Raw genomic sequence first — 54501 nt, forward strand, 5'->3', positions numbered from 1 at the left:
AGAGTGCAGCAGCGCGAGTCCTCACTCGAACTGAAGATACGAGCACTTCACCCCTATCTTATCCACATCTGTGTTTCCTTCTGGTTCTTCCTTTCTCACTTAGAGCCCATGAAGATGCTTTGGACTGCATCTGATACAGACAGGGTCACTGTGATGGTGTGTGACTGCTGTTGATATGATCCCCGAGTCTCCGTCAGTGAACAGTGTGTAACCTCAACACAGTGGACTTTGTGTTAACTGAAACACATTTTCTGTTATACAGTCAGACTTTTGGCCTCGGAGCACATTGTTATGGAAGCGATTGAGTTTTGCTCGTGCTGTCTGGTATCACCCGAATGAGGCTCACTTTTGGGTCTGGTTCCTCTTGAGGTTTCTTCTCGGGGAGTTTGTCCTCTAACTATAAAGCTTTTTTTATGTATTGTGACAATGTCCAATGTTAAATAAATAAAAGCTAAATATAAATAACACTGAATTGAATTAGAATCATTTAATACACCGCAGTTACAGGTTAACGTATCTGAAGTACTTGCGAATGATTTACAGAAGGTCAGATAAGGTCAGCTGGAAGCAGGTGTGTACGTCTAAAAACATGAAAATTAATGTATGGTCCTGAAGCAGATATGATTGATTGATAGATAGATGGATAGATGGATAGATAGATAGATAGATAGATGGATGGATGGATAGATAGATAGATAGATAGATAGATTTGTAGGCAGTGACCATGGTGCGAATGTTCCTGTATCTCCTCCTGGGTGGAAGGAGGTTGAACAGGATGTGCCAGCGATGAGAGAAGGCCCTGGTGATGTTCCACGCTCCACACAGACAGCTACTGTGGTGACGATGTTCAGGGGCAGGTAGCTGGGTACCTGTGATGTGTTGGGAGTTTTTCATCAGCGGGGATTTGCAGGGATTTTTCTTTCCAGACATAGAACCATGTGCCAGAGCAGTGTTCCTGGGGGTCAGTTCTCCTGAGAGGTAATTAATCGTTTGTGGAGCAGTGAGCTGACATGGTGAATTCTGGCCACCTTGTAGTTGGGTTGCAACACAATACAAACGGATTGTTCAGATTAAACAGTTAATTTGTTATAAAAAACAAAAAACAAACAAACATGTAAGTAAAATATACACGATCAATGAATTACTATAAAAAAATGAGAGATTTCACTTTCATACAGACTTTGAAAGTAAGGGGTTGCCAGGTCTCTGCAAAAATCCCACTACAAATACAGCTGAAGTGGTGTAAAAAAAATGTAATTTCTGATTGATTTATAGAGCTGGTGTTCCATATCGACGTAGTCGCTCGGGGTCTGTGTGTGTGGAGTCTGCATGTTCTCTCAGTGCTTGGAGGGTTTCCTCCTGGTACCCTGGATTCCTCCCGCAGTCCAAAGACATGCAGATTAGGCTAATTGTTGTTTCCATATTGCCTGTAGTGTGTGAGTGAGTGTGTGCCATATGATGGATTGGCACCCCATGCAGGGTGTCCCGTGCCCCCTGAGCGCTATAGAGAACGAGTAAGTAAGAGAGAGAAATGGAGACTATACACATTATCCCTGCTGTGACGTTTCATTCATATAAACTTCCTATAGTGAATGGTCTTAAAGGACTCCATTAACACAGTGTCCAGCTCTGTATAAAATCCTTCTGGAATGTAAACAAACCCAAAATCTAATGACATATTATTAGGTTTCTACAGTATTTCTGATATTTATGAAGAACATCTGGGAAAGAGATTATTGATTAGAAAAATAGTTTCCTAGGCTAATCACTCACACTGGATAAAAAGCTGCTCAGAAAGTAAAAAAAAAAAAAAATTCACAATAGCATTCTTTTTCTTCTCCAGTCTTCCATAGAAAAGTGGTAAAGATTTACATTTAAAAAAACAAACAAAAAAAAATAATAATCTTCCGGGCTAGGCCATGATCGATCCTGGTTTACATACAAATACAGATCGCTATTTAAAGCAGTAAACAGATCCAGCTATAGACTTACTGATCACTATTTTAGTAACAGGATGAGAATCATGTTTCAGAAGAACACACACACATACACACACACATTCAGCTTACATACAGCTTGATTCCCAGATCAGCACGAAGCTCTGCAGCAATCAACAAAAAAAAAAAAAAAAGAAAGTGAAGGGACACCTGCAGAAATCCAGGAGAGGCAGAATTTCAGCTCTGAAACAGAACGGATTTACACCTTTGAGGCATTTTTTATCTTGCTCACTTTGCTGTAACATGGTGCAGCTGGACAGCACCGTGTGTGTGTGTGTGTGTGTGTGTGTGTGTGTGTGTGTGTGTGTGATGTTATTCTGTAAGAATAGAGCTTGAATCCCATGCAGCATTCCTTCATGCCCAAAAAGCTTGAATTATTAATATGTCCTAGTTCTATAAACTCCAACCTGAAACTTAACTTCAGTGGTTTGTTCAAACGTCAGTAACGAGAACAGAAACACTGACCTCGGTAGACAGTCGAGCCCTGCAGGGTGTTAGTTTGAGTGAAGCGCTGATCCGCTGGAGTTCAGGGACGGTGTGACGTGTCTTGGGGTTCTCACCGAGTTCTCGTGCACAGACGGCGCTTCAGTGGTCGGAATTTAGTTCTCCATTTGAGGCATTTAGAGAATTTGGCAGATTCCCTTCACCTGAGTGACTTACATTTACCTCGTTATAAATCTGAGCAGTTCAGGGTTGAGCGTTTTGCTCGAGGGTCCAACCGTGGCAGCTTGGTGGTGCTGGGAGTTTTACAATCACCGGCTATGTGAAACTATGCTTTGCAGTGGCATAGAAATACGATCCCATCACTCAGTAGTCAGTATAATAGGAACACCTGATATGTATCTAAACAACCAGTCATGCGGCAGCAGAACGAGGCATCGGGTCGTACAGATACGGGGCGAGAGCTTGAGTCGATGTTCACATCAAACATCAGAACGCGTGACTTAAATCATTACATGGCTGTTGATGCCTGAGCAAACAGGGCTGTGCAGAGTATCAGGGAAACTGCAGATCTCCTGAAACTTTCACACACAAAAGTCTTCCGGGGTTTTTACAAAGTGGTGCAAAAAAAACCAAAAAGTTTCAAAGAAAGAGTAAAGTTGTGAGTTTTTTTCCCCCTAATCTTCAGCTGTCCGGTTTGGGTGAGTCCAGGTCTCCATCACTAAACAGTTCAGACTTTTAAACCAATATTAAATATTAAATTCAGAAATGATTCTCATAATCAATTATAAGTAGCACAAACGGTCACATGGGTTCCTTTTTGATTCTGGTTCCTTTTTCAATGTTTCTTCATGCAGTCTGAGGGAGAGAAATGTTATTTATAATTTAATATACTCGTCCAAAAGCTCATATCATGAACAGGTTCCAGTTTCCAATGAAGACATGCCGGCACCAGCTGTGTTGCAATGGGCTAGCGTTAGCATTAGCTTGATACTCTCACACCTTCACATCTGTGTATTTACTGTATGTGTATGATGAAGCGCTCAGACGGATCTGGCTTTCTAGGAAAAGCTTTTCAAATGTTCCTAGATATCTGATGGACATCACGGGGAGCTCTCAGGAAACGCAGCGCACAAGCACAATCTGGAAATGTTTGTCTAGTCGATTACTGTCAGGTTTGTTTGGGAGAAAATAGATTACTCTCAGAGCTCCGAGTTCGGTCAGTAAAGCACATATTTCTTCTTTATTGTCTTTATTGATAATTGAGGCTGTATTATTCATACCCTGTACTGTTTTTCGTCTCAGTTCTGGCTACTTCGATTTAAAACATGTCATGTCATGTCCAGATTATTTGAGTAGTTGAACTTAAATGTGAGAACATTATCATGTTTAATTCTCATTAATATGAACAAACGTTTGTATAAAACAGTGTAAAACGCAGACACGAGTGTGTGGCAGAGACACAGGACGTAGAAATTAAGAGAATATCTGCAGACGGCTGAGCAGACGGGAAGCTGAACTTTCATCTCCATATGATAAATGGTGTCTTTTCTCCAATACAGGCCGTGTGTGTGAGATACACTCTGTGAGATATCGTTCCTTGTAATACTAAATGCTCCTTAGAGGATATCAGTGTTCACCATCAGAACATAGAAACCCAGTGGGATTCAGAGAGAGGTACACAGGAATAAAACAGCAGGAAAATATAAGACAAAGGAGTGTAATGTCTTTAACAAATCTAAGTCATGGTCATTAAAGTTTTGTACTTTAATGTTTTTTTGCAATTCCCCATTTTTCATCACACCTCCTACATCCCATGTGTGCAGGATAGAAACATGTAAATAACATCAGTCGTGTCTTAATAAAGATCCTTAAAAGATAAGATGCTAATTTGTTTGTTTTTATAAAATTATGGCCCAGATGAAATCCACATAAAAAAAGTTTAGGTTAGTTAGTTTAGTTCGTGTTCAATTTCTCATTAATGCAATTATCTAATCAACCAATCACATGGCAGTTGCTTCAATGCATTTAGGGGTGTGGTCCTGGTCAAGACAATCTCCTGAACTCCAAACTGAATGTCAGAATGGGACAGAAAGGTGATTTAAGCAATTTTGAGCGTGGCATGGTTGTTGGTGCCAGACGGGCCGGTCTGAGTATTTCACAATCTGCTCAGTTACTGGGATTTTCACGCACAACCATTTCTAGGGTTTACAAAGAATGGTGTGAAAAGGGAAAAACATCCAGTATGCGGCAGTCCTGTGGGCGAAAATGCCTTGTTGATGCTAGAGGTCAGAGGAGAATGGGCTGACTGATTCAAGCTGATAGAAGAGCGACTTTGACTGAAATAACCACTCGTTACAGCCGAGGTATGCAGCAAAGCATTTGTGAAGCCACAACACGCACAACCTTGAGGCGGATGGGCTACAACAGCAGAAGACCCCACCGGGTACCACTCATCTCCACTACAAATGGGAAAAAAGAGGCTACAATTTGCACGAGCTCACCAAAATTGGACAGTTGAAGACTGGAAAAATGTTGCCTGGTCTGATGAGTCTCGATTTCTGTTGAAACATTCAAATGGTAGAGTCAGAATTTGGCGTAAACAGAATGAGAACATGGATCCATCATGCCTTGTTACCACTGTGCAGGCTGGTGGTGGTGGTGTAATGGTGTGGGGGATGTTTTCTTGGCACACTTTAGGCCCCTTAGTGCCAATTGGGCATGGTTTAAATGCCACGGGCTACCTGAGCATTGTTTCTGACCATGTCCATCCCTTTATGACCACCATGTACCCATCCTCTGATGGCTACTTCCAGCAGGATAATGCACCATGTCACAAAGCTCCAATCATTTCAAATTGGTTTCTTGAACATGACAGTGAGTTCACTGTACTAAAATGGCCCCCACAGTCACCAGATCTCAACCCAATAGAGCATCTTTGGGATGTGGTGGAACGGGAGCTTCGTGCCCTGGATGTGCATCCCACAAATCTCCATCAACTGCAAGATGCTCTCCTATCAATATGGGCCAACATTTCTAAAGAATGCTTTCAGCACCTTGTTGAATCAATACCACGTAGAATTAAGGCAGTTCTGAAGGCGAAAGTGGGTCAAACACTGTATTATTTATTTATTTATTTTTCTTGGCTGCTGTAACAAAGAAATTTCCCCACTGTGGGACAAATAAAGGTATATCTTATCTTATCTTATCTTATAAAGTATTTGTTTGATTATCAGGATTAATTAATGGTATTTGGTGCAGACGGTGCAGTAGACACACGCTGATTAACATAAAGTGACAGAAACAGTAGTGTACCACGAGCGCTTTACATCCATAATGTAGCTGAATGAGACATAAATAAATGAGTTATAAATGCTGTGCATCTGCACTCGAAGGTTTGATTCAGATAAAGTGGATCATCATCATCTATCTTCTTTTAAAATGCACACTGTATGTTATTTAGAATTTTGTTTAGAAAGTTTTCTAAGCTGTATAAATGTGTACAATGTTTCCAGCCTTTAGACACTAAAGGGTGAGATCTGTTTAACACTTTCTCTAACACTGTTCGATAGATTTTTTTCCTCTTAATATATGTGAAAGTACAAACCTTAAACAACCCAAAGCCACTTAATAACCTCAGAACATAAAAACACCAACAAAATCATTCAGACCTAACGTACAATCTTCACTAACTTTATGTTCAATTTAATTTCAAAACCCAAAATCAAGAATCTCAACAAAAAATAATAAATAAATAAATAAATAACGATGAAAAACCCGAGCAGAAGGCATTTGTCTCTGCGTGCTCTGTGATCTGAACATCACCTGAATAAAAAGTATTTGTCTTCCACTGGAGTTTCAGGAGCTTCTCAGAGTTTCTGCTTCTGCTGTTCAGATTCTCTGTATGTTTAGCTTTAAGCTTTTTAATTACATTAAGTATAAATAAACAAAACAAGCTGCTTCTTCTTGTCCAAAAGCTGACTCCTCCCACTATTCCTCTCTGGGCCAGGCCAGGCCACACCCTAATACAGCTCCGCCAATGAAAAAACACATGGAATAATAATAGCAAGAGATGACAGATGACTTTACACTTATTTTTTACAAATTTGCTAAAGAGTTAAATATTTAATTCAGCAGTGACGTTAGTTGTACATTCAGCACTGTTTTATGGTATTGATGGTATTTATTGTATTGATGGTATTTATGGTATTGATGGTATACTAATATTCATAAACCATTGAAATAATTGAAATTGTAAACTTTAACTGTCTATTGTGGAAGCATTACTGTGTGTGTGTGTGTGTGTGTGTGTGTGTGTGTGTGTGTGTGAATTTGAATACCGTGGAAAGGTGTTTATTTCTGTAATTTTTAGATTCATTACATGTAAAGTAAAATATTTAGAACCTTTTTTATTAAATGCAAACTTAAAGAGTGGCTCGTGATTTAAAAATATAATACAGGTTATGCTTTTTTTCGATCAACTTTCCTGAAGAAATTATGAATCAATGTAAAAAATGTTAAATTATTAATTTTCTTTTTTTTAGTCTTCCATAATAATTACAAAAACACTGTTTTATGTCACGTCAAATACGTTCAGCAAGTTTATGTGCAACAAAACATATAAAGTACAAGGCACGTTCAAGTCAAAGCGGGACTTTTGATTGTACAGAATAACAGAACTCTGTCCTGAGAGTAAACACTCCCTTTATGTCTCTATATAATCCCCTGATACACTAATGCACTTATCCCAGTGTCTCACTAGAGCTTGGACACCATCAAGGTAGAACGTTCTCTCAGTACACTGGAGTCGTGATCGGAAACACCGATCTCACAGGAGCTCCTTTAATTGTGTTTCCAAACATGTGTAAATGCCTTGGAGTGAGGTCAGGACTATACAGGGGGCGTGGCAATAACTCCCAGCTGTGTTCCTGTAATGTGCAAGGGGTGTTGGTGAATAAGTGTGTGTACAGTATATAGTTCACACACACACAGATGTGTCTCTTCTGCAAGACAGTGACGTAGATATTTAACGGTCAGGCTGAGTGTTCATGGGAGCGACTGCAGTCAGCTCCGAGCCACCTGGGCCAGGATCATCATTCACAGACAGTTTGTACAGCCTTCTTTAAAACATTTAAACCATTCAGATGTTTTACTGCAGCTGAGCGTCTCATCACCAGACGGAGACTGAAGTCTTTCTGTAAATGTCAAATTGGTTTTACATTTTTACATTGCTCAATTTGATTAATTCACATTCAATACAGACTTAAATAATTATTTTGTGTAAAGCTGCTTTGCGACAATGACAATTGTTAAAAACACTATACAAATAAAATTGAATTGAATTAAATTTTAGTCCCTTGTTTAGCAGAAAGTTTATCACAGGTCCCGGTTTGGTTTGAACGCCCCTGCCATCATAAACAGTCAGTGTCAGAGTCAGTGTCCTTATATTAAAAGGTTTGGAGTTTCAGAAACAGCTGAAGAAATTCAACTTTACAATGATTAAATGGATTTGTAATAATTTCATTATTTAATGATTAAATTAAATTATCAAAAAAACCTGAAAGAGCTCTGGTTATAGGAGACTCTATACTGAGACATGTGACATTAGCCAGGCCTTTAGGGGCGCCAGCGGCAGTGGTTAGGTGTATCCCGAAAGCCAGAGCACCGGACATAGCAGGTAATCTTAGGGCTCTAGGACATGCTGGAGCTAACGATATACGCCTTCGTCAGTCAGAGGTTAGTAAGAATAACTTTAAAGGGGTGTTTAAATAAGCGAAGGTGATGTCTGATGAAGTAAGCTCTGGTCCCATCCCAATGAGACGTGGAGACATAACTTACAGCAGGTTATGGTCACTGAACCGCTGGATGTCCAGGTGGTGCCCCGAAAACAATATGGGCTTCATAGACAATTGGAAGACCTTTGAGGGCAAAACTGGGCTGTTAGGGCGGAACGGTGTCCATCCCACTCGGGAAGGTGCTGCTCTCATTTCCTGTAGTATAGCTCATAGTCTCAGAAGAGGCCTAGTTAATCGGTGACAATCCAGAGCCCAGGCCAGGGAGCAGACAGACAGGCTAAACCAACCGTCTGCTAGCTGCATAGAGTCGTCACTCAGGGTTTATCATATTGAGATTGTGTCTGTTCCCCGAGCGAAACAAAAATGTAGAAAGACCCAGAAAGTCTGTTTTAGATAATATTAGATCTCTCGCATCTAAAGCAGTTATAATTAATGAAATTATCACGGATCAGGAGTTTGATATACTCTGTTTAACAGAAACCTGGATTAAACAGGACGAGAAAGACTCTGAATTTCTTAGTGAATTTGCAGATCTCCTCTCAATCCTAGTCGTTTCTGTAGACAAAGTGTTAATTGCTGGAGATTTTAATATTAATTTTGAAAACCCAGAAGCCCCTTTGAGAACAGCATTTATGTCCATACTGGACTCAGTAGGAGTAAATCAGTGTGTAGTAGGACCCACTCATAAAGCAGGTCACACTTTAGATTTAATAATATTCTTCGGATTAAATATAAAAAATTTATTTACAACTCTACTGTCTGAAGTTATCTCAGATCACTATCTTGTCTCAATTCAAGTGTGTCACAATAATAATGTACACACAGCGCCGCGCTACCGTATAAAACGTACATTCACATCAACTACCAAACAGAGTTTTATCAGTAATCTCCCAGAGTTCCCAACTTCGATTAGATCACCGTCTGACCCCACAGAACTCGATCAGGCGACTGAATATTTAGAGTCGACATTTCGCTATACCCTAGATAATGTAGCTCCAGTTAAAAGAAAAATTATTAGAGATAAGAAACTCGCTCCCTGGTATAACGATCACACGCGCACTTTAAAACAGACCGCTCGGAAATTAGAACGTAAATGGCGTCAAACTAAATTACTAGTATTTCAAATAGCATGGAAGGAGAGCATCCTGAACTATAGAAAAGCTCTTAGTGTAGCTAGATCAACATATCTCTCCACTCTTATAGAAAATAACAAAAATAATCCTAGATTCTTATTTAATGCTGTAGCCAAATTAACCAGAAATAAGACCACTGCAGAAATCTTCACAACAACATCATGCAATAGTGAGGACTTCATGAACTTTTATAAAAATAAAATTGTAAATATCAGGCGTAAAAATGAGGCTTTGAAACCAAACAATGTAATTGATGCAGATGTTAATCTAGCCATGTCAGATCAGAACCTAGAATACTTTACTCCCCTTGAAGAGAATGAACTAATTTCACTCATCTCTTCTGCAAATTCATCAACCTGTATATTAGATCCTGTACCGACACATTTTCTTAAACAGATAGTACCAGCAATAACAGAACCCCTGTTGAGAATAATTAATTCTTCACTCAGCATTGGGTATGTTCCAAAATCTTTTAAATTAGCAGTTATTAAACTGCTAATCAAGAAACCTGACCTCGACCCCTGTCAGCTGTCCAATTACAGGCCGATATCAAACCTCCCCTTTATCTCTAAGATTCTGGAAAAGATAGTAGCGGAGCAGCTATGCTCATATCTACATAGAAATGGCATACATGAACTGTATCAGTCAGGATTTAGGCCTCATCACAGTACAGAGACAGCACTCGTTAAAGTAGTAAATGACATCCTATTGGCCTCTGATCAGGGTTGTGTAACTATGCTTGTGTTACTCGACCTCAGTGTAGCTTTTGACACCATTGATCATAGTATTCTTCTTCACAGATTAGAAAATGTAGTAGGAATTAATGGTACAGCCCTCTCCTGGCTCAGATCCTATCTGACCCATCGTTATCAGTATGTAGACTTAAATGGTGATTATTCTGCATGTTCTCTAGTGGAGTTTGGTGTTCCACAGGGTTCAGTTTTAGGCCCACTGCTTTTTTCCCTTTACATGCTTCCTCTGGGCAACATAATCTGTAAGCATGGTATTAGTTTTCATTGTTATGCTGACGACACACAGTTATATGTCTCAGCAAAACCAGATGAAAAAAAACAGTTTACTAAAGTTGAGCAATGTGTGCAGGACATAAGAAATTGGATGTTAATTAATTTCCTTCTGCTTAATCCTGATAAGACAGAAGTTCTAGTCATAGGACCGCATTCAGCTAGAAGTAAGATTCTAGATAAAGATCACTCTGTAACTTTAGATGGCCTTTCTGTTCTATCAAGTGCAACAGTAAAAGACCTTGGTGTGATTATAGATTCCAGCCTTTCATTTGAAGCTCATGTAGATAATATTACCAGGATAGCATTTTTTCACCTCAGAAATATTGCCAAGATAAGAAATATATTGTCGCTAAACGATGCAGAAAAACTAGTTCATGCTTTTATCACCTCTAGGTTGAACTATTGTAATGCTTTACTGTCTGGTTGTTCAACTAGGTGCATAAACAAGCTTCAGCTAGTCCAGAATGCAGCAGCGAGATCTGGGGGACTCATGGACGTAGAGTATTATGGTGAACTGGTATGTTTAGATGCTGTCCTCCTCACTCTCATTGATCACTCAGGTTTGTTGACTGAGGTGATTGGTTGCTTTACATCTCAGTTCCCCCTCATGTCTGTGTTTCCTTCTGGCTCTCCCTTTTAGTTATGATGATTCACATTATACATTGTTCGACTGTGACCATACTCAACTGCCATCTCTCCATCTCTTTTGCTCTCTCCTCTTCTGCTCTCTCTCTCTCCTTTTTTCTCCACCTATCTCTCTGTCGAGCTATACATCTCGCTCCTGAGCTGCCAGTGATCCAGACCTCCTCTGCCCTCTGGCCCTGTTTAACTCATCCCTGACTCCTGGTCCCTCTTCTGGTTGGAGATCTCGTCACATGGATGCCCCGTGTGGTCTGCCTGGGATGCGTGTGGTGACTGGGGATGGTTCTACTTTTCCACAAAGACGGTCCTGTCCTCGACTGATGCAGACAGATGGTCTCTGAGTACCTGTGACTTTAGTCGCTCAGTAGTTCGGGACTGGAATTTACTACAGTCTACCTGAGCCTCCAGGAACAAACTGGACTCTATTTAATTTAACACATCACCCGTTATACTGAACTGAGGATGGGTTCCCTGTTGAGTCTGGTTCCTCTCAAGGTTTCTTCCTATTACCATCTCAGGGAGTTTTTCCCTCAGCACCGTCGCCCTCGGCTCGTTCATCAGGGTCGATCTGATTATTTTAATTCATACCCATTCACATACCATACAAACGCAAATAATTCTTTTGATTGTGTAAAGCTGCTTTGCGACAATGACAATTGTTAAAAGCGCTATACAAAAGAAATTGAATTAAATTGAATTAATGATAATGTAATGATTTGGATGGTATAAATAAAATGAATGGAAAATTATCTGAATTTCTTGTTAATATCGGCATTAACACAACACATTTTCTCTTAAACTCTATTTTCTTTAAACGTAGACATTTCTCAGCCCGTGAGCCAGCAGCACTACAGTTTGGAATATGATGAATATTTGAGAAGATGCTGCAGGAGAAGCGAGCCAGAAAGTCTGAAAGTGTTGAGAGATAGTGTGACTGAACAAGAAAAAGATTTTATTGGCAAGATGAGAGAAAAGAAGATCTCTGACAGGATTAACTGCACGCTGTAATAGATGCAGAAGGATTTCTACACGCGGTTCAGACGCCTGATCCAGCAATCAACCAGACGTAACGAATATAAATGGAAGAATAAAGTGAATGAGAAATAAAAGGGCAGTGGATCTCTTTCTTAGATGTTCAGGTTGATCAGAGAGACCAGACAGCTGTGCAACTATTCCTCAGGAGTGTTACTCCAGATCTTACACTGGTGTATATTTAATTCAATTCAATTCAATTTCATTTGTATAGTGTTTTTAACAATTGTCATTGTCGCAAAGCAGCTTCACACAATCAAAAAAATTTTATAAGTTTGTACTGAATGTGAATGTGTATAAATCAAAATGATCAGATCGTCCCTGATGAGCAAAGCAAGAAAAAACTCCCTGAGATGGTAATAGGAAAAAACCTTGAGAGGAACCAGACTCAACAGGGAACCCATCCTCATCTGGGTGATAACGGAGAGCAGGGATTGATCTGCACTCATACTGTGTGTTAGGAGGCTGGAGGTTCAGTATAACAGATGATGTTAATTGATGTTAATATGGAGTCCAGGTAGTTATAAAGGAATATAAACTCATGACTTATCGCCCACTCTTGAGATGATTTATGTTTTTATTTATTTTCTGTAGCTAACCGAAGCTGTCTGAACGTACAGTATAACCGCTTCCGGCTGACAGGCCAGTTGGAGCTCTTCTTCATGAAAAATTAATCTTATTCCCATTATTCAGCAAAGAGCTCTGAGTTTTAATGAAAATCCACAAACAAGAACGAGCAGAAATAAATGCTGCGAGGTGTCAGAGCTCAAAATAAAACTCAGTGGGAATTCTCCTGAGATTGGAGTGTGTTTATTTAATACACAACATCCCTGTGGTCATATGAAAGGAGGATAAGTGTAACAGATTATGTTTAAATTATTGGCCAAATATACAATAATAAACCCATGTGAAAAACATGATCTCTGATTTCATGATACATGATATCTGTCCTGACATATAAAAACACTTCTGTCCAGATATTCTGCAATAGAAACATTTCAATGACGTTTAAAATAAAATGATAATAAACATTTTAACTTGTGCTGATGATAAATAAAATCCAGATTTGTCAGGTTTGTTTTCTCTAGTGATGAATTCTTTAAGTAATAAACCTTATTCCTCAGATGCGAGACCTCTTTGTCCTGTCACTGATGATCGTCCAGGCCGTTTATTTCGGGAACGTTTCCTGCACGCACGACTGACATGGCTCTAAGCCGTGTGGATCGCAGGCGGGGCAGCGTAACTCTCGGATAGACTCGTTGAAGCGGTTGGCCAACATGGACAGCTTACTGCCGTGGCACAGGGAACACGGGGCGGAACCCGAACCTCCACACTGATCACAGCCGCCCGTCTCCTGTGTCTCCTGCGGGGTGAAGGGAATAAAATAACAATCAACCGAGGAAAAGTTACTCAGTAGTAACATGATGCAAAGACAGTGAATATCTACAGTACATTTCCTATCAGGAATATAATACTGTGGGTATTTACTGTGCCTTGCAAAAGTATTGTTTGTGTTTCATTACAAACACAAAAGTCAATGTACTTGTAAATAAAAGGTTCAAAAAGGGCCAAAGGTTCAAGGAGTGTCAGTACTTTTTCCAGGCGCTGTATAAAAGGTCTTAATACAGAGTTCAGTTGGAATTAGTAATGGAATCAGTAAACATTCCATAATCGTGGAATGATCGTGTAAAACCAGTGGATTAATAGTCGCTTTAACTGCACAGTACAATCCTTCTCACACTCGGTGTCTTTCTTGAAAATTAATCCTGCCATCATTCACGGTTACTACACCCAGGCTACATTACACACACACACACACACACACACGTACATCAACTAGGATTACTCGCATAAGCATCCATTACCGAATATATTAACGTTACACACACGACACAGCTGTCGAAGCAGAGGTGTCTCATCCTTGTAGGCCAACTAGTATTTACCATCATACACAAACTATTTGTGACAGATTTTGCACATCACACTCTCCATGCTAAGATTCTTTATCTGGTGGTGATATAAGTTTTCCTAAAACCAAAGTGCACCCACATACAGGAGCAGCCTTTTATTCCAGGAAAATTGTTCACCGTGAGATTCATCATCTGGCGTTTTACACAACCATGTTGTTAGCTTACATAAGTGTCATCCGGCATAACCATCACAGTCACTACTGGTGTAGGGGAAAAGGTGTGCAGGTCATCTTATACCCCCATGTACAGATATAAAGTCTAATAAAAATGTTGTTGTTCCAAAATGTCAGTCCGCACTCGCACAAATTTAAAATATATCGAAAGAGATTTTCTCCAAGCGGAATGGACAAGAATCTCTGGACGTGAGTCTTCATCTGTTGGAGACGTTCCAGGACGAGGCTCGGTGCTGTTATTCTCTCCAGGAGAAGCTTCAGGGAGATGTTACATATACAGGTCCTGATCATTTTTACTAACCATTCCTGTTTGGCAGGAAATAGTGCGGAACATTTTTATAAAAGTGGTGGTAAAGTAAAACTGCAGCACTCTCGGTTCAAAAGATCACTTCTTCACACTGCACGTGATCCCTGAGATAAGAACATCCCACTTACTGACAGCTCATGTTTACAGACAAACTGCCATAAAGTCTATTATATTATTAAAAGATTCAGTAAAAAAATTAATAAATACATGAATGCTTTCTAATAACGAACACGCATTCTACTTAAAAATACTGCGTGCCCTCAGCAGTTCTTGGCTCGAGTAAGAAGAACGCCATCCTGTATTTCTTAGTCAGATCACATTTCCCTTAATGCCATGCTGAGTGTAGAGTTTTGTATTGTAAATTCTCTCTGGTTGTCGCCTGTAACCACGTCTCTGTACGCTAATCCGATGCGAGTGCTGATGATCCGTCAAAGAAAAGGAAAACGATTATAGTTGAAAAGAAAGTAGAAATAATGAAGTGACTGGGAAAAGGTGAAACGCCATCAGTCATAGGAAAAGTTATTATTATTCTGTCATGTATTATTATGATTAAGATGTTTTAGTGCATTTGGAAGTGTTTATTAAGCATTTTATATGGATAAAAGATAAAACATGTATAAAACATGAAACACGGAGGAATCTCATTCATACCATTTGGACTGCTGTAAGTGGGAGGAGCCTGTTCTCTATTCTGTGAGTGGGAGGAGCCTGTTCTTTATTCTGTGAGTGGGAGGAGCCTGTGCTCTATGCTGTGAGTGGGAGGAGACTGTTCTCTATTCTGTGAGTGTGAGGAGCCTGTTCTTTATTCTGTGAGTGGGAGGAGCCTGTGCTCTATGCTTACAGTGGGAGGAGCCTGTGCTCTACACTGCGATTGGGAGGAGCCCGCATAACTATGATGTGAGTGGGAGGAGTCTGTGCTTTATGCTGTGAGTGGGAGGAGCCTGTTCTCTATTCTGTGAGTGTGAGGAGCCTGTTCTCTATTCTGTAAATGGGAGGAGCCTGTGCTCTATGCTGTGAGTGGGAGGAGCCTGTTCTCTATTCTGTGAGTGGGAGGAGCCTGTTCTCTATTCTGTGAGTGGGAGGAGCCTGTTCTCTATTCTGTAAATGGGAGGAGCCTGTGCTCTATGCTGTGAGTGGGAGGAGCCTGTGCTCTATGCTGTGAGTGGGAGGAGCCTGTGCTCTATGCTGTGAGTGGGAGGAGCCTGTGCTCTATGCTGTGAGTGGGAGGAGCCTGTGCTCTATGCTGTGAGTGGGAGGAGCCTGTGCTCTATGCTGTGAGTGGGAGGAGCCTGTGCCCCATCTCCATCAGGGTCACAGTGACCGTCTGAGATAGTGATGGTCATGTGACAGGTGAGAGTCAGAATCAGGGAACGACGACTAAACCAGGGATAAAACTGTAGTGAAAATAATCACCTCTGCCTTGGGAGGCGGACATCGTTCCTCCTTGCGTGCACTTTTGGTTCTGTGTCTCCCTTTGGATCTGGACTCCCGGCCCGGAGAACCCTCTCGTCTTTCTCCTCGACTGTGATGATAGCTGACACCGCTCTCTGCTTTTTTACGAGGAGATCGGACGATCTTCAGGTTGCTGGTGTAGATGATGATCTTCTCGAAGTCTAAAACCGGTGCCTGAAGGGAGCCACAAAGTGCGCTATTAATAAACGGTATAAAAAACAATTACATAAAAGGATCTTCGAAACTGTTTGAATCTGTTGCTATAAATATGTGATGCTGTGAATAAGGCATGAAGCTCCATTGAGAGAAACCAGACAAAGAACGTCTGTCATGATGAGTTTGATTTGCTCCGCTGCAGCAGAGCTTCATAAGTGACGCTGTAATAATCCCGAGCACAATTACATACAAAAGCCATTTTCTCAGCAGCTCGGCGCTCGTCTCTACCTGGTCCTGGAATTCACACACTCAGCTTGTCCTGAACAATCTGCCATGTCAAAGAGAAGAAAACCTCAGAAGCCAATCTTATATCTTTTATATTTATCTGCAGGTTCAGGGAGATCATGTGATGTGAGGGTTTTGATCAGCACTGTGACTTTATTCAGAAAAGAAAAGAAAAAAAACAAGCTGTTTAAAGGGCGTGGGCTGTGCTGGAGGTGTTGGGTAAAAAAAAGAAATTTATATCCATGAGAAACATCAGTTATGTAGCACTACAGGTAGAGGAAGAAAGTGTTAAGGATTACGTTACTGAGATTATAGTATCACACACTCTCTCACACACACACACACACATCTCGACTTACTTTTTCACCTTGCTGATCGCTAGACGTCAAAGGCCTGAAGCCGCTCACCGCTCGGTACACGTTGATGCGCTGCGCTATAAGGCCTGTTGGAGGATCTACATCCTGACCCTCCTTAAAGCCACAGAGCTGCTCCACATCCAGGTGCTCAGGGATCTTGGTGTGAATGAAGCTGTGAGGATACTTCTCCTCGGGACTGTCCAGTTCCTGGCCGTCCTCATACACGTGCTTCAGCACGCGGCCGCTGTACGAGGACGCCAGCTTGAACCTCACCTTCCGCTGCGTCCCCTCGTGTCTCGGCCCGGTCTTCTTCGAGCACTCCTCCATGTTTACTCAGCCGCCGATTCTGACGTTATTCACCTGGCTGGAGAAGTGCAGATCCCCAGGCATCGGCGCTCACGGTGTGCTGTAGCGAGTTCACTCTTTCTTTCTTCAGCGGCCCGCTGAATTATTGAGCACTTCAGGTCAGGTGCAGAACAACAGAGACAGAACCCGAGACCTCGCGCTTTCATCAAATAATCATGCCTGAAGGATCGCGGCAGCAATGTTTCAGCACCGTTTGTATAGAAGCATGGTTTCGTTATTCGACCGATTTCTGGACGGTCAGGAAGCAGAGCTCGGGAGTTTAGAACTTACTCAGGACTGACAGTATTTCCTTCGACTTTACGCTTCATGTATCCACAGATTCGCAACATTAGACGAGGAACCAGAAACAAATAGTGCGTTAGTGTCTGCATGTATTCCAACATCAGTCTGGTAATTACCTCCGCAGCTGACTGTTATTACATCCAGAGTTATTTTGTCTGTTTTGTGTGTGTGCTATTTTGTTGTAAAGTCAGTCGCCTGTGAAATTGTTTTTCGTCCTTCCCCGTTAAAGGATCATTTGACGCGTCAGGCCTGCAGACATGTCTGGCGAAATTATTATTAAACCCCACAAAAGTTCAGCTTTATTATTTTTGGCCTAGTCTGTGCTCGTATGTGTTCGATTATTCAGAGTTACTTTTAGGAGAGCCGTACTGTACAGGAAACCACACCAGTGTCTGGGGCTGTTTTGAGTGCAATTAAGACAGAAGACACTTTATCACCTTATTATGTTTCTGATCAAAAATTGTAAGTCTATAGATCTCAGTAAGTCTTGGAGGTTTATTTTAAAATTCATTTGCAGCTTCATGTTGAACATATTTTTGTTGCAGCTCGCCTTAAAGCCCTAAAAATAACTCCGTCTGACTCGAGCACTAAGACTTAGCACTAATCCACCCTCTGGATTATTATCATTATTATTAATATGTCTAATAGGCCTCTTATTTTTATTCCTATGGAGCATCAGTGACATAAAAAAAAAGCAACCATCAAAAACAATAATGAGATTCGTGTGTGTGTGTGTGTGTGTGTGTGTGTTATAGATCAGTGGCATCAAACTGGCTTTAGGTTACAGGTCAGGTCACACTTAGGCAAAGCAGACGGTTAAAAACATCAACAACACTAACTGTATATAAAGTGTTAATTAACATTTATTTTAATTAAAGTGGGAGCTGAAATCCACATAGATTTTAAAAGTGAAAAAAAGTGATATTCCCTCATTAATTTATATCTTAAAAGACGAGGAGTGATGATAAAAAATTTTTGTTTCTACAGTTACGGCATCCACTGGGTTTATCGCTCTGTTTCGCCCCATAATGGAAGATCAGGGTCATCTCATCTACTATACTGCCTTTCTTACAGTATGTACAGTACAGATATACAGTATGTATTAGGTTAGAACCTGTATGTGTCCCGGTCCTTAATACCGGCCTTATAATGAACAAAGACTGAACACAATCAAAATCACATGATTTCATAATTTAAGACAGGAATGTAAATAATAAATTGCTTTGATGAGTTTATGCTGAAGATTTCTGATCGTCAGTCATTCTGTAATGAAAACATGAGAAGGTCTCGGTTCAACAGAACAGATCTGGTGTGTCAGATTGTGGCTACAGCACAAAATGTTCACACACACACACACACACACACACACACACACACATCTAGCACTTCCAGAGTTGAGTGTAGTTGAACTCTGAAGACTCAAATGAACAGTAAGTATTTCAGCACCGACACTTTCTGTATCTACACTGGCAGATCTGCTGACAGCTAAATGATAAGTTGTCATTTTTGTCACTGCGATGTAAATCCACAGTGTGTGCCCCGGTGCTCACCCACTGAAATGACAGTGTGGATCAGTTCACAGTATGTGACACCTAAACCCGGTTTATTTTCTGTACTTTCTACTTCCTTCATACGATGCAGTCACCTAACACACATTAGAGTAACGCAGATAATGTGAACACACCGGCGTCTGGAGGAAGCGGATTAGTGAACTGAACACAAAATCGAATTACACCGAATGAACGAATCACATCTTGCTTCTGTTTGTTTAAAATTTTTAAAATACATTTTGGGCATTTACAGTCATTATTATTCTGTGCCACTGTTCTGTGGAAGTGAGGAATTGTTTCTTTTCCATTTAATAACAGGTGCTTTATAGAAAATGGATCATTTAAGATAAAAGTTATATCCAAGAGTTACACAGCAGGTACGATGCTTTTAGCCATGTTCAGATCTTTAGATCTCTAGTTCTGATCTCCAGTGTGCGAGTACAAACAAAAGAGATGAGGAAGAAATGAAAAAAAAAAACACTCCCTACTTGTCCATGTGTGTATTGCCTGGGGTTCAATCAAGCCAAATTAGATTTCCACCTAATATGACCTCATATAAGATAAGACCCTCCCCCACCTTGTTGCTCATCTCTTGTTCTCTTCTGGGCCTGGCTCATTTACATAGACACTGAGACAGTGCATTTGGAAGAGGAGTGAAACAGAGGACGTTTATACAGTTTATACAGGAGTTTAACTGCTTATACAGACATTCTGCAGTAGTGATGGGACGTTTGGATCATTTTAGTGACTCGGTTCTGGTTTAATGAATCTCGTTCATCAAAATGAACAAATCTTTTTTGGAGTCATGTAGCTCATTTCATTCTTTTGATCAGAAATAAAATAAAATGTTCATTTCCAATAAACAGACCCCCAACACGTCTACATACAGTACACACATTCTGTCTATAGTTCCAGTAATGAAAATATTACAATACAGCTAAGGACATATTATAATAAATATTATGAGCGGCTCACCATCATATCTTCTGTCCAAGTCGTTCGTTCATTTGAATCTATTAAACTCGTAGCGTCTATGGGAGTCACGTGACAAAAGAACGAACGGTTCGGACGAGAAGAATTAAAGGTAACTACTCAATTCTGTTTCCTGTATATACTGTAACATACGGAGGTTTTGTGATGATTTGCGCATCCAGTAGAAAATAAATAAATCACTCTCCGAGATACTCGTTCTACTGAGTCACATTAAAGACAAAAAAAAAAAATAATCACTCATGAACGACCCAATATTTTGATGTCTGCAGGCTCAGACATCAAAATATGCATTTGGGCTTTTGGATATGTGAGGTAGCAACAAAGTTATCATGACTTTTTTTCCCCCCCGATTTTCTTCCTAATTTACTCGTGTCTAATTCCTCCCCGTCACTAGGGGGCTCCCACATTAAGGCCACTTACTACCACTCAGTCAAGAGGGCCGAACCACATGACGCCAGCCGATTGCATCGTTTCAAACTGCTCACACCTTTGGGGCGGAGTAACACACTCGGAGGAAAGCGCTAGCCACTCCCTCTGCTTGCGCGAGCTCACAGACGCCCCTGATTGGCTGTAGAGCCGTGATTAATGTGGGAGCACGAGTACCTCTCATCCCTCCCCCCGAGAGAGCTCGACCAATCAGCTCTCTCTAGACCTCCAGCTGCGAGAGGTTACAGCATCACCTGGGGATCGAACCAGCGATCTCCGGATGATAGGGTGAGAACTTGACTTTAATATGCATAAATTTTACTGTGAGAATCTGGGAATGACATCGCAAAAATGTTGAATTCATTAAATGCATGTATTCTAATTTTTGGTTATAAAAACAAACAAAAACAACCATGAAAAACATGTGATAATACAGTATTTATCTCTGCTATTTTCTTGCCTGTGTGACTTTTTTATTTTATGCTAAATCATGTTTGTATGGTTAGTTAAAATGGAAATCAAATTGGACTGACCATATTGCCTAGGTTTATTTTACAATCCTGACCACTATATGTACATATTTATTAAAATATAGTAATGCGAAAAATGGATTAAAATGCTCTGAGTTTTAAAAGCTAGTGCAAGTCTGCTTAGATAAAATGAAATCCATTAAGAGCGACTCTCTGTTTCATAACGTGCCATTAGTCGGAATGAGCGCACTCACTTCTCGTACCTACTGGACCTTTAGGGTTTACCTCTACTGAGCTACAGCACATGGAGTCATTAATTATGAGCGCATGTCACCGTCGCTCAGGGGGAACGCTAAAATAGCAGCAATCTGTATGAAAAGAACAAAAACAGCAAGTGCAGCAGAGGGAAAGAAACGTCCCGTGTCTGTATTGTTACAGAAATCTCACCTGGTTGTAATATGAGACGCTCAAGAATATCCAAAAATCTCCAAATCTTCAGTGTTATCTGCTCTTTCCAGACTTCAGGTAGAATGCTATAAAGCTTTATAGGGCTTTAATACTTTTATTTTTTTCCTCTAAAAGGCTTGAATCCCAGCTGACCCAGAGTTCACGTTCTCCCGCTGATGATATCAGCTCAGTGTGAAGGGATTTTGGTAATACTATCAGCTTTTTAATATTACACGTGGTGCTGTGAGATGAGTTGGGATTAATCAGTGTTGCCCAGAGCTCCAGCAGAGCCAGGGCTCAGAGGGCTGGAGACATGAACAGAGAAGACACGCCTCGTTTTTACACATCATGCCCTGAATAATTTAGAAATCCCTGTGAACAGAGTGTGAGCTTGGGTTAGAGCGAGTCAGACACTTCTGGTTCTCTTCCATTAGGAGGCACTAACGCTCTCACTGTTCTAAATCACTGCAGCGCATGAGTGAAGATCTTTCATATACAGGTCGTCCCCGACTTACTAACATTCAAGTTACGGATTTCCGCAGATACGAACAGACCGCGCTTCTACTCTCGGTTTAATCACAGAAGTAGCTCACGTGTTTTGTACAGAAAATAGACACTATAGTGCACCAGATACCAAAACTTACAATTATATACAATATTTTCAGTGTGTACGTGAATGTATAAAATGTGAAAAATTTTGATATATTGTATGCATGTGTGTGTGTGTGTGTGTGTGTGTGCGGGAGAATTGAGTCGGCCTTACCGGTTTCAATGAATCAGTCTGGGAGCACGATGATAGGAAATGTCTGTCCTGTAAATCTGTCCTGTTGGTAAATAATCATAATTTCGGAAAATCCTCTACAAAACAGAGTTCACAGTCCAATACAGTGGAAAACAGCTCCGAGGCAATATGGCGTCTGGGATTCCCCTCGCGATTTAAAGACGCAGAGACAACACTGTCGCTGTGAGATTTATTTCCTTAGGTGCTGTTACGTTTTTGGCCACAAAAGTGGCAGTGTAAGGAAAGGGGACAGATTTAGTAAAGTAGATTGGTATGATTTACATTGTATATTCATGTCAAAGGCATATAAAACTCACTTTGTCGGAGTTAAGAACAAATCCGACTTACAAATCCAAATGTGCTCCTGGAACGAGGCTCATCCGTAAGTCGGAGACTAGCTGCATTTCAGATATCATGTTGCATGAGTTGCGCTAATGAGAATATTGCAGGCAACACTTTTTACATAAACCAATAGAGAATAGAAGACGTTTTTCAACCTTCATATCTACAAATATATTTAAGCTACTGTATTTCTATATTTCATCCAACCTAAATGTATCGACCAGCAGTCTGATTGGACAAGGAGGAATCTGGATGGTTGAGGGACATTCCACTAGTAATGACAATAGACGGTAACAGCACTGGGATGTTTAACTATATGCATCACACCGCAATACTAGAAAGAGGAAAGAGCAGCTGCCCGCCAAAACCCACAGTTAAAACAGTTTTACATTATTTTATATTTAAGCAATTTCTTTCCTGATTAATAATGCAATGCATACACACAGTGCAGAGTTTTACCCTCAGTGTGTGTGTGTGTGTGTGTGTGTGTGAACTATTTTGCTTTAAATCTGTGAGGTTTCTTACAGAGCCTCGGTTTGGTGCCGAGTTTATTCATTCATAGCCTGAAATATAAATAGAACGTAAGAGGTGAGGAGTTATGCAACATATTACGCTGTCACACTGGAGGAAAAGCAACATTTGTCTTCCTCAGTTTTTATAAAACAGCAGCCATGAAGAGATTTCCTGTGCAATTCGTTAAAATGATCATATTTTAGGGTCTTTGAACCTGCATGAAATGTTTCCATGAAAATATATTTCAGTCCTTTTTACCAGTTCAAAGCTTAAAAAGATTAATAAGTAACTAATAACTCTAGACATTACTCGTTAAAGTTGTCTGATATCGTTAAAAAAACGCAGAGCATTCAAACAGGCTGGAGTGACGAGGTGGGATTTTAACGCTCTGTGAAAAGATGTGAAGTTTGAACCGCCTGAATAAACTGACCTCAGGCCCACAGCTTACTGTCCGCATCTCAGGAAGAAGAGCACAGCTCTCCGTGTGTGTGTGTGTGTGTGTGTGTGTGTGTGTGTTCTTTCTCAGAGAGTGAGCGATGAGTTCTGACACATGCGAGTGCTGAGTTAGGACCCCCCACACACACACACACACACACACACAGAGTAATTGATTCCCTCATGCCTCTCTCTCTGACAGTTTCTCTGTGAAGAGCTTATACACGATGACTTTCAGGAATTTTCCATCTTTCACTCTGAGCTTCTGTCTTTTTTTTCCTCCATGGTGTCTCAGATCCTCAGATTCCTGCTGGACTCCGTCTCAAGATCATGTTCCTCTGTAAACATTACAGAAATGAGCATCCTGATACCTGCAGTCTACGAACTGAATGAATATCCTGATCATGATCTTTGTTTCAAAGAAGGGAATTTTTTAATAATTCTTTGTTTAGTATTTTTATGATCTTGATTAAAGCAGAGGCGTTCAGACTTTTTCCCCATGAGGTAATGTTATTATTATTACTATTATTATTATTTAAGGTTGTTATTCTCATGGTGTTGTCATTCAAAATTTAAAATCTTGCTAGATCATGCTTAGTTCAAATAATAACAAAACAAGAAGAAGTAAAGAAAAAAAGTGAAAGTTTATATAAAAAATTAACAAGTTTAGCAAACAATTTGTTACACTAAGTCCTCTACATACACACACACACATATATAATAATGCATTTTAAAATGTATACAGTATATATATATATACATTTTTAAAAATGCATTATTATTATTACACATGAAATAATTCCATTCCGAGAGCGGGTTCGTAAGTCTAATTTGTTTGTAAGTCTAACAAACATTATCTAGGTACTAAGATACTAACACAATTGGCTATACACAGTTATTATTAATATATCAACTTTAAAAGTTTAATCCATGATCTCGTCCTTGTTCTTTTGAATCATCCCCAATGTTTAAACAATTCATGTTAAAAGAACGAGCAAAGTCTGCCCTCTTTTCACCTCGCTCCATTCTCTCAATTATTTTAACTTTTGTCTCCATCGTTATTGCTCGGCGCTTCATTGCTTTTACGCTCGCTTCTGGACATCCTGGGGTGCACACTGCATGCACATGACAATGTATGCCAGACACGTGATCTAAATTCTGGAACGTGTGCTTGTATCTTCGAAAGGTCGTAACTCGAATGTTTGTATGTAGGGGATACAAGACCTAAAATCAGGGATTTTTTTGTTTGATGTCTGCCGTTGATGTTGTATTCGTAGCCCTCAATAAAGTCTAGCCCGGTGTTCTGTTTGTGTAACTCACGGAATAACAAATAAATGCTAAGTATGTGTGTTTATAAGAGGGTGTTTTATGTCCAATGTCAATCACTATCAGACTATGCACATATAGGGGGTGCTAAAATAAATCTTTTTTTTTTTTTTATAGCTGTGGATTTAATATATTGTACTAGTTTTGTGTGCAGGGTCAGATTTAGTCATGTTGGAGGATTTGCTGCGTCCCCTGTAGTGACAGCTCCAAGCTCTCAGTGATAACAATGAACAAAGAATTCTGCATGTTATTGCACTCGGTTCATCATCAGGAGGCACAAAGTCTATAACCACCTCTGAATAACTTACAGCCTGATACAAGGTTTGTTGTCAGTGATTGTATTTTAAATGGTCGAGTATGATCATAAATTTTTTTAACTCAGCGTAAACGTACTGAACTCAGAATAAACGTACTGAACTCTAAAACGTCTTTGACTGATCAGGGTTTTACACAAACTGTAAACGTACACAGTCATTAAAGAAGTAATGAATACTAACGATTCTTTTATTTTAGTCCAAAAAGAAGAGGCAGTGAATTTGTTTATTGTATTATTAAAATAAATAAACAGAAAATAAAAATGAATGTGAACGATTTCTTCAAACAAAAGGTCAATGCTTTCCAAATTGTGGAAAATGGATCAAAAGAAATCCTGCTTTGTTCTCGTGAATACTGAACTACTGAACCATAGATGATCCGACACTTCCACAGCACTACTGAATTCGTCAACATTTTATCATTCCTGAGTGACGATGTTTCCCATTTAGACACGTTCAAAATGTAATTGCTTGTGTAAAACCTAACTGAATTGAAGTTCCTACTGTGTAATCTTCAATTCCATCCCGATCCCACACTTCCTCTTAAGTCATGCGTGAAGGCTGAACTACAGTGAGGGTTTGAGTTCATGTCTTCCTGTCATTATAGGATTCTTTCACACTCTTCCGATCTTCAAGAGGATTCAGAAATAAACCGGCGCACCAGTGCTGAACGATCTTAATGTAATCCTACAGACTCGCATTCACAATCTGAGTCTCACACTTAAAGTTGTGTAAACTCACTCAAAGGCCTGATGTTCGTCTTTACTCTTATCTCTACACCTGTAGCCTGAGGATTTAATAATAATCATCACACTATCCAGAGTCACTCAAGTGAGGAGGACGGGTTCCATTTCCCTCGTGTCATCTCAGGTCTTTTTCCTTTTCTTCTCCTCCCGCACCGAGGGCTTCTTCACTGTCTGCATCTACATCCAGGGTCCTGTAAACCTCCTCTGGGACGCTGTCTAGTGTTGAAAGAGCTAAAGAAATATATTCTAAATTAAATGATTGCAATTAAATGTCCAAAAGTGGTGGCTCAAAAAAAAACCCTGAGCGAGGCTCTTCACCCTGCTCCAGTGATGGACTGTGCTGTAGGGTACATGTTACAAATAATTGAATCTTCATCGTAAACACACACACACACACACACACACACAGAAACAGTTTCTCAGAAGGGATTCTCCAGTGTAGTGGTAACGGTGTACATCTGGCTCTTCATCCTCCTCTTCATCTCCCGCATCATCTGACACACAGCGAAGGGATAGCAGCAGTAAACCGTCACCCAATCATCACACACACTGCCCTGCAGATACACAACACACACTATTAGCCTGTAATACAACATACACATCCTACACAGATCAAAGAACAAGTACATCCTCTATCTTGTTTTTTTTTTTTTTTTTAAGTAGGACATGTAAATATAATTCAATGATCAATATTTAATATTGAGCATACAGTACATTTCAAACAAATGATTGATGCTACAGGCTACTAGCTAATGACGTTATTCAGTGATTAGGAAAGCCTAAGAGTATTTTTTTTAAACAAGCTCCACTTGCTTAAAAAACAACACAACCCTACTGTATGTTTAGAGAGCGAGCATGGGGCAGCGTGGTTCCTGTCCCTGTGGGCCTTGTTGCAGTTCCCATGTTTGACCACTAGGAATGCAATCATAATTCTCTGGAGATGAGTAGGCCAGCATGCACACTGACGCATGATCGCACAACGTCGAAAAAGATAAACTAAATAAAAAAGAACTTATCGACTTATGATCTCAAAAGAGTTGAATGAGGATGGAGATTGTACATGATGAGTTGCCATGGCAACCAACCTACAAACACAACCTTCAATCCAAACCTCAATGCTGAGATTATAATCAGGAGAGCAGCAGAGAATAAAATCCCCTTTTTTTCCAGAAACACTTCATACGACTGAAGCCTGATCAGTAGAATCAGTTTTGGGGACAGATGATGACACGTGTTTAAGAGAAGCTCACAAACACACAAAAACTAAATAATAAATAAAGAAAACATAACCATGAAGGGAAGCAGGATGTGGATGTAGCTGTGGATTTCGTTCAGATTCACAATGTACAGGAGATATTCTGATCATTTCTTCGTTTATTCTTGGGAATATATTTGGATAGAAATTTACAGTAGCGCAGACACACACACACACACACACACACACACACTGTCTTTATTTGATTCCTGCTAGGAAAGTGTAGTTATTAAAGTTTGACTAGGCTGCAGAAATCGTCTCTACACGATGCAGCAGGTTCAAAAGCTTTTTCAAAACTCTAAAGTGATATAACGCTGAGAGCCAACTTTCTCTTACTGTCTTTTTTAAAAAAAAAATTTTTTTTTTTTTTTACTGCAGCTCTGATATCTCCTCAGTGACTCTGGCTGTTGACGAGACTGAGATTTGAGAGGTTTTATAGTTTTACTGCATCTCTGCTTGTTAACCTGAACATCTTCATTGTTGCGGTATTTTAATTCTCTAAGCTTTTATGATTGTTCTCTCTGAATCACGTTGTTATAAACACTTTTATTATTATTTCTCCATTATTATAAACTCACCCTGATTTTGAAACGCTCTCGGATGGCGACCCGCATAGCGAACGTGGAGGCAGGAAGCAGAGGGAGACACAAACACTCACCGTACTGATGAGCCAGACTCAGCTCCAGACAGCACGGCACAGACACCCCTAATAAACCTGACAGAGAGAGAGAGAGAGTATAAATAATAAATATATATAAACGATATTTTTGAAAATATTTGTCATTAGTTTTACTGAATTCACCTTGAAGGCACCCCCCCCCCCTCCCCCCAGTGAGCAGGAGGCCTCTTTGTTCATTCTAAAGTGTGTTAGGAGTGAAAATAGAGACGAGTGTTGCAGCACCTTCTGTTAAATGATCTCACCCTGCTCTCTGAAACAAAAAGGCTTCTTTAAACTGAAATTAAATCCCAGTAGCTCCCGGGAGCAGCTCAGACTCACCGCACGACAGAGTCTTTTTTGCATTTTTTTTTTTTTTTTACTGCATGATGAGGTTTGGGGACAAAACTGTTATCAATAACTATTAACCCTGATAACCTCTGATTATTTATCAATCTTTTAGTAAAATTTACATTTTATGATGGATTTTAGGACGCTGATCCACGAATGTGGTTGTTAATCAGTTGTAATGTTTAAAGCCCGTTAATAATGCTGCTGATTTGTAAGTAGCCACGCCCACAAAACTCCATAAAAGGTATTGTGTACAGCAGCTAGGAGCACAAAATGAGCGATCAGAGTAAAGACTGAAAAACAGAATTATAAAAAAGGATATTTTTACTCTTTTCTATGCCAGTAAAACCAATATTTAAAAAAAAAAAATCAGTTTTATTTGTCTTAATTTATGTATATGTTTTGGTCCCTTTGTTTCATAATCATCAAATTCAAATAAAAATTTTATTTGTCACGTACACGGTCATACACAGTACGATATGCAGTGAAATGCTTTCACTCATTCATTAAATCATTTCAATCATTAATTAAAGTCATTAAAATAAACCAAGAGATTTGGACTAAACGCACTAGATGGCGCTCTTGAGTCCCGGCTAGTTTTACATGCATACTGCCACCTAGTGTTTTCTATCTAAACTGCACTGCTGTGTTTAAAATCAGAAAGTGTGGTAAAGGCCTGGTCTGACCTGTACTCCTCTTAATAATAAGTATCCTCAGGGTTTCTTTTAAGATATACATTTTCTTCACATTTATTAATGAGCTCTGTCCTGAATCTCTAAATAGAAAACCTCATTTCACCAGAATAAACTTCTAAAACCTTCACAGTTGTGTCTTTCACAATTACAAGTGAAACAAGTTGTGTGTTCACATCTCTGTTAAACAGCTTCACACTTTTGAACCCCCAGCTGCTGCGTCTGCTCCGATAAACCCGACTGTACTTCACACACACCAACACTGGAATGTTTTTCCTCCTGGTTTGCTCTTACAGGTGCCGACGTCGTTACACACATCAAACAGCCCCGTGCTCCAGTCTCCCCCCGTCTGTGTGATGCTCGTCACCGTCGTGGTCGTCACTCCCAGGCCGGGCTGAGTCAGGACCGGAAGTTCTGCCCCGTCGCTCCACGCCGGCGGTCCATGGTGTTCCCTGCATCGTCGACCAAAATCCACCGTTTCGTTCTCGGACCTCAGCAGTGGAAGCTGCTGCATGATTACAAATACACACTCGAGAAAATTAGAGGAAAATAAATTCTTTTGATATGAGAGATGGTTCCTGATCTAAACAAACGCACAAACGCCGATGGTGTTGAAGAAGAGTTGACAGCAGGGCGAGTTTTTCACTGTAGTGACAGGAGGAGTGTGTTCATGCAGATAGCAGGCTGGCTGGGAGGCTCAAACAAGCTGTACTGTAAAGATAAGAAATCCTCAAAGTACACACACACTCACAACAAAGAAACAATGGAATGCACCGCTCATTCATCTCACAATTGGTAAACAAATTAAGACGCACAAATGAAGCACAAACTCGCATCCATATAAACACTAAACAGTCTCACACTCAGCATCTTCTCAGGAAGACTTCCATTCAACCACTAGCTGGTGTATGCAAGCCATTAGGCTACTGTGTGTGTGTGTGTGTGTGTGTGTGTGTGTGTAATGCTCTGGATTTGTAATAAAAATTCCTCCAGCACACACACCGACACACACTGACACACACACCATGCTGACGTCCTGCTTCATTTCCTTCTCCTGAACCTCTAAAGCAGATTAATCTGTTCTCGTCCCTCTCACCGAACCGAAACCCTCCGCACAGACTCATCATCATCATCATCATCATCAGGACACAGTGGTGAAGCCATGAACACAAAAGTCAAAGATTTATTAACAAGGAGTTTATTTAATTCATTTTGCATTCACAGAATTTTATAAACAGAGAGGGAGGGCGCGGGGGGAGGGGGGCGGGGAGATGGGGGACTCTGGCGTATGTAACAGTAGAAAGTGGAAATGCTTTTGATCAACTGGATTTACAGACAGACTCGAGGTAAAGGTACAGAACTGAAGAGCTGCAAAGAACAAACATTCAACTGATGCGTCGATGAAGACGTCAAAAAGGTCTTGATAATTAATATACTTTTTTTTTTTATTAAAACAGGGTTAATTTATTTAATACCCTGAAGAATGAATGTCTGCAGCCTTAAACAGTGCGGCGCCTCCCTATGATCGCTCTCCGGTCGCCTTGGTGAGAGGAAATATCTTTAATACGGTCAAATTCAACTAAAAAGTCCTAAATCATTGAAGCCAAAGTTCTAAACATTTTTCTTATTTTCTCGTTTTTATAGAAAGAAAACAAAATTATCCAGCAACAAGATGAGAAACATGATTAAAGCGGGCATTGGTGGCTCCGTGGTAGTTTTTTTTCGCCTGCCATGTTGAAGGCCTGGGTTCGAACCCCAGCTGCTCGATGCGGTGCCGCTCCCAAACCCCGATAAAATGGAGAGCTGCGTCAGGAAGGACATCCGGTGTTAATCCTCTCCCTCGATGGGAACGGCCCATCAACAGGATAAGAGACATTTCAAACTTGAAGTCAGTAAATATACATTAAATTTTTATTGTAACATTATAATAAGAATGCAGGACTATATTCAAGATATTTTCACTTTTCCCCAAAGACGTTCTATTTGCAGTGTAGTTAGCCTGAGTTAGCATTAGCCTTTTACTCCATTAGTACTCCACTAGCTCGACCAGACGTTGTAGAATCTGTAGAAACCCGCGCCGGTGTCTTTAACCCCTCGCAGAACGCTGCAAATATTACTCGATCAAGTAGACCAGGGTGTCTCCGATGTCCACTGTCAGGCCGTTGTCGCTCAGACGCACCTTCTTCTCCTCCAGGTTGATGTGGAACACACTCGTGTCAGAAATGGCCAGTTTACCCTGCGCCTCTTTCCCCAGCACGGGAACTCTGCGAGGGCCGAGGAGAGGGTCTTCAAAACGCATCAGCTTCACTTTGGTTAGATCTGAGAGAGAGAGAGAGAGAGAGAGAGAGAGAGAGAGAATGGTGAAGAGGTTTAGAAACAAACACACACTAAATATCTGTTTCATTTGTGAGAAAGCTCATTTTTATTTCGCACTCGACAGGAATCTACTCAACCATCTGCTCAAGGTAGAGTGTGTGTCACTATTTTCATCACATCATTATCGCACACACACACACACACACACACACACAATTCACAGAAAACTTCACTGCCTCTTCATTTCATTCATTAAGACACTGTGTAGCGTCTCAACAAACTCATTTTCAACAGCGTTTGCAAAACTGTTACGGTTCCTCCTCGACTCATTTATCTCGAGTGAGAGCTTTATATCCTGGTCAGGGCGACTGGATTCAGAGAGTGTACTGGGAGAACTGGTATCTGTGTATCTTACGCTATCCAATGCAGGCGCATTTAACACAAAACACAAACCAGCGTTCTGGACAGGAAGTCCGTTTCCCCAAAATGATTTTTAAATCACGTATCCTTTATCATCATTATTTATTTCTGCATATTTCCCAGATTAATCATACCGTACCAATATGATAAAAAGAATACCACAGCTGAAATACTCCTCAGATGACGCAATCTTTTAACCCCTTACCCTTCCCGTTTTACTCCTCCTCCAAACGCACTTTTTCAGTGTCTATGTAAATGAGCTACTCATAAGCCACTCCCCCCAAAAACAGCAGGGCTGTGAAACAAGTTGGGGGAGGGGCTCTTCTTATATGAGGTCACATTAGGGGGAAGATCTCAGTGGCTTGTTCAAGCCCTGACCCGTACAAAAAACATCATCATGTTTCCTGCCCAGTCACTTACCTGAACACATCTCACCTGAACAAGTTAAATAAATGACATTTTCTACGAGGTGTTTAGTCAGGGTTAAATTAATATTATTTAAGAAATTAAAACCACCCAGAAATTCAGTAAGATTTAAACACATCTGATTACTCATTTCATTTATTTATTTATTTTTAACCACAATATTATAATTATTTAAACTGTGTATAAACGCTTAACTATTTTCATTCTGTAATTACACCGAATCTGGGGGTCTCTTAAGTACCTTTGATGCCCCTGGTGGTCCTGTAGAGTCGGCGAGTGACGCTGTCCTTAGTGTCTCCCTGCCGAATGTCGATCCGAGAGGAGAAAAGTGCGTTGCATGGCTGAGGGTTCAGCAGACACACTGATACTGCAGGCTTCAGGGAGGGAACAGTGAGATAACGGGATAAATAATTAACACAATGATTGTCATTAAAGCAGCGTTAAAGTAGAAAATCTTTAATCACAGTGAAATCGTTATTCAAAAGACAATATATGTCAACCTATTATTATTATTATTATTATGAGTCCAAGCATGTAGCAGTAGCAGACTGTAAGATTTAAACCAAACTTAAACAAAACGTAGTAGCTGCTACCCAAACAAATGAACCGTAGCTTAATGGTGGCGCTATAGTGCAGGAATTTACTTTATGGCTCCATTTACTAAGAGCCTACACTCTAATTTCCATCATTTTAAAAGTTTTAGTTTTTGCGAATTTGCACGATATGTGAAACCTACATTAGCAGACTCCGCCTAGAATTTTTTGGCCATGTTAAACAGCGCAGCTGCAAAATGTCAATCAATTGTAAGAGGGTGGAGCCTATATATATGGTTGCTGTCGAGCCACTCATCTTCCGATTAGTGATTTCAGATCGCCATCATTAACCAACTGTACAGAATCTACCTTTAACGTTGTTTTAATGCTTTTCAAAATATGGCATGAGCTGGCCACCGGGGGCGCTGTTTGCAAAGAGTGCTTGGACGCCACATATAATAGCTTGTGACACTTATTAGATCTCTGCTACATTCAGAATAACTTGATGCTAATTTCCAAAAAATGATGAAATATAACTGTTTTTTCTTATTTTTTTAAAAAAAAACATACTTGTACTAAACTATTAGTTCATTTAAAAATCACTACATTCTCATTATTCACTTCTCAAAAAGTGATGTCACACACGCGGAGATAAAACGATCTGCCGTACCTCTGATCTGAACACACTGTAGGGTTTCCCTGGACAGCAGTCCTCCTTTACTTTATCGTCCCCTTCGGAGGCGAACAGGACGTCGATCCGGTCCAGCTACAGAGAGAAAAACAGAGTTTACTTAAACCTAATGACTTAAACACACTCCTGACCTCATGATGATCTTACAACATGCATGATTTATCATAAAAAGATCTGGTACGAGTGAGGGAAATGAGGACAAAATGCAATTTATTCTGTGTATAATTGGGTGAATTACATCCAAAATTATGCTGAATTCCTACAATTTGCTTCTCCTTATTTACAAACTTTCCCGAAAAGTCATGATTTCAGCTCTCAAGTAGTCAAAAATGAGTTATAACTAGCCACAGTCACATCACACAACATCATGTGGTAAAAAAAGCAGTCTCAACCTTAGGAGTTATAAGGTAACAAGTCTGCTTTCCAATTTAATATGTAGTGCACTACAGAGGGAGGAAGAAGACTTTATTTCTTCTAGGGCACTTAAATACGGAGAATGAAGAGATTCGAGTGCTTATTTTTGGAACTTTAAAACATTTGTTATTGTCGCAAAGCAACATAAATGTGAAATGTGAGTGTGTGAGAATCAGAATGATCAGATCGTCTTTGATGAACGGCCCGAGGGCGACAGTGCTGAGGGAAAAACTCCCTGAGATGGTAATAACCTTGAGAGGAACCAGACTCAACAGGGAACCCATCCTCATCTGGGTGATAACAGATAGCAGGGATTGATCTGCACTCATACTGGGTGTTAATAAATCAAAACAGATCACGAGGTGTTGAAGATGCTCCACAGGAAAGGCGTGAACATTCGTAGAGACTTTGTGACACTTCAGCATGAGATCATTACGCTTCATAGTGAAGTCAGTGTGATCTTAATTGCACTGTAACATCTCGTGGCTTATAGACAAATGAGTGTTTATGTGGGCACGTGAACTTTTGAAAAGCTTGTGATTTAAAAAGCTCTAATTGTATTTTTTTCAAATCATCCTTGGGGCGAGGCACTGTGCGCCCAGAACCCTCCCAGTTTTTGTTCTTAGCGAATCAATATTGTTTTTAAATATTTGGGCTCATGTGATTGGACCATTCTCAACGAGTCTGATTAATGCTCAGCAGACTGTTAGTCAATGGACTGAATAGTGATTGACGTAAAAGCAGCTACAGTAAATATGAGAGGAAATTCTGTAACTTATTTGCTAAAATACCCCTTCACAAGGCGATCGGACGAAGAAAGAAAAAAAAGTTAAAAAGCTTGGACCAGATCGACCCGATCTTCTTATCAAGCAGCAGTCACGTGATCGCGGCCGAGCTTACACTCTGTGCTTTCCCAGCACTTCCTATGGCTTTTTACAGGCGGTTAAAAAAAAAATATATTTTTTTTTTGCTTAATTATTTTTTTGTTTGCACCCCCCAAAATAAATTTGCACCAGCTGCCACTGCTTATGACACACCAACCGTTACAAACATAAAAACATACAGCATAAAGCTACACACTTAACATTTAGAAGGATATGCGATGTCAGAGTCGAGCGACCAAGAACAGTTGGGGATTTTAATTTAGCACGCTCTCATCACAAACAGTTTCAGAGACTTTCTGTAGCCGAAATGTTTTTTTCTCCTTCATTAGCCAGTTGGTTAGTACAGACTCATCACATTTAACCTGCAGCTGTTCGGCTTCCTACCTCCAGAGAGTTGGTGAGATAAACAATGTTCTCCAGCAGGACTGCTTGCTCATCAAACTCCAGCTCCAACTCCAGCACCCTCGGCCCCTTCTTCTCCAGGTTGTCCTGACACACACACACACACACACGCACACACCTTCAACAGAGTTGTCTCTGTGCTCTGTTGAAACAGTACTAAATAAACACAGTGTAAACAAACTACAGTACACGTACATGCTAATCTACTAATCAGACAGTTTCTCTTCCTTAATTACGCTATGAATAAATGATCTAATCTTATGATATTAATTAACCCAAACAAACAAAAAGTCAAGATGCAAAGAATTCCATAAATATGCATGTAAGAAGTAAAACACTTTGTGGTGTGCTGTGAGAGAAAAGTAATCAGCAACCCGGGTGGTGTGATAAAACAGAGAAATGATAACGGATCAGAACCAGTGCATTAATATGGTCATAAGGATTCGATTAATTTTCTGCAAATTACAATCCAGAATCGAACAGCGATGTGGTGCAGTTTAATAAAGTGTACGCGAGTCCTTTTATCAGAGTGTGAACCAAGGCCCTCTAATGGCCAGTTTTTCGTTTAACTTACAATTTTATAATTGTGTGTAAAATTTCATAATCTACATTTTAAACATCTTCATTTATCTTCATTAGTCTCGAGTGTTAAACATTCCAAACTGGGCTGGAGTCTTCATATATATGGGGGAACAACTGCCCCCCCTCCCCTCCCCTCTCCAGAGGAGTATCAGGTCGTTTGCGAGTCAGTACCTTGATCATGGCTACAAACGGCATGACGCGCTTCATGTACTTCTTCAGCTCGGGCACCGCGCCCAGCTCCACCGCGATCACCTTATTATCGGGGAGAGCTCCACTGTTGTTCTGAAAACCGAAAAAGAAGCAAGTTGTTCATGTAGTGAGATTAAAAACGGTATGACATCACACATCTCAGGATTTTAAGCCTGACCACGAGCTCCTTCACACACACACACACACACTTTACCTTGTAGTGCTTGGCCAGTAAAGAGAGGGCGCTGTGCTGCCAGGGCGGGTAGCTCTTTGCCACGTACACCGTGCAGTGAGTCGGCTTGGCTGGGGGTTTGTTGTCTCCTTTCTATGAGGAAGAGATCAGTAGCACTTTATTACACAACACGTGTATGAAAAGGCGAGGGGGGGGGGGATCTAAGTGAAGAAGTGAATTTTCAGACAGAATTAAATAACAGCATTTTTTTCTAATACTTAATGTTTATCTCCTGATCCATGCTTAGTTTTTTTTGTAAATACGCACACACATTTATATTTAAAATATAAAAAGAAACACATTTGCTAAATACAATTTCATGCCCTTTTACAGTAGGTAGTGTCCGTAACTTTTAAAAAAAAATTTAAATCAATGATCTTAATTGTTGTTCAAATAGCTTTCACAATATTGCATGCACAGATATTGCAACATGAATTTAAAATGGTTACGGACACTACAGATTTTTTTGCTTTTACCAAAAAAACATCTGTCATGCAAATCGCTGCAGCAGCCCTGGAATTTTAACGCTGTGTGTTAACAATAGTTATAGGGCAGATTTATAAAAAAAAAAAAAAAAAAACAAGTATACTTTATTCAGTTATGTTTTATGACCTAATGCTTCTAATGCATTCTAATTTGGAGCATTTAAACAAAAGCTTTGTTAGTGATTTGGGGGAAAAAATTGTTGGGGCCTTATACAAAATCATTTATCCAAAACGTAAAATGTTTAGTGAAGCGAGATCGGTCACTTTCATGTTGCATAAACTTCAGAAGGAGCTTCTTCGGCCCCAAACATTTTCTGTATTATATCTATAACATAAAAAATATTAATCCTTATAAAGTTGATTCTCATTAAAAAAAAAATTTGATCATCTGGGTAATATAATAAAAAACACACACACACACACACACACACACCTTGCTCTTGGGAGGCTGCAAGTAAGCTTTGAGGCGGAGCCGCAGGTCATGGGCTGTCTCCATCAGGTACTGTGAGGACCGGATCAGAACCTCGTCCACCAGACCGGCCACTGGCCATCTGGCCTTCATTACCGAGTCACTCTGCAGAAACCAGGGGACAGAGACACACATCAGCTACAGCATGCATCCATGTCTGCGAGTTAGACGTGTCTTTAGTTTCCATTTTGTCTGAGAATCAGTTCTACATTATAACATCTCTGCTGAGTTGTACATCACGTCTACACGTACAGTATTTAATCCTCTCCTGACTCAAACCTGCACTCGCTCTTAAAATAAGTCTGAAAGAGCGACTAGATTTTAAGTAAATAACTAACGCATATATAATTACACTTAGTCTTATTATTTTTCTCAATATCAGCAACACTTCAGATGTGTTTGATTACGTCATAAACACTAAATATAAACACACACACACTAAACTCTAGGGTTTTTAAATAAACAGGTTAATATTGCAGATTCCACAATTAAAAGCTGAACATGTCCCCGTTAAGCGTGCCGTTTCGGGGTTCGCACCTTTCCGAGGAGGGACCAGGTGTACTCGCACAGGTGAGGGCAGATAGGAGCCAGCAGCAGGGTCTGGTTCTCAATGAACTGGAACACCAGATCTCTGTGCATTCCCTCGATGGCCAGCTCACGGTACTTATCCTTAGCTGCCTAGGAGGAGAGATCAGAGAGAAAGTTACACCCAAGTGCTCTTAAAACGCTTTCCTACACCTTGATGTCTTTAAAACTTCAAGTGATATTAAATAAAAAATATCCACGACCCACAGAGATGGAATCGGAGAAAGACACTCGACTTGATTTGATCTTTGGCCGTTGTGGTTTTCGATTTGATTTGATCAAATTTTATTCGTTTTTGACTTTGTCTTAAGCTTCTCTATTCCATACATGTTTGGTGACATTAAAGGCTTTAATCATTAAATGCTTTATAAATTGTGTCTTTGACTGTTTAAATGTCATATACATTTTAAGGAGTAAGTCCACCTAAACAGTAAGTCAACTGTGTGTGTGTGTGTGTGTGTGTGTGTGTGTGTGTATATACAGAGACTAAACTGTAATGGAAGTTCTTTTAAATAATCTGTGTATTAGCGTTCAGTTAAAGGTTAAATACGTATAAATGTGTAGTTTAAAAATAAATAATTGATGAACATGGGGCTCTTTGGGAAGTGACACTTTTGGAGACGACCCCAGTGGACATATGAGGAACTGCATGTTTTGGCACTAATTTGGGACTAATATTTCAGAATCGAAGGTTGCCCATTGTTGCAGACGCTGAAGTGAATGATGTAAGTGTGCGCGCGCGCGCGTGCGTGCGTGTGTGTGTCTTACTTGGAACTCAAAGAACCCCGTCTTCAGCGCCTCCTTGTACATCATCCTCTCGTAATGCTGCTCAGTTTTACTAATCCCAGAGTTCATTTCACTGTAAATACAGAACCGATCATTTTTCATTAAATGCCCCCGAAACACACCACAGCCCCCTCAGAACTCCTGACCACAGCAGTAAACAGATAGGTGCAGTGATGATCAGGTACCTGGAGAAGACTCTGTCGTTAAACGTATCGGAAGGCCCGGTTCTCAGACTGTTCTGGTTGGAGATCATCTCTTTGACCCATTCCACCCAGGTGTAGAGACGGAGAATGCCGGCGTCGGCCATGGTCTCCACGAAGTTAGCGTCTTCCACCGTGTCTCCGGCATCAGCGAGAGCCAAGCGCATACCTGAGGACACATTTAGTGAAGAGCAATTAGGGTTGTAAAATTTGGTCATATTTATTAATTAATAGATCAACTGCAAACAAACCTGCAATCTATAATCAATTTATTACTCATGATAAACACTTCATTTCCTCAATTTAAGTATTTAAATAGTATTAGTGACACAATCCAAACAAATTAGCTATGATAGAAAAGCTCAAAGTGTTTAAATATATAACAAATATAACATGAATAAATAAATACATTTTCAGCTACTCATTGCTTAATCCTGTATATAGGTTCGCGAGGGGCCTAAAGCCGATCCCAAAAGAAGAGAGTTGGGGTACACCCTGAACATGGACACACACCCACACACACACTACAGCCAATTTGGAAACGCCAATTAGCCTGATCTGCAGGTCTTTGGACTGTGGGAGGAAACCAGAGGACCCCGGAGGAAACCCACCAAGCATGAGGAGAACATGCTAACTCCATGCACACAGAGACGAGAATCGAACGCGGAACCCAGAGGTGCGAAGCAAAAATAGATAAATAAATAAACAAACTAAACTATAAAATTAAACTGTGTGTGCGCCCTCTTGTGGTGTAAAAGTTAAATATGTTAGATATTATTTAAAAATCATCAATTAATTTACTCTTAATCAGTTAAATAATAATTTTATGAAAAAAAATATTATTTTTGTTTTGTTATTTTTCGGACACATTCAGGACAGAATAAACTTCATCTAACCGTAAAGCGGAAATGATAAGAATATTTTACAGACTATAGAATGTAAGTTAGAAAAGCAGGCTCACAATGTTAGCATCATACTTTCTATAAATAACAGAGAACACAGACAGCACGTGTGTGTGTGCGCGCAGACACACTCATACACACGCACACACTAATGAGGACTCAGCAGACGTCTGCAGTTCTCTCCAGATGGACCGGCCTGGACGCTCGCTCCTTTGGGAGATCGGATTCTGTTCAGCGCGTCTCCAAACATCAGAAACACAACTACAATAAAACCCTTCCCTTCTGTCTTTCCGGATTACGGTTTGCACGGCGCAGATTTCAGAGCTGCAGAGTAAACTGCTGACGTGAACGTCTGTCGTTCTGTTGAGCGAAGACAAACCAAGGCCGTCGTTAGGAAGAGTGCCGTCGGGGATGACGTTCCTGAGCACTTACCGTCTGCAGAGAACTTCTCCACGGCCTGACTCAGGGTGAGAAAGTTCCCGGTGGATTTAGACATCTAGCAAAGACAATAAAAAAGGAAAAAGAAAAAGTTTTATTTATGTATATTTTCTAAACATATTTAAGAAACAATCACACTATAAAGCTGCATCTAATTTATTGCAAACACGCTAATTTGCACGTGCACATTCGTTATTTAATATACACTCGGTTAATTAAGTTAATTAAGTATTCATTCCACCACAGCTGACTCACTTATCATTATTATTATTTATAATAATAATAATAATATTATTAGTGGTATTTAACTTTGGCTCAGATGCATCATAAACTCACAGGTTTATAATAAAGTGCTCGTCCTAAAACGTTATGGTTTCTATAGCAACAGCTCATTCACAGGATCGAGTAGAGCAGATGTTCCACACAACCCAAAACTACTGATAAAACTGATTACAAAAGCATGTTTAACGAAGGGGAACACTCAATCCTTAGATGATCTGAAGTTTTTTTGTGAGGAGGTGTTACGTTTATCAAAGGAGTCAGATTCTGAACACAGGAAAATTCTCTTCTTTTTTTGAGACAGAGAGAGAGAAAGAAAGAAATAAAATGTAGAGAAAAAGGAGAGAGAGAGCGAGCGAGAGAGAGAGAGATACAGAGAGGGAGAGAATGAGAGTGCCCGAGTGATGGAGTGTGTTTATAAGTGAAAGGAAGAGACAAAGACAGGGTAAATGAGAGAAAGACTGAACAAGAGGGAGAGAGGGAGGAAGAGTAGGAAAGAAAGGAAAAGATAAAAAAAAGGGACAGCAAGAAAAAGAGAAAATAGTGCAAGTGTGCAAGAGAGAAAGAGGGAAAGGGAGAATAAGAAAGAAAGCAGTAAAGATGGTGAGAAAGCAGGACAGTATGAGAGAGAGGTAAAGAGTAAATAAAGATAGAAAAGGGAATGTGAGAGAGAGAGAGAGAGAGAGAGAGAGAGAGAGAATGTTGCTGCTATAATGTAACGTCCCACAGCATTTAATCCAAACAATAAAGTGTTAAAATGTTCAACTTTTTGTTCATTAGGAAATGAAATTGTGTAATTATCAGTAAGTTGCTGTGTGGATAAATAACTGTAGATGGCGCCGTTACATAAGAAGACCTCTACTTTGACTCGTGCCACACCTCTCCACACAGCATAAAGAGTCATGTACATATTAATATTGATCAGAATCTCCTTCACAGTCTTGGGTCGTGTTTCAGGGACGTTCACGCAGCTCCCTACAGTGTCTCAGAACACGTAATACTCCGACAAGAGGCACGAGGATTTCACTGGTGATCATATATAGAAAAACGAAGGTGTAAACCCACCTTCTCAGAATTTAACAGGAGATGACCGTTGGCACGGACCGCTCTGGGCCACTTCCCACTGCAAAAGAAAACACTCCCTTTAGACAGAGGAAGCTCAGAGGCACAACGTGAGATTCACATCTGCTGAGCTAAACTAGAGGTTGTTCAAAAGCGTTATGATGGAGTTAAAGTGGGACCGTGAGATCTGATGATCTCAAATTCCTAAGAACATCATGGACCAGAGCTCAGGTTCAGACTTAGTGATACTGTACACACGACACGGCTATAACCCTAAAATACTTGTCCATTCAAGTTACAGCTGTACAATTTATCTGTTCTTACACACCTATCGTTGGGCCACATGGCCACGTGGTTGTACAGGTAGTAGGACAGATGGTTTGGCACCAGGTCTTTTCCAGAGACACGGGCATCCACAGGGTACCAGTACTCGAACTCTCTCCTCAGCCTCTGCAGGTGCTCCTTAGGGATGTCCGTCTTGGGAAAAGGAGCCATTTTGAAGAAGATGAAGTCCCACACCTCCCTGGTCATCTGTTCTGGTCTGGAAAACACACACAAGACATCTTTCAAATATATTCATCATTCATATTGTTTACAATTTAGTCATTTTCAAGTCATTTTTTAAAAAAAAAGCAGAGCTACAGGATCTATGGTACCTGATTCCCAGAGGTGAGGGCCCCTGGCCGTTCAGGACTCCTCCCTGCAGTAAGTGCGCTACGGTGTAGTAAGCCATGTAGATGGTGGAGTCTGACAGAGACTCGATCAGCCACTGCTCGTCCCACGGCAGACGGGTACCTACAGACGGCGGGACGAAAGGAAAATCAACACCTGTCTGGGAAAACCTGCAGGTGATCCACAAAGATGAGCGACAACAAGAAGGACTGATAGAGTTTTAGTTTAGCCCAAAAAGTGAGGTTTTTACACTCCTCATGTACTTTATACAAGATTGGAGTGCGAGGACGTTCCATTAGTTTTAGTGCTGCAGTAACAAAACTGATGCTGGTGCAGTTTTCATGCATCTCTACTTGAACTTGAACTTCATGTAAATAGTTTTTGTAATGAAAAAAAAAAGAAAAAGCACATTTTAATCATGTATTAATTCTGATCTGTGTAGCAAGTGTGCCACGTAGACTATATTATATATTATATACAGCTTTACATCTGTCTAATGAACCACAGGAAGACAAGGCCGAGAATAGAACAGAAACAAACTGATTGTAGTTGCTACTGAATAAATGATAAGGCGAGGACATCTGGTCTGGGTCAGATAAGGAGTCGTGAGTTTGAATGTAGGAATTTATTTATGTATGGGGCGTTGATTATTTTAGCAGAGATGTTTGTGTATAAAATTGGACAGCTGAGAGAAAGACATCACCGTCCTCCATGCTGCTGGTCCTTCTGTAGAAGTTAAAATCAAACCTTAGTCGCTTTGCTCTTACTCAGTGTATGAATTACTCTTTATAATATTAGTCTTTATAATATATTCAGAATTTCCACCACATTGTCTCAGTGGAGACTTAATGTATGACTTTTACTCCACTACATCCTAAAGCAAATATCTGTACTTTCTACTTCACTACATTTCTGTATGCAGTTGTGCTACATTATACAACCAGAAATATGGCCACCTGCAGGTTATTATACGTCATTTGCTTTGGTCGCACATGTAACCAAACAGGACTTTACCTGGAAAGAAAGCGAGAGAGAGACTTTTACTATGGCCTTAGGCGACAGTGAGCCAATACAAGCTCACTACTTTTAATACTTAAGTATTTTAAAGGTGAGTACTTTTACTCAAGTGGAATTGTAGGGAACTGGTGGCTAAGCGGTAGGTTTCTCGTCTGCCATGTGGAAGGCGTGGGTTCTATTGCCACCCTTTGCCCAAACTCAGGCCACTGGATGCAGTGCCAGTCTTAAGCCTGGAAGAATTAGGAGTGTTGCGTCAGGAAGAGCACCCGGCGTAAAACCTGTGCCAAAGTCGTGTGTAGATGGGATGTGTGACCCGCTGTGGCGACTCTTTGACGGGATCACGTCAAATTATTCACACTGCAGGTCAAAAGCAGATGTGGAAAGAACGCAGGTTTACCTAGACCGTATGTTCTGGAGCAGGCGTGTTCCTGTAGCCAAGCCAGCGTCGCCTCAAAGTTCTTCCTCGTTTCATCACAAAATCTGCAAAACATACAGAGCAGTGTGAGTGTTTGTTCAAAACAGTTATGGATGAATCATAGAGATGTGATGTGATTAGAATCATGTATCAGTTTACAGTAAAATGTGATCAATAATAAATCGTTGATTATTATTTAACTAATTATTGATTAACTTTTATGAACAATCGTTATTGATTGTATCGAGCCGTTACTGATCCAGGGATATCATCAACCAGCTCTATATTTTTAGAGACATCTGTTTTTTCCCCCACTTTTAAAACTTTTTTTAATTTTATTTTATTGACTTATTTTCTGACAACGACTTTTTAAAAGTGGTCATGGATTTCAGTGAAGGAACTCACGTCTCCAGAGACTCCAGAGCGGTGACGGCCTGCTGCTTCCACGCCTTGTCTCCGTAATCCAGATACCTGTCTCAGATAAAACATTAATGTGTGTGTGTGTGTGTGAGAGAGGGTCAAAGCAGAGACAATGAGTTACAAAGACTCAGGCCAGACTAAGAAATAATAAGAGCGTGGTGGAAAAGTCCACTGAGGACTGAAAAAGGGAAATTAATCAATTGATTGATCGATCACCTCCGGTATATGTATAAGAAGGAGTGTTTATTAGCACCAGCAAGGTGTTTGATCGTATGTCATCACTCAGACATGACTCGAGTCTTTCCCACATTACAGATTTGATTGTAGATGTACTTTTAGCCCCTGTGGGCTTTTCAATAAAACATTAGGACGTAAAAAGGACTCACCACTGATCACACAGCGCCACCACACACTCGTCAGCCGAGCGAGACATCACCTGCTTCTCAGGCTCCATGTAAATCAGCGCCTCACCCTGAGCACAGAGAAACAAGAGAAACGGGTTTATTACTAATAACGAACACAAAATTAAATCTCACGACTTTAATTCTTTAACTGAATTCTTAAATCACACAAGTTTCTCAAAGAACATACAGGGGGCTAGTGATAAAGCGGGGTTGATTAAATGCAAAACAAAACAGAAGAAATCACAGATGAACATACAGCTGAAGCTCCACCGGGTCGATATTAAGTGTCACACTGGAACAATATTCACTGTAAATTGGCAAGAAAAATAAAATCTTTATAGTAATAACTAACTACATGCAAATTTGAGTCGTGTACATCTTTTGGCACATGTGTCAGATCAAGTCAGTGCTTTATGTGAACGTTTGGTTTTTATAATTGTGTGTAAATGTACAATAGCTTGAAGAAGACCCAAACTTCAGATCCTCTAACCTGCAGGATTACGGCTCTGTTTAATCCGGGATGTTCTGAGAAGGTAAATCTGTTGGTGTTGAGGTGTAGAGCGGTGAGCAGACGCCGCCTTATACATAGAGACGTCTAGACGAGCTTCATCGTCTCGATCAGAGAAACAACCTCATGCTAGTGCACTGAGGCAGGGACTCACGGCGCCATCTAGTGAATTTAGTCGCTCTATTTTAACAGCTTTTAATCAGAATATAAAAATAATTAAAGGGTCTGTGCAGCACTGCCTTATCAAAAACTTTATACTCAATCACCATCTCATTATTATTATTATTATTTTATTTTTATATATATTTTCATTGATATCGAAGTGAGACCCTGATCACTCATTTCACACTTGCAATTACTCTTTAGCTACACTTTATCTTTTATGGAGTTTATAGGCGTGACCAAATGCAAATGAGCTCCGTACTCTACAGTGATCTCACATTAAGCTTACACAAATATTTTGCACATCTTTACCAAATACACTAAATTAAAAACATAAATAAAACCCAGTGCTTTTCTCTCTCATGGCGTTCGTGTTTACTTAAGGAGAGAAAAACAGACCTTGTCCACCATCATCTTCTGGATCGGCTTCTTCACATCCTGAACCTTCTGCCCTTTAAAACCATCAACGAGCATCACCTGCAACAACACGACACAACACAGTCAGCACAACACCACTTGTTTTTACTTCTCCAGATTTTACCAAAATAAATAAATAAATAAATAAAAATAATCCCAAAATGTTGCAGTCTCACCCCTTCATAAAAGCCTTTGAGGTAGACTCTCTCTTTGGCCTCAGCCAGCTTCTCTCGATCGTTCTGGCTCTGAATCTTCAGTTCGTCACACACTAGAGGAGCCGACAGGTTTCCGTAGCCCGGGATCTCGATGATGGGAACCTGGAACGCCAAAGCAGAGGACAATATGGTCACTCCCCCATCAATCAGAGCGGCACTGGCTAATCATCGGCGTCTGTGAGCTGAGACACGAGGGTGGACAGCTTTTTCCTATGAGTTTGTTACATCGCCCCCTATCTGTATGCGAGCAACATTTCACAAAAATGAGACTGGCAGCTCCATGTGTACTGAAGGAAGTACATGTTAAGAAACACATGTGGGAGTTTGACACGACCAAATTAGAGAAAAAGATCTGGAGAAAAAAATGTCACATTTAAGGGCCCAAGCACCATGACATCAGATCTACGATGTGTCACAGTGTGGATGAAAAATTGCAAGAAGCCTTTTGATATCTCAAACGGGTCAGCTGTGACGAGCCTTAAACTTATACCAAAAAGTGTTTAATAACTTTGAGTGACGTCACACCAAGTGACGTCCTTTTTCCAGCATCTGGAGCATCTTAGACGTTTTTTAAACATAAAATCCCCCTCTCTAAAAATTATGTCAAAAAGGGCAATAATGATATTGGGATACCCCTTTAATTGCATGTGCCCACTGTCTCTCTGGTGCGCCCAGGGGGGTGATAAGGCAGAGTGCTTGGGCCCGCTCATGGTTGCTTGCAACTGTATTCTTAATATAGTTTGTCCTCACCTCTAGAACACATCACCATTATCACCATTTTGTGTTCATGCTTTGGCTCAGTTCAGTAGCTGAAACACACTGTGCAGCGAGTCGATTCAGAGTCGAATCACCTTCTTGTGCACTAATAAAACCAGACCCGTGTATACCTCGGTCCAGCGCTCCCAGACCGGTGTGTGCACACATTCTCACACACACTCTCAGCCTGCGTGACTGTGCTTACCGGCTCAAAAGGAAGCACCATGTGATCTTCAATCCCATACTTCTCTCTCAGAGCCTGTAGTGAAAAAAACAAACAAAAAAACAAGTGGTCATGTGATGCACACCATCCACCAAAAAACAAAAATCCTTAAAAGTGAAACCACAAACAAATATGTAAATCACCGCTTTCTTTTTGATGTCTCGGAGTGCAGCGATGTCATCAGGAGCATCCGACGGCACGCTGGTCACCACTCCCGTTCCTGCGGTCATGAAACAACAACACGTCAGAAACGTCACTCTCATCCTATAGCAGGCGCTGTGACCCACAAAGACGTGGTTTTCTACGTTAATCTTAGTGTATAATTCCAGTTTTTTATCAGCAGTGTAACATCATTCTGAGTCTACAGAGTACAGATCAGAACAGCAGTGGTTAGAATAAATTGTGCAGCGCTTGTGCTGCACTTCGAATGGGGTTAGGACGCATTTCAGGTCACTACGTTAAATAAAAATAAATTATAAAAACCTTTTTTTTTTAAACTGATCTGAACTGATTGCACTGTGCATGCTGTATTTGTCTGACCTACATTTTCTTAACTATGCTAATGATGTCATTTTACTGAAGGGAAATTTACATACCTGTTTTTCATAACGCCTAAATTAAAAACAGGTCGTGTGATCGAGTCCCACTGTGTAAATGAACACTGACTTAGAGACAGCAAATACCTTTATCCTCCTTGATGGTGAGCATCGGCAGCGCGTAGATGATCTTATAGGAAGTGAGAGGAGCGTTCAGAGCACAGCCGAGGACGTCCTGGGAGGGGGGGTATAATGACTTTATTAACGGTTCATGAGTTAATGTCAAATATTTAGTTAAAATATTTCACAGCATGAGATCATCACCAAGGGTTTACATCGACTACATGAAACACACACACACACACACACACACACACTATTAGCCGTTGTGATAGGATGTGATGTGATGTCCTGAATGTACTGATCGACCACGTCATTTGCATGATGGGAGCATCGCTTCATGAGCTTCCCTTCTTACCCTGACACGCCCATCACTCTGGAATAGGATCATTCTGGACTCATCAGGTCACATGACCTTCCATCGCTCCACTGTTTATGATCCCTAACAAACTGAAGCCTTTTTTCTGATGAGTCTCACTAACAAGTGGTTTTCTTATGGACACACAGCTGTTTAGTCCCGATCCTATGTGTTCTCATCTGTGTGTGTGTGTGTGTGTGTGTGAAAACGTTCTTATTTTCACTAATAAACATAGCTATGGTTTATACTGGAGATTTTTTTTTTTCGATGCAACTTCACCAAGCATTTAAGTGATCTCCCACCACGCCTATTCAGGATGTTTTTCTGAAGTTGAGGGTTTAGCACTGTGCTTCCAAACTAATTTCACAAACAAATTTCAGAAAAATTGTGTGTGTAGCGACCTGGCCGAGGAGCTGCGTAACTACAGGCACCACTCCGTTCTCCTTAGTGAAGCCCTGGTAGGCCATGTTTCTGGCTGCTCTCTGTGTGCTGATAAACACGTCGCCGCTGATCGTCTCAAACGCGATGTACTTCATATCAGGTCTGACCCAGCAGTTCGTCTGGCCGAACATGGTCTCTGGCCTCAGTGTGGCCGCCACCAGGAACACCTTCTTCCCTTTCAGAGCGCTGAGGCGGAATACAAAAACAGAATTCATGTTTTTTCAAGAAAAATGTCCCGTCTTTAAAAGAATGATCCAAAATATTCCCGTATACAGAATAAGGCGTGTAACCGCCAGGCAAAACCAAAACTCATTCATCAGCTCTTTACTGGCAGAAAATCCTTCCACATGCGCTCACTTCACACAGCTAAACATTTGCTCAGCTTAAAAATAAAACTGAAACAGATCATTTCTGAGATCCTCCAATAGTCCCTACTGATGATAGCCTAACCCTGGATTTAACATTTTCTACAATCAGCAGAAGGTTTGTGTAAATCAGGATGTTTACACAACACAGTCCAAATGTAAAAAAGAATCAGTTAAAAGTGTTAAGCGTTCCACACTCAAGTGTTCCTCTGTACCTCAGTTTGGGTGGATAGGGTTCGACCATCTTCATTTTAATAAGAGTGTACTCCTGAGGTCCGACTCCCTGAGTGAAAGTGAAAAAAAAGCAAACAGGAACGACATAAACATCATTTCCTGAGACGTATGGTTATATTAATTATCTAATATTTGAAGCTTTAGTCCAGTGGTTAAGTAAAGTAACCCACTTCTCCGGTCTGTCTGTCGTGGTCCATGCATGGCTGGCCGTCCTTCGGAGAGTAAATCGTATACCTGTAAAATCAGAAGAGACCATCCTTAATCTCATTTCTATTTCATCTTAATCGATAAACAGGTTAAATAGACGTACCTCTTTCCAAATTTGATCTTCTTCCTGTCTCTCAGAGTGACGAACTGCCAGCGCACGAAGGAATCGTAGAAAGGGTTGACGTCGGTGGTGATAAAGGAGCGACGCCAGTCCACCTACAAGACAACAGCAGTGTGCACTTTAGTGTGGTTAAAGATAAACGCATTGCACCTGAACATTAAACATATATAATTTGTATGTACTGTATAGTACTGTACAAAAGTCTCGACACCCCCTTAATACATCATTTGTTGACCCCCAAAACACCAGGCTTTCCTGTATTTTTTCGTCTCTCATCTGAGCTGTTTCAGGAGAATGTTTTTTATTTGTTAAGCCACACAGTGACCTATGAATCATTTAAGCATAAAAAAAACATCTAACTTAAGTCCTGAGCCAGAGAGAAACAGGTGCAGATGATGACAGACGATCAGGAGATGATCAGTAACCGCTGATGATGAATGGTCAGAACAGACGAGAGGGGAAATGAGGTCGCTGCTAAAAGGTTGTTACATAAACAACCAGTTTTAAAATTGTATCTTAAGGCACTTTGCAGCCTGTCGCAGTAAAACATTTGCTCCTGTTTCTTTAATGTAATATACATCATTTCATTTTATTTAATATAAAAAAGCGAAGGGTGCCGAGACCTTTGCACAGGACTGTAAGTGTACAGTATATATGAGCATTCGCTCCATTGCCTACCTTTATCCCCATGCTTTTTAGATCTTCCACTGCCAGTGGAGGAAAATACTCGAGCCAGTGCTCAGCGTTGGAGAACTTTATGATCTCCTCGTCCTTCAGGCCCAGAGACTTCATGATGTCCCACTGGAACTTAGAGGATCCGGCCTTGGCAGCTGCTTTACTCTGAAGAGAGAATGCACATCACTGTATTAATTAATCATTTCATATTACAAGGATTTCCTCTCATGGTAAACAGAGCTACGCTGCTATATTTGTGTGTATGTGTATAAAATAATAATGATACACACATATACAAGCTTTATTTTGGTGTCAGAATGTGAATGACTTGAAGCATTCAAACAGAATCCAATTATTATATTAAAAAAATATATATACTGTACATATATTTAATTGATATTTTGATTGTGTAAAACTGTTTTGCAACAACTGTTAAACAACTGTTAAAAGCGCTATACAAATAAAACTGAATTCAATATATTTTTAATGCATTTATTTTGGCGAGGATTTGTCATTTTATAAAGTGTTTTAATCAAATACTTTAATCATCACTTAAACATTCAGGTACTACAGCGAGCATACATTTATTATAATCATTTTCTGAAAAATATAAGCTATAAGCTTTCTATATTTAAAAAAGTTATTATAATTTTACAAATTGAGATCAATATCTGGGCATCTGTTACATAAAAAATATTGTGTACACGTTATAATCTCCTTATCACAACATAATGTCACCTGTAATTTTCCCGTGTAGATGCTTATTTTATTGGTGTATACTTTCTCTATATTAGTAATCTCGCTTGTTCTTATTTTATATTTGCAAACAATTTTTTTTTTTTTTTTTTGCTGCAAATCTGGGTTTACTGCATTTTTTGGTTATTTGTTCCATAGTGTAATTCAGCGTCATGTTATTTTAGTGTGGATTTGATTTAACATACCTGACACTTTATTAAACTGCACGTCACACTGTATACGGTTTTGCATATGACAAATTAAATGATGAATTTGAAAATAAGTAAAGATTCTCTTGTTTACAGTTGAATGGAACGTATACCTTCTTCCCCTTTGCCTTGTCCTTGATGATAATCTCGTCCGCAGTCTTGGGCTTCTCTTCTGCTTCCTCCTCGTCCTCCTCTGGAAACTGGGGCGGGGTTCCGTAGAGCTCCATCTCTCGTTTCAACTTATCGGCACAGGCCTAGGGGGGGACAGAGAGCCAAAAATAGTTTATTTACTTTTTTATTTTTTTTACTTTTTACAACACTTTTTATGTTGAGCATCCCTGTGAACGAGCTGCTGCGATAGAAACAATAAGGTATTAATTAGAGCAAGCGCATTAATATAAGCCTGCACTTTGTATGCGAGCTGGAACAACTTTTAAAGCCGACGTTATTGAAAATAAATCCAAAAATTGTGATTCAAGAATCAATTATGAATAGGCGTGATATATAAACCCCATCACTTACTTTAATGGGCATCCCGGTACAGTGCAGCCCGAAGGGGAAAAGGCAGCGCCGTCCTTTTAAGCGCTGATACCCCATCGCAAACTGCAGCAAACATGAAGATAGAGGAGTGCGTTAGTGCTCAGACAAACACCTACTTACACACTTAAACATCAGATATGATCCGTGATCTGATGAGATGAACGCACCTCACACTTGGACAGACAGAACGTGTGACCGAGATGCAGCTTCCCGTTCATGTACGGGTAAGGAAAGGTCACAAAGTACTTTTCCTTACTGCAAAAGAGAAAAAAACAGTGGATATTAGAGAATTAGAACATTAGCTCATAACCTACATAGGCAAAGGTTTGTGCACCCCTAACCAAAATAGCAATATGTCCCTGTTAAATAAAATGCATTTGTGCTGGGTAAGGGTTCACATCTCTGAGTCCTGAGGGAAACTGTAATGCAGGAGGACACAGAGACAGTCTATACAGTTTTATGGTCTGACTGATTTAGGGAAGAACCACGTATGGGTGTGGCTGTCAGGTCGGGGTGCACAAACTTTTGGCCTTAAAGTATAAATTTTACACCAGCTTGTGGTGTGACTCACGTTTCAGCCTTCCCTGCTGGAGCATCGCTCTCGAACGCCTTTTCCTCTTCCCATTTCTTCTGGATCTCCGTCTCGATCTTCCTCAAGAAGTCGAGCTTTGCCGTTCCTTTTCGTTCCTAACAAGAACAAATTGAAATTCAGATAAAACGCGTCTTTATATATTTTGATGTTGGATGTGTTTTCTAATCATAATATGGTTTAGACGTAAACTATAAAAACCAATACATGTATTGTATATATGTATTTATGTACAGCCGCAGCCAAAAGGTTTTGAGAATAACTCAAATGTTGTCTGCTGTTCAGTGTTTTTAGATCTTTTTGTCAGATGTTACTCTGGTAAACCATCAGTCCTGTGTCACGCAGACATCCTCAGATCATTCATGTGTGATGTTGCTTTAACACAAATCTTCCCTAAGATCACAGAGATGAATAATGAAACATCCTCCGAGAGCGACTTCTCCCAACCATCCAAGAACAGTTTGGTGATGAACAAACTCCATGTCCAGCATGATGGAGCTCCTCACCATGAGGTGGAAGTCGTAACTAAGTGTCTCCAAGCATTGATGATGTAAGAATGGGCCGCGCCATCAGTCAGGGTGTGGATCAGAAGATGATTGGCAGCATGTCAGGGTGAAGTGCAGAGGTCTTGGAAAAGAACCTCGACACTGCAAACACTGACTCCTTACATAAACCTAATGTTACTGGAAATAAAAGCCTTTAACACGTATGTAATGTTTGTAATTATACTTCAGTAAACCAGAGAAACATCTGACACTAAGGTGGAAAAACACTGAAGCAGCAGAACTTGGTGAAAATTTATATTTGTGTCATTCTCAAAACTTTTGTCCCTTGTTGTATACCCGCTATAATGTCTTCTGATAATGTCACAATAAAAAGTTTTTAAAATAATAAAAAAATGCACCAGATATTTGTGGTGTACTTTAACAAGAATTGGAAATGAAATGACTGGAGGCTGATCGACCCGTGTACAGTGAATATCGGCTAATGTGTATCTCAGGACACTTTCCTGAGGTAGATTTTAATTGTAAAATGTATTGTTAAACCAATATATCGGGATAAATATCGTGTATAAAAACCGTGATGTAACATTTAGTATCGTATGGATCCATCTGTTCCTCAACTTCTGCTCGTAGTGACGCCGTGTGTTTACCGCACAGGGGCCTCAGATTAACACTCACTTTGTGTTTAAAGGATTTATTAGTGTATCAGATAAAAGTGTAATAAACCGAGCGCGCTAAGAATATAGTTTAAAACACACACACACACACACACACACACAACCCACACAGAGTCATGGCTAACAGTGAGCCGGGCTCGACCCCAAACGCATGCCTGTAACAGACTATAGTGCACTACGTCGCGTGGGGACCGCCGCACATTGTGTGCACTACGTAGTGCACTACACAGGAACTGGTTTGCTTTTTGAACGCTAACCCTTAGCATTAAGACAGCGCGATTCGTGTTGCTAACAGCTGCTTCTCAAAACACCCACGCGTACAGAAACCGAGTTAATTAAAAAATTAATATTACTCCTAAACATCAAACAGGAAGCTTACCGTCATCGCTTTTAAGTTTAGGACAATTTTATGGGGATGAATAGGAGAGACAGAAGGGACACGCGCCGGTTCTTCGGCACTTTTCTGACGACACGTTAAACCGGAAGTGTTTTAGGAATTCTGGGAAATGTAGTTTTATCTACTGACGCCTCGTCGCAAGCTTTTGTCGTGTTTCTGAGAGTGGTTTACAGTTTTAATGTATGAGTTATTTGTGTTGCTGTTAGTGAAACGCAGGTGTTGGTCACCACAGGAGTAAATAATTGTATTCCTGGTTCAGTAAGGGATTTAAAATGGTCATTTTCTTTCTGATTCTGATTTATATTTAGCTATTTTGTTTACTACTGAGGTGAAGTGTTTGCTTGTTATATTCATTAGTTATTTTCACGACTTATACAGTATGTCCCTGTAGGGTCTCTGTAGCTCCCTGATTTACCCTGTGGTCCAGCAGGTGGCGGTAGTGCGTCATTACATTGTTAGCACACCGCCGTGAAGAAGAGTCCTGCAGCCTTAGTGCCAGGTTTTGTTGATGTGAATGATTTAAGTTCTATCCATTTGTATCTGTTTATATACAGTGTGTCACCTTTCCAGATATGGAGAGAAAGTGGGAAGAAGTGTTCCTCTTCCTCTCAGTGGGAGCGTATCCATCAGGATATAACAAATCCCAGAGACTGAACCTCAGGAGGTACTCCTCCAGATTCACTCTGAAGGGTAAGAGGGGTGTGTGTGTGTGTGTGTGTGTGTGTGTGAGAGAGACAGAGGGCTTTAAAACATGCAGCTGTTTCATGTTTCCTGCAGAAGGACAGCTGTTCTTTGGAAGCAGGAGAGCAATTAAGACCAGAGAGGAGGCGAAGATGCTCTTCCTGGAGTTTCACTGCCCTGCAGCCGGGAGCCACTCGGGCATCGTCAAAACCCGCTCTGCCCTGTGCTCCAGGTTCTATTGGCATGGCATGACCATCGATGTTCACAACTGGGTATGTGTGTATGTGCCTCGACTCGTTTTTGAAATACTCAGTAAACATGAAAGCAGTAAACATGTTAACAGGACATTTCTTTAAGATCCTGGAGTGTGATAAATGCCAGAATGTTGGGAGAACACTGCCAGCTTCAGAGCCTTTACAGTGGACTAAGGTAAGGGTGTAGTACACTACTCTCCTAAAATTATTTTGATAATTAGACTTTTGATGGCACAGAATAACCAAGTAAGTTCCTGTAATGTGCAATGTGTCATAAATAGTGGATATTACTCATTTATGCAGCGAGGACAAACAAAGAAAATATATCTATATTATTTGCATCGAGAGCCTCAGGGAAAGTGTTTGCAGTCGTCTGTACACGTCAGTCCCTTTTACGTCCTTCCTTTTCCAGAAATTTTATCACAAGTCCGGATTTGACTCGAACCCCCCTCATACATAATTCTTATCATGACATGTTGCATGCCATAGTCTGATACCTTTTTAAGACACATGTGTTTTTATGAGATCAGGTGACTGATGTCTGGGAGCTCGTGGGCATCGATCTTTCCGGCCCTTTCCCCAGAACTGCAGACGGATATCAGTTTATCCTCACGGCCACGGATTACTTCTCTAAATGGGTTGAGGCT

At 40.4% G+C, this 54501-nt stretch overlaps 3 protein-coding genes across 3 annotated transcripts; all 3 read right to left on the bottom strand.

Moving 5' to 3' along the window:
• Window positions 1–13233: 13233 nt before the first annotated feature.
• On the bottom strand, window positions 13234–17091 carry LOC128507669 (glutaredoxin domain-containing cysteine-rich protein 2). The gene is made up of 3 exons (XM_053478725.1): window positions 16768–17091; window positions 15929–16141; window positions 13234–13428 (listed from the first exon to the last, which is right to left on the bottom strand). The coding sequence occupies exons 1-3, from the start codon at window positions 17089–17091 to the stop codon at window positions 13234–13236; spliced, it is 732 nt and encodes a 243-aa protein (XP_053334700.1).
• Window positions 17092–24049: 6958 nt separating this feature from the next.
• On the bottom strand, window positions 24050–29346 carry plac8l1 (PLAC8 like 1). The gene is made up of 3 exons (XM_053477978.1): window positions 29003–29346; window positions 27589–27725; window positions 24050–26309 (listed from the first exon to the last, which is right to left on the bottom strand). Exons 1-3 carry the CDS (start codon window positions 29220–29222, stop codon window positions 26175–26177), a joined length of 492 nt encoding a protein of 163 aa, XP_053333953.1. The 5' UTR covers window positions 29223–29346; the 3' UTR covers window positions 24050–26174.
• Window positions 29347–29963: 617 nt separating this feature from the next.
• lars1b (leucyl-tRNA synthetase 1b) lies at window positions 29964–53012 on the bottom strand. The gene is made up of 32 exons (XM_053478635.1): window positions 52902–53012; window positions 51325–51440; window positions 50921–51008; window positions 50736–50816; window positions 50327–50467; window positions 49273–49434; window positions 48577–48689; window positions 48437–48500; window positions 48248–48315; window positions 47628–47853; window positions 46896–46983; window positions 46356–46432; window positions 46195–46248; window positions 45195–45335; window positions 45001–45078; window positions 43914–43999; window positions 43513–43578; window positions 43090–43172; window positions 41660–41798; window positions 41332–41544; window positions 41007–41064; window positions 39657–39720; window positions 38308–38491; window positions 38105–38195; window positions 37289–37429; window positions 36716–36856; window positions 35780–35890; window positions 35548–35658; window positions 34777–34881; window positions 33074–33169; window positions 32112–32244; window positions 29964–31027 (listed from the first exon to the last, which is right to left on the bottom strand). Exons 1-32 carry the CDS (start codon window positions 52905–52907, stop codon window positions 30822–30824), a joined length of 3531 nt encoding a protein of 1176 aa, XP_053334610.1. The 5' UTR covers window positions 52908–53012; the 3' UTR covers window positions 29964–30821.
• Between the last annotated feature and the right edge of the window lie 1489 nt (window positions 53013–54501).

This window comes from Clarias gariepinus, chromosome 19 (genome assembly GCF_024256425.1).
Source record: "Clarias gariepinus isolate MV-2021 ecotype Netherlands chromosome 19, CGAR_prim_01v2, whole genome shotgun sequence".
NCBI lineage: Eukaryota > Metazoa > Chordata > Actinopteri > Siluriformes > Clariidae > Clarias > Clarias gariepinus.

What these genes read in the sequence shown, in the direction of transcription:
- LOC128507669 (XM_053478725.1), bottom strand. Translation starts at nt 17,091, where the DNA reads ATGGAGGAGTGCTCGAAGAAGACCGGGCCGAGACACGAGGGGACGCAG. An exon ending in GCGATCAGCAAGGTGAAAAA is followed by an intron (nt 16,142 to 16,767) that starts GTAAGTCGAGAT and finishes GGCTCCCTTCAG; the next exon opens with GCACCGGTTTTAGACTTCGA. An exon ending in GTCCGCCTCCCAAGGCAGAG is followed by an intron (nt 13,429 to 15,928) that starts GTGATTATTTTC and finishes TTCACCCCGCAG; the next exon opens with GAGACACAGGAGACGGGCGG.
- lars1b (XM_053478635.1), bottom strand. An exon ending in CACCATCAAGGAGGATAAAG is followed by an intron (nt 46,433 to 46,895) that starts GTATTTGCTGTC and finishes TCATGACCGCAG; the next exon opens with GAACGGGAGTGGTGACCAGC. An exon ending in CTCCAGAACATACGGTCTAG is followed by an intron (nt 41,799 to 43,089) that starts GTAAACCTGCGT and finishes CGCCGTCTGTAG; the next exon opens with GTACCCGTCTGCCGTGGGAC.
- plac8l1 (XM_053477978.1), bottom strand. Translation starts at nt 29,222, where the DNA reads ATGCAGCAGCTTCCACTGCTGAGGTCCGAGAACGAAACGGTGGATTTT. An exon ending in GTGTAACGACGTCGGCACCT is followed by an intron (nt 27,726 to 29,002) that starts GTAAGAGCAAAC and finishes TCTCTCTGTCAG; the next exon opens with GTTTATTAGGGGTGTCTGTG. An exon ending in GAGAGCGTTTCAAAATCAGG is followed by an intron (nt 26,310 to 27,588) that starts GTGAGTTTATAA and finishes GTGTATCTGCAG; the next exon opens with GGCAGTGTGTGTGATGATTG.